The following is a 72,089-nucleotide window of genomic DNA, read 5'->3' as shown; positions in this document are numbered from 1 at the left end:
TCTGAAACAAATGTATCAGACTTCTTTATCACGACCGAAGAGAATACGACCTTCCCGAGCTAAACACGTCAACCCTGTGACTAAGCCTACTGTACCACCCTTAGTGATTTCAACCCAATCATCAGAAGTAGGCCTTGGCCGTGGCAAAGGCATAAGGCAGTTAAAGTTGATTGGTTAAACTCACTCCTACACCATAAAGAAAAAGGCCCTTTTCAGGGCCACCCACATTTCTCGAAAAGAAATACAATTTCAATTTGCCAATAACTCAAAAATAAACCCCACCCATTTTACCCTTATAGTACGTGTCTGTGTATGAGTGCGTGAGTGTAGCTTCTTATTTTAAAATCACAACTCAAAGACACTTACCTTTTATCATTCATTTATTCTTTTCTCCATTTTTTTACAATCCAATTCACAACTCAACACTTTAATAAAAAGTTCATTGGCTTCTTCTTTCTCCTTGTTTACTCTCTCTGTTTTTTAAATGTCTTCACCGTCTTTTCCTCATTTTCTTCCCTTCTTCTTTTCTTCTTCTCCTGTTTCTTTGCCTCTTGTAAATAGAATTGTCTTTTTTCTTCCTCTTCTTCCTCAGAAGAATCCCTCTCTTCCTCTGAAGAATCCCTCTCTTCTTCTGAAGAATTCCTCTTTTCTTCTGACTCCTCTTGTTTCTTTTTTGGGCAATCTGGAGACCAATGTCCTTTTTCTTTACAATAATAACAGGTATCTTGACTTTTGTCTTTTTTAGTCCCTGTTTTTGTTCTTTTTTGACGGTCTGGACACTCTGAAGACCAATGTCCTTTCTTCTGACAGATATAGCAAGTATCTTGACTTTTATCTCTAAAGGAAGGAGAGTAGTCCGTAGGCTGGTCTGAAGAGAATTTTCTAATGACCCCTCGCAAAGCTCTGACGAAACGTTCCATCTGGTTAGTCTCTTCCATCGTTGTGCTCGGCTGGAGAGTGAAATGAATAGTGAAAGGACAAGACACACACCCTTTTATATACGCTGGTCTGCTATGACTATAAAGTAGTTTATGGTGTTTGAACTTGAGTCATTTGACTTTTTGCTTTCAAGATGAAACGATCCCATTCATTCGAGAAGAAAGAAGAAGAAAGTAAGAGGCAGAAACGTGATCTATCGCCTCGTACCAGGGCTGAAATCTTGGCACAAATTCATGCCAGTGATTTTGAAGAGGACATGAGTGAACCAGAATCCGAACCCTCTAAACCAAGTCCACCACCCTTTGTCAACCCTGAAAAGTACTATTCCATTCGAGAGACGGAAAAGCGCTCCTCTAGAAAATTTAGAACCACGGCTTACAAATACACGGAGAAAGCAGAAGTGTTCATCACCGAGGTGTGGGATTCTTTGCTCACTGCACTCAAGCGACAATGTCAACCCAAAGAAGACGATCGCTTGAGACTTTCCATACAACACGACGGTTTGAAATCCCCTGTTTGGATCGAGTTTAGCACCCCTGCAGAATTGACCGCTTTCAAAGTCATGGACAAGATTCAACACGTGCAACAATCTAATGATCAGTTTGACATCACCGATGGTAAAGCCACACTGGACATGACCCACGTCTCTCCTCCTCAAGGGACAGGACGCAAAAAGATGTTATTGGTGGACGACCTTCGCAACACCAAAAAGAGTCTCGTCCGAATTAACAACCCTCATGACCAGATGTGTTTAGCCCGTGCCATCGTGGTGGGACGAACCTATGCCAACAAGAACGACACGGTAGAATGGAAAAGAACCTGGGACACTATTCAACGTTCCGACCGAGCCAAACAACGAAACGAAGCAGAACTCCTGTTGCAACAAGCCGGACTGCCCAAAGACACACCCTGCGGCATTCCTGAGATGCAAAAATTGCAAGATGTCCTAGCTCCACGATACACCTTGAAAGTGCACCCTCAAGAAATGCGCGGGCCTCTATTATTTCGAGGCCAAGATTTTAAGGACGGAAAATACATTCATGTTTATCATCACGATGACCATTTCGATACCATTACCAGTATCACCGGATTCCTAGTATACGGTTATTACTGTGAGAAATGTGACCATGGTTATAACAATCGAGAGCAACACAAGCATTGTGGATCGAAATGCACAGGATGTTTGGCCTCTTCACCCTGTCTGAGCGAAGAACCAGTGCCTTGTTCCACTTGTCTGCGCACGTTTGTCAGCCCTACCTGTTACCAACAACATTTGAAGACGCAAGGTTCACAGAAGAAATGCGCTTGTCAACTGCTGAGATTGTGCCCCGCGTGTGGACAAGGCATACGTACCAATAGTGTCAAGGCACACGTATGTTCAGGAAAGAAAAAATGTCACATTTGTCACCACATCGTGGACTTGGAACACGAATGTTACGTGCAAAAATACCAACCCCCACCAGAGAAAGAGGACGGTCACAAGAAGAAAGGCAATTTCATCTTTTTCGATTTCGAATGCATGCAAGAAACCGGCATTCACATTCCTAATTTCTGCGTGGCTCATCGAGCGTGCGAAAAGTGCATTCAAGAACCTATCTTCAGTCATTGCCCTCGCTGCAGCAAGATTCCCGGAGGGCGTGAAAAAATCTTTCGGGGACCAAACACGTTAGCCGATTTTGCCCAATGGGTCTTAGACCCCGTCGACAAGACGTGGAGCCAAGAGGACATCGAACGTTACGGAGATTGTCATCGTCATGCCACGGTGATGGCTCACAATTTCTCCGGATACGATGGACAGTTTCTTCTCAGATACTATACGGAACAAGGCACCGAGCGTCCTAAAGTGACTTTGAACGGAGCCAAAATCATTTTCGTGCAAGTGGGACAAGTACAGTTTAAAGATTCGATGAGCTATTTGGCCATGCCTTTGAGTCGAATGCCTAAAACGTTTGGAATGACAGAAATGGCTAAAGGGTACTTTCCACACTTTTTCAATACGGAAGCCAATCAACACGCCGTTCTACCCCATTTACCAGAGGCTCACTATTACGACCCCGACAACATGCGTACCGAACAACGAGAAGCTTTCTACGCTTGGTACCAGATTCACGCCTCGGACCCTTTCGACTTTCAGGAAGAAATGCTAAAGTATTGTCGTTCCGACGTGGACATTTTACGGCGTTGCTGTGGAAAATTTCGAGAACTGTTCATGGAACACGGAGGGGTCGATCCTTTGAAAGAAGCTTGCACCATTGCCAAAGCGTGTTCCTTAGTGTATCGACAACGATTCATGCCTGAAAACACCGTGGCTGTCATCAGTCCTCAAACGACCCACTTTGTCAAACGTCAATACTCGGTCAAAGCCCTACGTTGGTTACATTACTTGTGCGACAAGGAAGACAAGTGGATTCAGCATGCCCGCAACGGAGGGGGTGAAAAGACCATCGGAACGTATTCGGTCGATGGCTGGGACTTAGAAAACCCCAAGATCGTGTACGAGTTTAACGGTTGCTTATTTCACGGATGTCCTGTTTGTTACCCTGACCGTGGCACTAAAAATCAGTTTTTGCAACGAACCATGGAAGACTTGTACCAGGACACTTGTCAGCGACGCCTAAAGTTAGAACAGCAAGGATACCAAGTGGTGGAAATGTGGGAACACGAGTACGATCACCGTATGAAAACCGATCCCGAGTTTAAACGTGCCGTGGAAAGTTACCAGTTCATGGACCCGCTGAACCCGAGGGATAGTTTGTACGGAGGAAGGACCAATGCCACCTGTTTGCTGTACCAAGCCGACGAAGAGAAAGGAGAAGAAATCAAATACTTGGACGTGTGTTCGCTGTATCCCTACGTGTGCAAATATTGTCGCTTTCCTGTAGGGCACCCGCAATTGTTAACGGAACACATCGACCTGAAAAACATTCGACAATACGAAGGCTTGATCAAGTGCAAAATTTTGCCTCCCACGAACCTATACCATCCTGTCTTACCTCACCATTGTCAAGGCAAACTGATGTTTCCCTTGTGCCGTACTTGTGCCGAAACGTGCAACCAAGACCAACCTTGTCAGCACAGCCAGGAAGAACGGGCCTTGACGGGAACCTGGGTCAGCGTAGAATTGTTCAAAGCTCTGGACATGGGATACCAACTGTTAGAAGTGTACGAAATTTGCCACTTTCCCAAGACACAACAGTACCGCAAGGGTGATCCCAGTCAGAAAGGCATTTTCGCAGACTACGTGGATGCCTTTTTGAAACTGAAGCAAGAAGCCAGCGGCTATCCTTCCTGGTGTCACACTCCCGAAGACCAAATACAATTCAAAGAGAAATATTACGAACAAGAAGGCATCACTTTAGACCACATCGAGAAAAACGAAGGCAGGAGATCGTTTGCCAAAGTGATGTTAAATTGCTTGTGGGGTAAAATGGCACAACGACCGTGTTTACCCAAGACGGAATATTTGACAGAACCTTCCCGCTACTTCCAGATGATTCACGACAAAACCAAATACATGAAACACGTGGACGTCGTTCGAGAGAATTTGATCTTGGTCAATTACGAAGAAGATCTGGACTTTGTACAAGACGACCCTTTTGGAAATGTCATCAATTGCGGCTTACATGACAGCCCATGCTCGCTTAAAATTGTACGAAGCTTTAGAACTGTTAGAAGAACGCGTCCTGTACTTTGACACGGACAGTTGCATTTACATCCATCACCCGATTCAACATCACCCTAACATCGAAGGAGACCGTTTAGGAGCCTGGACAGACGAGCATCCCGACGACAAGATTCTAAGTTTCGTCAGTGGCGGTCCCAAAAATTACGGCTACGAATACCGTGACAAACAAGGAGAAGTGCACACGACGTGCAAAGTGAAAGGACTGACTCTGAATTATCGTACCAGTCGTGTGGTCAACTTTGGGGTATTGAAAGAAGCCTTGCAATCGGGAGAGGATGGAAACTTTAAAGTGACCACTTACCAACCGAACAAGATTGTACGTTTACCCACTCACCACATCGTCAGTCGACCTTTGGAAAAAGTTTATCAAATCGTGTACCAGAAGCGAGTGAGACTTCCCAATCATTTCACCTTACCGTATGGACACGTTGGTATAAAACATTGGTTGTAAGAGGATAGCCACCCACCAGAAAGATGACTTCGCCACAGCAAGAATCGAGTGAGAAACCCGATGAGAACTCCAAGTTCAAACCCTACCATTTTCCAGTCTTCTTACCTGACTATTGTGATTGTGCCCGTCGATTGGACACGTTTCAGAAATGGCCTACGGATAGGGAAGGATTACCTTCTTCGCATGTTTTAGCTAGAACAGGATTTGTCTACTTGGGACCTGAGTCAGGATTGGGATACGAGGTACAGTGTTTCGCTTGCGGACTGAAGTTACGAATGGATCTATGTATCTATAAAGATTCAGCTATTCTGGAACATACTCGATGGTCTCCGCACTGCCCTTACCTTTCTATGGCCTTTCCACCCATTACACTACGGTACAATGTTGACGGTACCTTAGAGACGGTACCTTCCGAAACAAGACATAAAAAACGTAAAAAAGGAAAGATGTACAAGCTGGAGACTGCATTGCGACTAGTATAAAAAGGGGGCTATGGTCAAGATCGATAGTTCATTGTGACTACCAAGACCGAGCGAACAAGATGAATACTTTGAAAAAGACATCGTTTCAGTTTGGGGATTGTAAAAAAGTTGTATCTTCCTCTAGTGTGACTAATATTGGATGGATAAGACCCAGGCATTGCGACGGAAAATGTCCGGAAGGAAACTGCGATTGTCCATGTGGTTACCATTGTAATTGCGTAACGGAGTTTGCAGACGAGTGCGATTGTGAGCCTTGCGATGGGACCGATGCTGTACGTTGTGACCTGAGCGATACCGTAAAGCATCATGGGAACTTTGTTCTCACTGCCCCTCTCATGGAAAGTGATGCTGTACGTGTCAAACCTGAGGGATGCGAAAGCGATGCCGCTCGTCCTCTTAGACATTTTACCGGGTTTAAAGGGGAATGTCGACCTTCACGTTTACCTCCCTACGGATGTCATCCAGCCCTGAGCAAACTCCTGTTCCTGTCACCCAACCCTCATCGAAACGAACCTGTGAAAGATGAATATTCGTTCCCTGTGCGTTTGTCGGAATACTGCGACTTTGAAAATCGTCTTCAATCGTTCAAAGGAAAATGGCCAAAGTATCTGGGAGGACCGACCCCCGAAGAATTAGCCAGAGCCGGATTTTTCTACTTGGGCGAAGGAGATAAAGTCAAGTGCTTCAGTTGCGGTGTGTCACTTCACCACTGGGAACCGCAAGATTCGGCCTACGTTGAACATGCTCGATGGTCACCGAATTGTCATTACTTACCTTTAGTGGGACCGAGACATTGAAGTAACTTTTTACCATAATAATCTGTTCATGGATACTTTGCAAGAGAACATTCGTGCTTTGCCTGTGGAGTTGAGAGAACGCATTTACCGAGAGCTGGTCAAAATACAAGTGAAACGTAAAGAACAATTGCATCCGATACGTCACCGGTGTTTGAACCACTGGTACCTTCAGGCTATACAAGGACTGATTGAGTTGAAAGTGTTCCATTGGACAGACATTGATCAACGACCTCCTGGTTATAAAAAGGAATGGTTTGGTATTGACGATTCTATCTACTACATTGTAAACGTACTGCATCGAATTCCAGAGGAAGAGTTAACGAATTACCAACATCTTTCACGCAATGTCAACTTGGTGAAAGAGGAAACTTCTGAACGAATTGTAATGTGTAGATTAGTGGTGAAACGATTTAGATTCGACAATGAATTAAAACCATGTTTGTGCAAACAGTACATTTCTTGTGTCAGACCAAAGAGGATTTAGTATGACCTATTCATGGATACTTTACAAGAGAACATTCGTGCTTTGCCTGTGGAGTTGAGAGAACGCATTTACCGAGAGCTGGTCAAAATACAAGTGAAACGTAAAGAACAATTGCATCCGATACGTCACCAGATCTTTAACCACTGGTACCTGAATGGTATAAGAGAACTGATTCGTCAGAAATTCTTTCAATGGTCAGACATTGTTCAAAACTTTGAGGTCGCTAATGATCGACATGTTCATGATTATGGTTACTTCGAGATTCACCTACAGCAATACATTGAGGAAGACAAGTTAAAGGATTACCAACATATTTTACGTGGAATCTACTTAGCGGAAGACGAAACTTCTAAACGAACTCTGACGTTTCGGTTACAGTATGCAAGTTTTAGATTCCCTACTGGAGAACGAAGATCTCTGGCTAGAAAGTACGTGTATTGCATCCAAAAAAAAGAGAATATAAAAACAGGTTGCCATGCCACGGTTTATGTCACATGTCATCCAACAGATTCCGTGGAAGGAACTCAATGACCATATTCAAACCGTGGATCATTACCATCGATTATTACAAGAACTGTATCCATTCAATTTGGGACGACAAGTGGTGTGTGTCTTAGTGACTTGTTTTCTGGGATTTCGTTTACCAGCCGATTCTTTGTGGACTCTTTACGATCAGTACTTACCCCCTCCATGGCCTTAAATGGTCACGAAAAACTCCTTTTGCTCAAAGCCTTGCGATTTCATCTGGATACTTCTCGACCTCAACAGGAAAAAAAGATTCGTCAACTTTTAGCTACCCAAGACGTGTATGACGATGTGTGTGTAGCTTGTGACTTACATCCCCATTGGACAGATGTCCGTGCCTGGAAAGAATGGGGTTTTGAGGCTTGGACCCAAGAAGTGGCCCAGTATGCACGAGAGTTGTTCAAGGAAAAAAGTTACTTTTCATCCCGTGTTAGTGACGGTGCCAGAAGAACCCGTCACCCAGGACAGGACTGTCGTGGACAGGCCTGAAAGACCCTTTCGGGAGGACACTTGTGTGACCTTACCCCCTGTTGAACTGGTTAGAACATTACCCAAAACATGTGATTGTTGTACAGACACTTGTTTTTATTCCACGTTCATCGTTATCATGTGCCTTTTATCCTTGTACTTAAGCCTTTGGCTTTTATGTATTTTTGTCTTTCGTATTCATGTTTGATAAAAAAAACATTCAATAAACGTGTTCTGAAAAAGTATATAAACTCTTGTCTTGTTTGTTTTTCGTGTCACAAGTGACATTTCTCACACCATGGCTACCTCTGCTGTCTCTGCTCCCTCTTCCTCTACTGTCAAAGTCATCGACGAACACTTAGATCGTGCCAGTTGGGAGGCTTTGTATCTTCGCCATCCCTTTAACATGCTCATTGCTGGACCTAGCGGTTCTGGCAAAACCGAATTCGTCAAACGTTTGATCGAACATAAACATCATTTGATCGATCGGCCCCCTCAACGGATCGTGTGGTGTTACAAAGAGTGGCAATCGGCGTACAGCCTCTTGCGAGAAAGTCAAGGCCATTCCATCGTGTTTGTGGAAGGCATTCCTAAAGAAGACGATGGCATCGTCTCTGACTCCCGTCTAACCCATTTGGTCATTTTCGACGACATGTTAGGAGAAGACGAAGAAGAAATTAAATTGTGGTTCACGCGCAAAGGGCATCACCGTAATGCCAGTGTCGTTTACATCACCCAAAATTTGTTTCAACAAAGTAAAGCCCATCGCACCATCAGTCTCAATGCGCATTACGTGGTCTTGTTTAAAAGCCCTCGAGATAAATCGCAAGTGCAAGTCTTAGCCAAACAGTTAGGAACGCCTTGGCTGACTCAGGCGTACGACGATGAAACTCAAACTCCACACGCCTATTTACTCGTCGATTTGAAACCTACGACTCCCGAGGATTTGCGATTTCGTACCCACTTGTTTCACCACTGGTGCCAAGACGGAGGGCCTGTCCTGTACACGTCTCCGTCCTCGACTTCATTTCACTCCCCATCAAAAAAATCTATAAAAACCTCAGACCCTTTTTCGTCTGTCTCACACAGTGTGAACATGACGTCCCTTCAGTCGCATCTTCCCGTCAAATTGATTCGTGCCTTGTATGGCATCAGTCGAGAAAAAGATCCACAAACACGAGCCCGTGTCTTAGAAGCTAGTCTCAAAGAAGTCTTACGATGGTTCACGGTGACGGCACGTCAATTACTCCAAGGAATCATTCAGATTCCTCATCAAACCCAACGCTTTATCGATCGAAACAAAGTCGCTTTGGTCCAACTGGCCGATCCGCGCATCGACACTCAAACCAAAAAACAAATCATTTTGAAACCTGGAGGGAGCGGTACTCTAGGAGGGGTCATCATTCGCTCACTCTTAAGATGGGATTCTAATGCCCCCAAAGTTATCCCCAAGACAAAAGTTCAACAAAGCCCCAAGAAGAAAAAGAAAAAGACCAAGTCCCCAAGAAGAATAACTTCTCCAGTGGCAGGACCCTCCTCTTACCAGACACCACCCCGGAAAAAGAAAAGAAGTCCCCAGAAAAAGAAACAGAGAAAAAGTCCCCAGAAAAAGAAAAGTCCACAGAAGAAGAAAACTAGTCGCAAGAGAGGCACTTCGGCCAGGACGCAACCTTACACTCGCAAACCACGACCTGCCACAGCGTCTCCGGCAGCCTCACGTTTGTCCACTTCTCCGTTGATGTCACCAGGAACTGAAGAGTACTTGGAGACGTTGATTACACCAAGAACTTCTCCGTTGATGACCCCCAAAAGAACTTTCCCAGTGGCAGGACCTTCCCATTTAGCGGCAGTGGCTGCTGCTCACAAAGTACCTTCTCCCAAAATCAAAGTCCATGAAAGATCGGGCATGTTACAAAGTTTACTGGATTTGTCCAAGCAAGAACTGGCTCGATTTAGTCCGTTGCGTACCCCTGCACGACGTGTCATGCCTGTCCTCAAACTGATACGCCGTAAAGACAATCAGTGGCGACGCGTTCCAGTATAAAAAAGGCCTGTGACCGAGTAGGGTATCAGTGTTTTTAGGTGCTCCTAAAGACTCAAAGATGTCACCCTCCAGAAAACCCCAAGGAAAGAAAAGGAAAGGACTGCCACCACGTTTAGCCAAACATGGGGACCTGTTATCTGTCCTGTCCAAAGCTTCTCCACCCCTACGAAAAAAACTCATTCAAACGGCCTCCAAAGAGGTCATCGATACCGTGTGCGAATGTTGTTTGAACGTCTTGAAAGGCACGATCCCTTTGTCCAAACACCAGAAACAATGCTTAGGCAAACATCGTCACGTTCTTCGGAAAATGGTTCAAAAGAAAATTCCCATTCGTCAAAAAAAGAAGATGTTGGTCCAACGTGGAGGCATTTTACCTCTCTTGTTAGGCCCCATACTGAAAGGAGTCTTGGGAACCATGTTGGGAGGACTGATGGGAGCAAGATAAAAAGGCCCTCGGAAGTCCCAAGATCTCAGAATTGACCCCTGACAACCCCATGGAAGGACGAAAACTAGCTTTAGTGCCTTACAAACGATGGATGGAATACCATCGGTGGCAAGAACAACGCACCCCGCATTTACCTCCCAATCCCCATTTGAGCGAGATGTCCCAGTTACAACACGAATTGCAATCCTTGATGGATCGCCAAGATTTGTCCGAAACAGAAAAATCGCAAAAGTACGGTCAACTCTTGCAACGACTACAACTCTTTCACCAGAAAGCTTTAGACGAAACAGCTCTACCCACTCTGAAAGATTTTAAGACCTTGATGAAAAGTCCAGCACCATCATCATCATTACCACCACCACCACTACTGTCATCCCCAACCGTCACCAGAGATGCTACCCCACAAAGACCTGAGGAAGAAGAGACGCGCGAAGTGTTTCAAACACCGTCAGCAGCTCCCATTTCGAGTAAGATTGCAGCATCCTTATTGACCCCGTCCCCCACACCCCAACGAGAAGAAATGAAAGCTTGGGTTAAAAAGATGATGGCCACGCCTCCTTCGACAGAAGTGAAAAAGAAAGAAGGGAAACCAGAAGCGAAAAAAGAAAAGAAAACCAAAGCCATTCCATTGCCACCTCCACCACCACCACTACCTTCGACTTCTACTCCCGTAGCCCATCGGACACGTAAATCCGTTTCCAAACCACCCTTTCGACCCACCCAAAGTAGCATCACCGAAGAGTGGGTGACTTATTAACACACCAACACAAAATAAAAAATGGAAAAAGTCTTAGCCAGCATTTACTACGATCCCTCGCATCCTGCAGGTTACGCAGGAGTTCAAAAATTGTATCGTGCTGCCAAAACGCGACTGAAAAGTCTCCGTTTACCTCAAGTGCAACGATGGTTACAAGAACAAGCTACCTACACTTTGCACAAACCCATTCGAAGCAAGTTTGCCAGAAGTCGCACCCGAGTGGAAGGCATCGATCATCAATGGCAAGCCGATTTAGCCGATGTCTCTCATTTGGCCAGCTACAATCGTGGCTACAAATATTTGTTTTGTGTCATCGACGTCTTTTCCAAATTTGCCTGGGTCGTACCCTTGACTTCCAAATCGAGCAGCGAGTTAGTGCGAGCCCTGCAACGGGTGTTGAAACAAAGCGGTCGTCACCCTCTTCGATGGCAAACGGACAAAGGCACCGAATTTCTGAACCAAGCTTTCCAAAAAGAATTAAAGAAACGTGACATTCATTTTTTTACCACCGAGAATCCCGAAACCAAAGCCAGCATCGTGGAACGTTTTCAACGCACTTTGAAAGAACGCATGTGGAAATATTTTACGCATCACCACACTCTGAAGTACATCGACATCTTACCGCACCTGGTGCAAACGTACAACCAATCTTACCATCGAAGCATCGGACGTGCCCCGCAAGACGTGACTCCCGACAACGAAGTGCTGGTCTTCGAGCGCCTGTTTGGTACGTCCCCGACGAGGGCTGTCCCCAAGAAAAGTGGAGAGTTGGCCGTAGGAGATTGGGTGCGCATTGGCAAAACCAAACGCACTTTCGACAAAGGTTACTTACCTAACTGGACGACCGAATTGTTTCGCGTCACTGGACGAGTGCATGGCCGTCATCCTGCCGTCTATAAATTGGAAGACATGAACGGAGAAGTACTCAAAGGAACGTTTTATTTGCCCGAGTTACAACGTGTCACCAAAAAAGAAGACGACGTGTACGACATCGAAAGCATTCTCGAACGCAGAACCCGTAAAGTGGGCAAACGACGTGTCAAAGAAGTCAAAGTACGTTGGAAAGGATATCCACCCAGTTTCGATTCTTGGATCGACGCTTCGCAAGTCATCGACTATAAAAAGAAGAAGTGACCATCATGCCCTTTCACACATCAGACGCAGCTACGTCGACCACTCCTTCTTCACCTAGTTCTTCTGTGCAAGATTTACAAAAACAACCCTTGTGGGTGTGGTGTGGAGAACGTGTGCCTAAAACGCAAATCGTCTTTTTCTGCCAAATCTTCGTGGTGTATTGTGTCATCGGGGCAGCCATTGCCAATTTGAGTTTGCAACAAGGAGACAAACAACTGTGGACCATTTTATTGAGCAGTTGCATCGGTTACCTGCTTCCCAATCCCTCCCTGAAATTCTCCTCGAACGGGAACGTTGTGTCCAGTGCCAGTGCCAGTCACCACTCCAACAACAACAACCACAACCAGAACCCCATTTTGGGCGGAGACACGCCTCTGACATCCACTAACCCCTCGGACAGCCACAGAACTCTGGAATTATGAGTCACCAAAACCAATTTTACTTAACCTTACCCAGTGACAGTTCCATGGAGGTGTTTCCCAACAACACGTTGTGCTGTTACACGGCCAAATTCCCTCAAGCCATCCCCTTAGATCACGAAGCCCATTGGGAAGTGGCTTTAGTAGAAATGATTCACCCGACCCAAGTCCTCAATGTCGTTGCCAATCAAAATAAATTTGATGTGGAAGTTTATGACGAACAAATACAACAGTGAATGGATACCCATAGCAAATATGAAAAGAAAACCCCTGCCACAAAAAATCTAAAGCACACCACCTATCACTTGTTCATTCCCCCAGGTTATTATTTTAGTGGTCAACATTTGGTCAACACCATAGTCACCAAGTTTAATGGCGTGTTTGGGGAAGCTTTTAAGAATGTCAAGAACAAAACTGTCACCCTGGAATACCACAAAACAGCTCGTCGCTTCCTGATGAAATTTCCTGAGGATAAAATCATGGGTTTCTATTTCTGTGATGAATTGTTTGACATATTGGGCGGTAACATGGAGATGAGGAAGAAAGTAGAACAACAAAAAAAAAACCCGAATTATCAGTCATTTACGACAACGCGACTTTTGGCCAGTATTTTAATACCCCGGTAGAACTGAACCAAGGACTGAATTTGATGTTTGTGTACTCCGATGTGGTGGAATACAACGTGGTGGGACACACCTCCGTACCGTTACTGCGTGTCATTCCTTTCAAAGTGGATTCTGCCACAAACGCTGACGAGGAAGGTGGAAACACTTACCACGTCCACCGCGAATTTGTCCATCCTCACTATTTGCCGGTCAGCAAGTCGTATTTGGACACGGTCAACATTACTATAAAAGGAGATTTGGGACAAAATATTCCATTCACCAAAGGAAAAGTCACGGTGAAACTCCATTTTCGAAAACGGTTCTCTCACGACTCATAAGCAAGTCATGTATCCAGTGTACCGAGGGGTGGCTCGACAGCGAGGACACGGTTTAGGAGATATGTTAAAATCGGCCTTTCGTTCGGTGGCCCCGGTGTTGAAACCGATGGTGACACGCGGATTGCACGCCTTGAAAGATGCGGCACTGACACAAGGCAAAGAATTTCTCCAAAATGTCATCATCGACAAACAAAACCCTAAAGAAGCCTTCATGAGGGCTGGTAAAAATGTCTTGCTGCAAACGGGAAAAGACATTTTAGGCCGACGAGACACACCTATAAATGCCCTGCACGCTACCGAGTCAGGCATTCAGCAAGGACAAGGCAGAAAGAGACGACGCAGAAAACACCCTTTCACCAGACTTCAAGCTAGAAAGGCCAAGAAAAGAAGAACCGTTCGAGACTTAGACGTTTTCGATTATTGAGGAAGAACAAAAAATGATGCACCGAGAGTCTTGTGCTTGTTCCAAGACAGAACTGGATATGTTTGCCATGCCCCCCACCATGATGACGATGCAAGAATCCCACTGGGTGGAATTTCACCCCGTCTCCTCTTTGACGGAATCAGCTCCCATCGAGTTTGAAATCAAAGGACAACCCGAAGATTACATCGATCTAAATAGCAGTTACCTGTATTTGAAAGTCAAAGTGATCAAAACGGACAACAGCAATCCTGGAGCCAATGATAGGGTAGCGCCCGTCAACAATTTCATGCATTCCTTGTTCAGCGAAGTGGACTTGTACTTGAATAACAAACTGGTCAGCAGCAGCATGGATACTTACCCGTATCGCGTCTACCTGGAAAATCTCTTGACGTACGGAAAAGAAGCCAAGAACACTCATCTGGATGCTTGCGTGGTATGGAAACCTGACACGGCCGGTGCAAACACGTTTATCGACACAGCCCTGACAGAAGATGGCAATCTTCACAATGTGGGGTTTAACACACGTAGAACTAAAATTAAGGAAGGGCGAAGTTTAGAACTGATGGATCGTTTGCATTTGGACATGTGGTTACAAGAAAAGTATTTGCTGAACGGAGTGGATATCCGTCTGAGACTGAATCGTAGCAGTGCCGCTTTCCATTTGATGGCCCATGCCAACGAATACAAAACTGTTATCCAAGAAGCCAAGCTCTACGTGCGTCGCGTAGAAGTGTTACCTAAAGTGGGAAACGATATCAGTCAGACGTTAAGCAGAACGACCGCCAAGTATCCCATACGACGCGTAGAAGTGAAAACCTTCACCATTCCTGCTGGACAGCGATCCATGATCCAAGATCATCTGTTCCAAGGACAGTTACCCAAGCGTTTGATTGTTGGTATCGTCAAGAATTCAGCCTTCAACGGAGCCCACAACGAAAATCCTTTTGAGTTTAAGCATTACAATGTGTCCAAGATCGAAGTCAGTCGCGATGGCAAGACCTTGTGTACCCGACCTTTCGAGCCTAACTTTGCCCAGAAGAATTACTTGAGATCGTACTTGTCCCTGTACGAAGCCACCGGCCAGTTAGGAACCAACACCAGTCACGGCATTGAGTACGACGATTATGACGGAGGCTATGCTTTGTGGGCTTTCGATTTCACTCCAGACCAAGGCAGCGACGAGGGACATTTCCACCCTATAAAATCTGGCCAGATTCGTGTGGAACTTCAGTTTGCGAGTCCACTGGAAGCAGGGAACACAGTGAACGTCATCCTGTATGCCGAATTTGATAATGCGATAGAAATCAACAGTTTAAGAGAAGTCATCCTAGACTATTAGAAGCCATGGAAGACTGTTATCCCTCTTTACCTAGTGGAGAAACTTTGGAGATGGAATGTAAGGAGACCGTGGAAAAAGAAGAAGAAGTGATCATGATGAAATCGAGATGGCCAGAACAAGAAGCCCATTTAGTCTCCTGTTTTGCCAAACACTTGGTCGACAAAATAACGGAATTGATCAAGAAAAATTGTTATGGATGTCAAAACGATCATCCCAGTCAAATTCAACACGATAAATGCCTGATGTTAAGTCAAGAAGAAAAATTGGACGAGTATCTGGACGAAGCTTGGAGTCTCATCTCGAACAAAGACGTGTTGCACCAGTGGTATAAAGACTTGCGTGAACATTCTTGTCCACCATTAACCGCTCAAGAGATCCATCGTATCGAAGCTCTCCTGAATCAGAGTGAGGAAACAGAACGAATAACCGTTTATTCGTCAGACATTTTCAAGCAAAAAGTCAGGATCGAATTGACGACTTATTATTACCTGTGAAGAAGAAGAAAACAAAACAATGGATACCTGGGAACTTTATTACCTTTTGAACCACAGTTCGTATACGGCTTCTTGGAATCCTGTCGTCTGTGCAAAAGATGAACTCCCTCATCGCAAACCTAAAGACCATCAAGCTTACGTGATCAACACGGACGACAGTCATCTCCCAGGAACCCACTGGGTAGCCGTCTACTTTCCTCAAGAAGGATGTGTGGAATATTTCGATTCGTACGGATTGCCCCCTTTGGAAGACGATATCATCGACTTTATGAGAAGAAATGCTCAAACCACCCATTCAATAACGTGAAATTACAAGGCACAGATTCCTTGGTGTGTGGACAATACTGTGTGTATTTTCTGTATCATCGCAGCCTGGGCTATTCCTTAGAACATTTAGTGACTCATTTTGATCCTCGTTCTTCTGCTAGAAACGATGTGAAAGTAGATCGATGGTTTTGTGACCATTATGCTTATCTTTTGTCTCAAGCTAGGAAACGTAGTGTCCATCAATGGCCTAATGATTTCCAACAGTGGAAATCACAATTTCATTCACAACGTTGTCAGCCCTGTTCAAAGTAGATTGAGAAAAAAATGTTTGTGATTTGAAAAAAAATTGTTTGATGTTATAGTGTTGATTATTGTTAAAAAATGTTAGAGTTGTTGTTGTTTAGTGTTAAGTGATTTTTGAATAAAAAATGTTGTGTTTTGAAAAAAAATGCTTTTGTCTTTTGTTTAGCTATAACAATGTTGGAATGATGCTCTTTCATTTCTTACTATCCCTCTCATGACACTCACTAAACGTTGCGACTCGAAAACCGTGTGGGGATGTTTTCCTTCACGTCCGCGCTTTGACTTTAAGAACCGGGGGTTGTTTCCAGTCTAACCATCCATTGTCGACTCATCCTCCTACGAAGATGTGCTCCAAACTAGCTAAACTCAACGAAGCCTACGTGAATTTGCATAGGGTCAGACACAGTCTGATACCGAAGCCAGAAGAAATAGAGAATGTGAGAATGTTAAAAATCACTGAAGACCTGATAGAAGAGCTCTTCAGAGAAGAAATGAACAGGGAAAAAGAAGAATGGACAGAGAAGTACAGACTTCAGAGACAGCAGCAACAGCAGCAACAGCAGCAACAACAGCAGCAACAACCTGAAGCTGACAGAGGCTTTGTCGATTGCCGTATCGACACCAAAGAGTTCTTCTTCTCTTTCCGAAGAAGCAGACCTATCGCCAGAAAGTCTATCCTCAGAGGACATCGCATTCTTAGAAACTAAAAAAGAATGCCATAGCAAAACAAAAAAAACAGCCCTTTTCAGGGCTACCCAATACTCTAGAAAAGAAATAACCATCAATTTGCCAATGTGTGTAGACAGAGTAGTGTGAAAATAAACACTAACTCTTTATGAATAGTGGAAGTGTATGTGTTTGTGTGTTAGTGTTAGTAAGTGGTTAAGTAAGTTGGTATGGATAGTAGATTAAAATGATGTTTGTTTTTTTGGCTGTTAGAGGTGTATATTTTGGGTTAGATTGGATTGCTTTGCGTATGTGGATAGTCTATTGAAGTGATTTATAAAAAATTTTACAATAGTGATGGGTAGCATAAAAAAGTGAGTGAGTGTTTCTTTTAGGTCCGCGCGTTGTTGTTTTATTTTTTTTGTTGATGATCTAGGTAAGATCAATTTTATGTTATTAGGGGGATGTTTTCCATCACGTCCGCGCTTTCACTATAAATTGAAACTCGCTGGGCAGTCCAGCTACCCTTGTTGATTGATCAACACAAGAATGACTAGCAGAATAGTGAAACTGTTAGAACTCCAGATGCACCTGGAATATGCCAGGCACATAGTAAACGAACTATCAGCGGAGGCTATAGTAGAAGAAGCAAGAGTAAAGAAGGAAGAGGAGGAGAGAAGAGAGAGGGAAGAAGAGGAAAAGAAAAGAGAAGAGAGGATGTCGTTCAATATTCCCGAGACAGAGGATTGGGGTGTTGAAGCGAATCATCCTCCCTCTGCGCTCCCTAGAAGAAAGGTGAAAGAAGACTGGGGAAGAAGATGCGTGTGTGGCGCCAGGCCAGGAAGGTGCAACCATTAGATAGGTGCATCAGGAGTTCAAAAAAAACCAGCCCTTTTCAGGGCTACCCAATACTCTAGAAAAGAAATAACTATTAATTTGCCAATGTGTGTAGGTAGAGTAGTGTGAATATAAACACTAACTCTTTTTTTTAAAAATGTGAGGGTATGTGTTTGTGTGATTGTGTGTTTGTGTTTGTAAGAGCTCAGGTATGTTTGTGTGAATAGTAGATTATGGGTTTCTTAGCGTATGTGAAGAGTATAGTTGGGGTTATATTATATGAAATGAAAAAGTAGGGGGATGTTTTCCTTCACGTCCGCGCGTTGTTAGGTCATGATCTAGGTAAGATCAATTTTATGTTTTTAGGGGATGTTTTCCATCACGTACGCGCTTTCAGTATAAAACTAACAGTGTTGGCCATTGGAACCCATTCTACGGAATAAGCAAACAAGAAGATGCCAGCAGCTTCAGCTTTATACAACGATCTTATGGGAAGTTGGTATTGGATGGTGGATGGATTGAGTGTAGTAGAAAGGGTTGAACAGGAATGGAGGTATGCAGTGACAAAAGACTTCGTCTCAAGACAAGTAACCAGCCTCCACTTATCCGTAAATATTGTAAAAGAAATGATAGAGGATGAGGAGAAGAGAATCAGAGGTTTAATTAACCCACCGTATGTCAAAGTGGGTAAGTTAAAAGAAGCGATAGATCATGTGACGAGTGCAAGGTGCTTTCTAGAAGACATTGTAGAATGGACAGATTGGTGTTTCGCGAAGTGGGGGTTAGAAAAACTTAAGAAAGCTGAAGAACTAATGAGGAATGTGCTGACCAAAGAGGTCAAGAAGATCAAAGAAAAGTGGTCCAATGAAAGAAAAGAAGAAGAAAATAGAAAAAAAAGGATGAATTCGAAAAACTGAACACAAACTGGATGAAAATCCAAGAGAAGTTCCGGGCCATGGGCCACCCGGACTGGTTGCCGGAAACAGAAAAGAAAAAGAAGAAAGGAATGATGGACAAAATAAGAGGATGGTGGAAGAAGTTAAGAAGTTAAAAGAAGAAGACAAACCCAAAGGCCCTTTTCAGGGCCCCCATATTTCTCGAAAAGAGATAGCCTTTCCATTGCCTACCCCTTTTTTTAAAAAAATTTAAAAAAAAAAAATCCCATGTTAAATTCCCCTTGTCGGTAGATTGTCCCACGATTTATTCCCATGTTAAATTCCCCTTGTCCGTAGAGTGTCCCACGATTTATTCCCATGTTAATTCCCCTTGTCCGTAAAGTGTCCCACGCTTTTTCGCCATGTTAAATTTCCATTGTCCGTAAAGTGTCCCAGGGGTGTTTTTAATGCTAACTCCCATTGTCCGTAAAGTATCCCCATTCACTACTCACAGTGTCTTTTTTGATAACTGAAATGTATGACTTCATACATTCAGTGTAAGAACAGAAACACTCTTGCAGATGTCAACACGCTGCTCCGTCGCCGCTGAAATCCAGTGTACTTCATGCAGAATTTGTAGATAAATCCAGTCCATAATCACGAAATTTCGTAGAAACGACAAAAATATCAAAATCTATTCATTCCAGATCAAATGGAAAAGTTATTGCAAAGCACATTCATTCACAATATGACTCAAAATTTCAATTTTAAGTAGACCCAAAACGCCATTTTCTTTAGAAAGGTATGTCTAGCGCGCGACTAAGTTCAAATTTATCTGGCGGAATTAAGTGCGCATTAATAATGTTGTTGTATTTGATGTATATGATGAATCTGCGCTTGTGTATTTAGTTTGGAATACGGCATACATACATAGTGTTACTTTGTTTCGTGCAGTGTATTTTTGTTTACATAATTAAGCCTTAGGTAGAATAAGAAAATGAGCATATAATAAAAAGGTTACTGATATGAACTCGTTTTGTCTAATGGATATACCGCACTCCCAAGGTCGTGCAGTATTTCCATCCGAAAAACTCTTTCATAATTTCCCATACTAATGCAGTAACCTATAAATACTGCAAAGATCGACATTATTCCGATTGTGAATTCGCCGTCTTATGGTTCCACGTGAACAAAAGTAGTTCAGTGTGTAAGAAACCTATTTTATGCACGAAATAGGTAATGCTGCTTACACCTACTAGATATAAAACATTCATAAAAAGATATAATAAAGCAAAACATAAAGAACTGAGAAGTCAAGGAATTTCATAGAATAAAAAGTTTATGCACCCAATCCCCAAAATGTGTCCCTGTATTTTCTTTTCCGAAGGCCATGTTTGAGAGCACATAAAGCTGACAGTTCAAACATGTGTCTTTTCCCTGGGTGATAAATTTGAAAAACATCGTGTATTTAATAACTTGATGCAGTTCAAATTAGTTGTCCTCCATGCAATTTTTGAGATAGTTTACTTGCCTTGAACCCACGTGTCTAATACTTTAGGTGGCTAATTCTGCTTTCTAGCCAAGTATTGGTATTACAGCGTTTATATACTGTGCAGTGACCATTTGAGGTGCATATGCCTAAAATCATTTTCAAGCATAAGACAAGCATGAAACCTTTAAATTATAAATATATCTAGATCTTTAATTATTAAACAATAATAGCTCAAAAAGTCACATCGTAGACTTAAGAAATTTCACGGATACGAAACTGTCTCCTGCATCCTCAGAATATAGTTCTCAATTGGAAACAGATCACAATTAACAGCTCCGGTCAGTACCCTTTCTCCTTTTGGTGGTGATACAATAGTTAGATTTAGGCATTCTTGGCATGGATTTAAAGGAAATTGTTTATTGTTTAGAATACAAGTGTATGGTGTGGCTGTCTGCGTGTGTTTCGGCGATAGTGTACAGTGGGTAATAAAGGCTTGATGATGATCCGGAAGTGAACTCTGTTTTCCATTGCACGCTGGTTTGTTTACAGTTTAGACTTTCCAAAAAAAAGCCGGTGAACGTAAGATAAGAACTTCACCGTGAAGTCATCTTTCAAGGTATTTTCGATTAGCATATATTTGTATTGATTGTCAATAGTGGAATGTTCAGTACTAAGAAACAAATGTAGCGAATATATAGCAAAACTGTGTTCTGAGTCAAATTACGACAAATTACATCCGAGGTTTACTTTTTGACGGAAAACGCCAAGGAAATTCCGACTATCATTCATTACACTATCGGATAGCCTCTGTTTTTACCGCCTTGTTAAAGCATGGCTTCAGCGTTGAGCGGTAGTTCAATCACTAGTGGTAGGAAAATAGACTGCAAAGATTTGCATAGTTATCTCAGGACATTGAGTACTTCAGTTTTAGACAAACTCTATAATCATCCTGCTACTTGTCTCGCTGTTTTCAGGTAATCATGCAACATTAAACTTTTCCCCTTAAGTCGAATTGATGGCTCTAGTCGCAGTCTCTTTACTGAGAATGAGATTAGCCGACTTATCTGCTTTCGATCCTGATTGCATAGGCCGAAAAAACAAAAATAAGCCGGTAGCTTTGACTAGAGGGTACAGTGGTTGCTACGGTGTCCCAGGAGAGTTATTTGTTTTGAGGCACAAGTCATACGATACAAGCCTCTAACTGTACTCATTATGTGTATTGCTCACTCCGCTCCTGACATTAATTTTTGAACTGAACTTGGAAACGTGTTGGTTTTCTTTTTTACATGGACTAAACGGGTACCCTATAGCTAATTTTATTACTCTGGTAATTTTGAACGGGAGGTTACCCGGGCACCTGTTGACTTCTTTAGTCGTATTTCAGAATTTGATTAAAGAAGCGGCCGCACGATTCACCCAAAACCTGCCCAAATCCACTACAGACATGATGTAAATTAAATTATTGTGTTCTTTTCTGTCTATCAGCTTCTTTCATACTTAGGGACCAAATTTTTGCTTATGGAGACATTATATCTGGTAGCTATGTGGCGACCCAAACAATAAATCTACAATGAATGCTGTGTTAGAAATATATTGCTGTCAAACTTTTAACCATTTATGACTGTTAACTAAGTTTGTCATTTACTCACCTTCTCAAGATGTTGCAGTGCACTGACGAAGTCAAACCTTGATTCATTCAAAGAATGACAGGAGAAACACACATAATCCAGATCCAGTTTTCCCCATTGTCTTAAAATAATCTTACCATACTCATTAATATTGGAACATCCCACCTTTTATTTACTCACTTCTTTGATTTTTACTGCCTTCTGTAACATCCAAGGACTGCTGCTTTGTCAAATCATGTACTAGAATAATAGTTTACTGTGTATGCATTGTTTGCCATAAATTATATATATATATATATATATATATATATATATATATATATATATATATATATATATATTTTTTTTTTTTCTGATTCATTTTAGAACACCCTACCTTTTATCTACTCACTTCTTTGATTTGTACCTCCATCTGTAACTTCTGTGGACTGCCGCTTTGTCACAACATGTACTCAAATACTAGTTTGGTTCATAGTAAAAAAATTGTGTTTTGGAGACAATTTTTCGCCTTACATGTTTGTATTTATAGATCTTCCCATCTGCCTCACACAAATGAATCCCATGCACAGTAGACTGCTTTATCATTATCCTTAAATTTCAAGCAATGACAGTAGTATTCTTAAATGCAGTGACATGAAGTATAAACAAAATAATGGTTCAGCAGTTATTTTCACTTCAGTTTAAAAATAAAGAATCAGTACCTTTACATGATTTCTAATTTTTATATACATATAAAACATCAAGAAGAAATATGATATATTGCTGTAGCCCATAGCAATAACAAATTGTTAATAAAGACAATAACACATACATGTAAAAATGTTTATAAATTTGTGCATATTTTGTTGTCATCCTTGTTGATATGTATGGCACGCTGATGGTCAATATTTACTTCACAATGAGGCCGTTTATACTTGGAACGTATTGACTTTTACTTGATAACTGGCATTCAGGATGAATTCAGTAACATGTCTCCCTTTGTCATTTCCCTCCAGTGTAAATGATAAATGCGGCATAATTTGTTGTCTGTTTCAACAAGATAGTAATCTTTCCAATTTTTTCTTGTGGTTTTGGGTATGTTTCATTTGATTTACATCATGTTTGTGGTGGATTTGGGCAATTTTCGGTGGTTTGGGGTGAATCATGCAGCCCTTTTTAAGTGGCAATAATTCCCATTATTTGGATCATTGTACGTTCATATTCCCATGAAGTTGTTAGGTCATTAATTACATGCCCCAAGGAATACATAAGGCAAGGGGGAAAAAAATGTTAAATTTTGCCCTACAGCATAAGACCTGATGATGTACTTATGTTTGGGTGCTACAGGCGATGCGCCTCACATCTTCTGCCTATGTTAGTGTGGAGTTTTTTATACTTTTTCAGCCTAATGAAGTTATACCTTGCTATGATGTCACAATGAAAGTATCAAGTGTAAAAAATAGTTGTGCTACCTGTTGTTAGTAATGACAGCCAATGCCCTCTTGTCTCCGTTTTAGTACCTGGTCTCCATCATTAAAATTTTCCTCTTGAAGTTTGTTAATGGCATTTAAAGTGCAGAGCATTCAACAGTCACTTTGCTTAAGCTATTAAATATTAAGCTTCATTAGTATTAAATATTAAAGCAATAATTAATATTTAATTTAATTTGAGTCAGTGCATTTACATGACCATGTTGACATACACTTTATTGACATTCCTTTTTTTATTGTTTATACCTGGATTATTTCTCTTGAATATACAAGATCAAAATACACTGGAGTTTCTTCTATTAGACATGATTTTTCTCCATTTTAAAGTGGAATTCGCTTTCTCCTGAAGTGAACCAGATTTTTCTTGACATTATCCGTTTTTTATATCATCTCCGATCTGGTTTTTAAAAAACAGTCTGTCCAGTCCGATTCTGCAACGACCCTTGTAAATTATTCATTCCATATATTAGTTAGCTCACAACTCTTGTAAAGAGTATTCTGATTGGTCAAAGGTTTTAAATCATCCAATGAATCTTTGTGTAATGGAAACTGATGGCAATGGAAAAAAGAAGCATGCATGCATAATATGATAAATGTTTAAAAAATGTGTGGGAATGGCAGGAACGAAAAGTTGGTGGAAATTTAGTTGGTCAGTTTATAAGAAAACTGAACGCTAGAGGAATGTCCTCTGCATTATATATCTGAATTACGGTAATCACAATTGGAAGAGTTTAAAACAGCACCTGCAAAAGAAGCTGCATATGAAAAAAATTGAAGATCAGAAGGCATCTGGAAAAAGTTCAATTAATTACTGTTAAAAAAAGATTTCTTGCATGAGAGAACAGATGTAGCCCTCTGTCAGAATATGTGCACTGCATTTTGCCAAGCACCAGCTTGAAAGGAAAAATGTTCTCATTAAGGAGGAAAAGAAATGACTGCACATTGAGCCCAAAAAGTCAGTGGTGACAAAAAGGAAGGCTAATCTTTGCCAAAGCTGCAAAACGAGCTTCGCTGGCATGTCAACATGTTGTGTCCATTGGAGAAAAAGACAAGTGAAAGTATGGGATTATTTGTAAATAGCTGATGTACTAGCATGTTTATTTTACAGATTTGTTTTGAAAAGAGAGAAGTATAATATAATTGCTGCAAAAATTAACAAATTATTGTGACCTAATTATGATGTGAACACTGACATGCACATGAAATAACTTCAGCATCAATAGTATTGGAGAACAAATTCATGTGACTATAAATTTTGTGAAATTATTGAACGCAAGTTAAACATTTTTAATAAGTTTATTAGTTTTTCAAATGAGCATTTTGGTTTATTTTATGACCATAAGTTGCACCAGGAGCAGTTTTTTATGAGTGTAAAATGCATCTTGGGCCGGGGGCATACAAATGGGTACTGATGTTTCTGGGGTAAATAGTATAACAGGAATAATTTGCTTTAATAATACTTTTTTTAACCCATTTTAGTGAAAAGATTGTCATTTGCACTCACAGTGAATGTATTTTCATATAATGATTTTTATTTGTGTTATAGTGTCATATAGTTAACCCTGGTCTGTTCAGAGCGAGGGGTGGGGTTGGGGGCATAAAAACAGTGGGCACCACAATATTCTGGTGCGTGATATAATATTGTTAACTGTGATATATATTTTCTCAGATTATTAATGTTTTAGTTCAGTTGAATCAGTTCCTTCATGGATTGAAGATACTGCAATGCCACAAGAACAGCTATGAAGATCAATAAATACCTCAAGTCCGCCATTCATATTGTACTTGTCAGTATTACCAGTATTGTTATTTCTGTTTCAGGGAGCTCCCAGAACTAGCCAAACATTATGTGCTGAGGTTACTGTTCATTGAACAACCCATATCTCAGAGTGTTGTCAGTCTATGGGTGGACAACAAGTGTAACAGGTGTGATTTTATAAAACTGATTCGGATTAAAAGGGGTGATATGGGGTGGGGGGGCAACAGATGAGATAGGTGTAATGTTCTGTGATTGATTATGGTCAAAAGTGAAAAATATTAATATATGGAAATGAACTAAAAAATAGAACTGAAACACTAATTTCACTCTGTAAAACTAATTTATTTGGTATTTATTTATTAATGTGCTTCCTCTTGTTTGCATTAGTGACATTTTTGTTGATTGAAATCTTTCGTATTAAAAGTTGAGAATTTTGTAATGTTTGATTCAGATTTCCAGGTCCAATCTACTGTTCTGACAATAAAACGAGTGATACATCAGGATTTCATCTACCAATTTTGATCACAATTTTCGTCAATTTCTACAAATAGGGTTCACTTGTTTTGTATTTGCTAGTTTTATCAAATGGGATCCATGTCTTACCTAAAGTTATAAGCCGGTATATGAGTTATCAGGGTCAAGGTAGTGGTGTATCAGGGTACTAACCATTAACATTATGCAATGATGCATAAATATGGACTTTGTTTATGGGAACTGAACTGTTCACGGTAGTTTGCTTGCTCACTGGATGATGTTTTGATGCAAAGTTGAATAGATAAAGTCATATGATTAAAGAGATTATTTTTTTCAAAATGAATTTTGTCTTTGTAGTTAGTGTCTGGGTATTTTAAATGATAAGGTTGACAATTTCTACTTGTTCAACAATTAACCTGGGATTGCAATGCATTCAGTCTGAGTCTATCAAAAAGATTTTTCACAAATAGTTTTTGACAGGTTTTGATGGTTGTCAATTGATAATTTACCATCATTCATATAGTGTATTACTCCAAATTAAAGCTTAAAATCAAAATAGAAAATCTCTGCTGCCATTTTAACAATGCTACTTCATTGTTAAAAGGATAAATCAAAGAGTATACAAAATACTTGCGACTGGTTAATGTATTCTTTTAAAATGTATAGCTAATGATCCAATAAACAAACAGATCAAGTTCTTCAGTAAATTAAATCATATTTCATCTGAAGGAATTTGAAGAGCACATGAATAAAAATCCAAATGAAGAAGTCTTGTATAGAAAAATTTAATTTGTTGTATGCCACTTTTAGTCACTGTAACAAAATAATATACAAGATTATTTAGGGGGTTGGAATACTCGTGAAACACGGATTTTTAAACCTTTGCAACTGCTTTAATTTCCTGATTTAACAGTACTACTACCTTTGCTACTGCTAGCACTGCTACTAATAACAGTAAGAATGATGCTGTAAAACCTAGCTTGAAAAACCAGTTATGTGAGACCACCTGTTTTGAGAGACCTTATTTTCAGTGCACAGATTTATTGATTATATAGTGTTATGAGATAATTTTTTTGGTCTTTCAAAACAGGTTCTACTGTAATAACAACAGCAGCAACAAAATTCATGAAAAAATATGGCATCCTTTTCCTCATGAGACACATTTTGGAGCTTAAAGTGGACCTCTTTGGAAGAAAATTGCCATGTCTTTATTACATCCCATGGGAAATTTGAATAAAAGATGATAAAAGGATGAATATAGTATACATCAGGTGCCACAGGTACAGTGTTATATAAATGAAATTATAAGAGGGCGATCTAATTAACAATAAGTGTCACTGGTGTAGTGTCATATAAATAAGATTAAAAAGGGGAGATCTAATGAACAACAGGTGTCATGTTTTATAATGGAGATTAAAAACGGGAGATCTAATGAACACGTGTCACAAGTGCAGTGTTATATAAATGAGTCAGATTTAAAGGAGAGATATAGTGAACAAGTGCCACAGGTGTAGTGTTATAAAATTAAATCAGATTTAAGGGGGAGATACAAGAGGTCTTTGAATATTTTGTTAAAACATTTTTTTGTTAACCTGTCAATAAACTAAATGCTGATCAATAGAAAAATATTTTATCAAATGATCTGAGCTGCAAATGATGTATGCTATGCACTTGAAGATACAATAAAACTTCTCATGAAAGAATACTGTTATGCAAGGCCACCATTCTTGAGAGATCTCACTGCACCGATTTATTAATTATATAGTATTATGAGAGACCACCTGCCCTAAGAGACCATCATTTTTTGACAGAAGGGGTGGTCTTTCAGAACAAGTTCTACTGCACATGTAACTGCTCTGGTGGCCTAGATGTTAGAGCATCTGCCTCGTATGCAAGAGGTCGCAGGTTCGAAGCCTGGCCAAGTCATACCAAAGACTTACAAAAATGATATTAACAACTGCCTCGCTTGGCGCTCTGTAATGTAGTTAGTAAAAGGACTGGTTGGCCTGGTATCAGGATAATGTGCCTGGGTGGGACATCATGCTACATATCTGCGGCATGATGCCCCAGTGCTAGACACTACTATTAACTGTAACACTCCAATATGTTTTTTTAAAACCTACATTAAAAATCTAAATCACTCACTCACTACTGTACTTGCACGCAACATACCATATGTATTTAAAAAAACAGTGGCATTAAAATGTCATCAGAGAACATTTCTGCTAAAGAGCAAAGATCCTACTGTTAAATCCAGGTATTCTTAGTGTACAGTAGACCTGTACTGAATGACCACCCCTTCTGCCCAAAAATTATGGTCTCTCAACAGAGGTGGTCTCTCATAACAATGATTTTTCAAGACTGGTTTTACTGTATTCTCTTACTGATATAAAAGTAAATGTTACTGATGTAATTCTTTCATATAATCTTAAGGTGGTTTCATCACTTTAAAGATGGTTATGAAATCAGTGAGTGGGAGGTGGTTGCCATTAAGGGGGTAATTGAAGAAGGTACTTATTACACAGTTGTAGATATTTCTCTTACCAAGGGCATTAATTCATCAGTTTTTAACGTATCTAAGAATCATCTGAAGCTAAAGGTTTTGTTAAGGTAATTTCTGCATTTATTGATGGTTGACCAAAAAAACCACTGATTGAAATGGCCAAATAGTTTGTCATCAGACATGAAAATAGTGGCCAGAGGTGTTTGAATGTTATTGTCACAGTTGATAAAATATCACTTTTCTCTTTCTTGGCGGACCCCAGTCAACAGATACAAATAAAGTTTGGAAGGGAGGGAGGGAGAAAATGAGAAGAAATTCAAATCTCTTCACGTAGTCAGACTGTCAGTTTTTACACGTTATTTTCCGATCCAAAGAGTCAGGTAATCCAGATATCTCTGCCTTATTCTGCTTGTATAGCTGGCTATTTGAATGTTGCTTAAGGGATGCCTAAAGTTGTGGAACACTAGTGAACCATCACACCGGTACCCAACTGCTCCAGCTTATTTTCTGTGAGTGTTCTGCTAGATCTGTTCAGTTCCAAATACTAAATTTCTTGCTTATACACTCAAATTGACATATGAAACACTATATTTCCAAATCATTCATATACCCTGGCCATGTGTAGAAGGGCCTGATTTCTGACAAATAATATATAAGACATTGGGAGTTTCTAAGAAGAAATTTGTTTTGAGGCTTGAAAACATTGCTTTGACTGAAAGGCATTGACCTCTTGAGTACTGAGATGAGAATTCAACAGGTGTGTTTAGCTATCTTAAACCAGTCTGAGAGTAAACTATTTGATTTTTTGGGTAAATACAGGGTCAGTGTTTCCCTTTACCCTCATTTGCGCTTCAGAGACCCCCAAATTTTTAATTTGACCCCCAGCTTTGATACCAAAGTTTGTTTTTCACTCAGTCTGGCCCCCAGTTTTGACACCATGGAGATTTTTGACTCTCAGTCTTGCACCCCTTGGGGATACACTGCAGGGTTTTATAAAAACATTTGATGACTTTACTGATAATAATAGAAAATTCCTCCACCTGTGTTATTTAATGTTTGGTTCTGTTCCAGCCAGTGTTAGCAGTGCAGTGAAAAGTGCCTGTATATTTAATTTGACTAGAAGATAGGATTAAAATCTATATTGAGCAAACTGTGTGCAGGATTGGTTGAAGACAAACACAAAGAAGGTTAAATGACATTATGGTTGACATTCCAATAATAATTTGAGGGTCATCAGCTTTTTCAAACATCAAAAGACTGTTCACACATCACCACATTACAGGCCTTTGGCACATTTGTACATTCAAGACTACAGACATGTCATGACATTACAGGCCTTTGGCACATTTGTACAATTAAGACTACAGACACATTATAGGCTTTTGGCACATTTGTACATTCAAGGCTACATATAGATCACCACATTAAAATAGAAGAAACAAACTATGATGCTTTTTCCATTAAGTTGTCAAAGTGCTAATTCTTGGCTGACCATTGTTTCTTTTTAATTAAAAGAATGTTCTGTTGAGAATATTGCCAGCATTGTTCATTGAAATTCATTGGAATTCCATACTTCAACTTTAATTGTGTTTCCCATTTGTTTTAATTAAGGTCATACAAGTGCTTTGCTTTCTCTTCACTTCTTCTAAACACTTTACCAGAGGGAGAACAGCCTGGTCTTAGTTTGTATATGCTTACAGCTGGTGCTAAATGGATCATTGAATAAGTTCATTAAAATGGACCTTTGCATGATCAAATTTATTTAGTTAGTATTTGTATTTTTCTGTTTGTATAGTTCTGTAACGGTTGAGCATAAGTTTATTGTGGGCAATTAAATATTGGTATATTTACCAGAGTGTGCAAATAGATTTTTTTATAGATTTTCTAACCCCTGAGTGAATTGAATAAAAATTTGTGTAGAATGATAGCTTATACCATTTGATCTGGAAGTTTAGTATCATAATTTTCAATTAAACATTTTTCTAATGGGAGGTTTTAAATATAGGCAGAGCAGATGAAGGCATTGCTGAATAGCCCTACTACTTGTGAAATTAATGTGTATATGTATAGATCACTTAGGCGTATGCAAGTCTCAGTCAACACCTCTCCAGTTAACTTTTACGTTACAAAACATTTTTTTAACAAAGCCTGAAAATTATTTCATTTTACTCACTGGTCCAGGACCTGTAGGACCCTACATTGCCCAGGTACACATATGCCAAGTACTGGTCCAGCACATAAGTCTGCAATGCAAAATTATGTGAACCCATATGTAATAGTTTGTAATTTCACAGTATTTGAATCAAACATTGAAACAAAATGTATCTAATGTATATTCTAAATTCCATAAATGTGAATGATTTGGTAATATTATATGGCATGGATTTCGAACAAGACAATAAGAAGCAATCAGCTTGATAAGGTTATGATATTCCAAACCAAAATATAGTTATTACCCTGTTCAAGCAATGTACCTAATAATTTTTAATTAAGGTATTTTGTTCAGGGATACCAGAAATACCACAGGCATTACCACTGTACTTTGTCCCAAAGCCTAGCAAATTTAATGAATCTTAAATATTCAGCTTTATAGTAATTAAACATTTTAGTGTCTAAGTCATATTCCTTTGAGACCTATACGTAAAACAAATTAGTAAGAATATACATAAAACAAATTAGTGAGTATATACATAAAACTTTTCAACCATTTTTAAAACAAAAGGTCAAAGTAAATTGTTTAGTTATTACAGCATATATTATCTGTTTATTTGTATTTAACAGTGAGCATCAAGAGATTGTCCATGTGCTAACAGACATCCGAGTGTGGCAAGAGCAGCCACTTCCAGGAGGTATGCAAGGATGGATCCTGAGTCCAACATTCCGGCAAAACTTGAAAATTGCTCTGCTTGGAGGGTAAGCTGTAATTTAGGCCCGAATACGTGTGAGCATGAGTTAGAGTTTGTGATCTTCACACAATTCCAAATGATCTGATCACAACTTTCAGCGACAACACAGTCCTTTTTTGTTAGAATATGATGAGCAAAAGTTTTAAGCTTGGGATTTTTTTCTACCACTTCTGTGGCCTAAGTGGTTAGAGCGGCCGCCTTGGATGCAGAAGGTCGTGGGTTTGAAGCCGATCCGAGTCATACTTGTGACTTATAAACAAATGGTACTATCAGCTGCCTTGCTTGGCGCTCAGCATTAAGAGGTTAGTGTTATAACTAGTCAGCCTTGTGTCAGGATAATGTGACTGGGTGGGACATTATGCTACATGTCTATGGCATGATGACCTGGTGCTAGACATCACTATAAACTGCCACACTACAGACATCGTAGTGATATGACTGAAAAATTGTTAAAGCTACTTTAAAAATCCTAATTACACACACGCACACAATGAGATTTTGCTTTAAGCAATCAAAAATATGTTATTTTGATTGCTGATTTATGAAAACTTGGTCTCATACTCAGTGTTAGAGTTTACCTCTTTGTACTTATTTGGTCATGTCAAACATTGGAGGTTTATTCTGGTGTTTTGGTTTCCTCAACCTCATGTACCACCATTTACCAACAACTAAGCCATTTCTATCTTAAAATGCGAATCTCAGCAAGCTAAAGATTGTTATTGTTTTATAAATTTCACCATGGTAAGATTCTGTCTCTATGCATTATTGATCACCTCCATATGTGTGACATCTGTCCCAGTTACACCCCCATATTGTACACTTGTCTCAATAGACACTTCCATATATAGGAAACTTGACTTGGTGGACACCTCATCAATAAACACATTTTAATGGATACCAGCATATTTGTACAACCTGTCCTAGTTGACACCTCCAAATGTATGGCAGCTACCCTAGTAGATGCCTCCATTTATATGTATACCTGCCTTAGGTGGCTCCTACATATAAGACACCTGCCCATGAAGGACAAAGTTGTATAAACAGCTAGGTTTTGGTAAATGTTTTATTTATGTGTGGTTTGGATGTCATTTCTTTATATGATTAAGTTCTCATGGTACAGTGATTGATCTTTATAGTCTGGTTCCACTTTATTTAATTGTCTTAACTGCATTAGAAGGTAACCAAACATGCATTCAGTTACCACTTCTCAAGCATCAATATAAATGGCTGAATTTTCATGATGGGCAGTTTTAAGATTGTGCACAAATAATTTGTGCCTAAGTTTTGAAAAATCATGGTATTCAGCATAAGGTCGTTTGTAGGGCAAACAGTTTTAAGTCTTTTCAGTTTATCTACCAGACTAGTATTTCTGTAAATGATTCCCTCTTTCTCTTAATAATTTATATTTCAGACTAGTTTTTGTTTGATTAAGCATGAAATCATGTGTAATCTTACATGTTTTCTTCCTTTAAAAATTTAGTCCTTGTTAGCAAAACTTCAGTCTTGAATTTACATGACAAATATTAGCCTGCAGTGACTACAACAATTTAATTTGTTGGATTAATTAGAGAGAATTGTCACTTGAAATATTGACTAGCCTATGATGATTCTGACAACTGCTAATTCTAGCATTTTAGTACTTCAAGTTGCATCTGCACAGCACCACATTATGCTTAACTACATTCTGCAACTCTCTACACCTGAACATATTTAATATAGTCGTTACACCCCAGATACAGTCCATTGACTGCACTGTGCTGTGTTTTGCAGGGGACAGCCCTGGACTGGAAGGGGTCAGCTGCCACCTGATAAATATGCCAAGGATGTAGCATTCCTAGACAAATATGCCATGGAAAGGTGGGAGGTAAAGGAACAGATTTAATAGTTTGCGATTTTGTCATTATACACGGGTCCCTCACTATAATTCACCTCAGCATAGTGTACTTCCTCACATGACAAGTATGTACCCCTCTAATGGACACCCTCTAGGCGGTGCAGTTTCTAAAGTTGGGGGGTGGGCTTGAATACCGTACATTACTTTTTGACTGAAAATGTTCATAAATTAAGTTTTTTTATATTTTTCTAAGAGTCATTGGATTACTCATATACTGTTTTAATTTTTTGGACATGCCAAAATGAATATATACAGATCTATAGGGATCAATATAGTAGGAATTTCTTTTTTTGTGGAAAAAGAATGGGGCTTCTATTAGAATAAATACTGTAGCACTCAGTATGTCATAAGAGGCAACTAATGAAGGTAAGAGCTGTGGATCATTGGTGAGTATGTGGGACTCATAACTGAAATTGTGCAAATTCTGACATTATATTATTCCAGGCCAACCACCTTTGCTAGGTACTTTACTCCATTTGCTGCAATAAAGGTAACCTATTTGTGTTGCTGTGCTGTAAAACACCATACCATTACAGGTGCGCGGTCATGGATACCATTTTTAGCTCATCAAGTGGGCTTATGGTATGGCCCTAAATTTGTCATGTCATGAATCATCCAGGTCATGTATGTCATGCATCCATTCATCATGTATCATGAATCATGTGTGTCATCCATCCATCATGTGTCATGTATCCATCCATCATGTGTCATGAATCATGTATGCCATGCATCCATCCATCATGTGTCATCTATTCAACATATGAATCATGCATGTCATGTTTCCATCCATCATGTGTCATGAATCATGTGTGTCATCCATTCACCATATGTCATGAATCATGCATATCATGTATCCGTCCATCATGTGTCATGAATCATGTGTCATCCATGAATCATGTATGTCATGCATCCATCATGTGTCATGAATTGTGTATGTCATGTATCCATCCATCATGTGTCATGAATTGTGTGTCATCCATGAATCATGTATGTCATGCATCCATCCATCATGTGCCATGCATCATGTATGTCATGCATCCATCCGTCTTGTCATGAATCGTATATGTCATATATCCATTCCATCATGTGTCATGAATTGTGTACATCATGCCTATATATGTCAACAAGTGCTTATTTTCATTCTGAAGATAATATTTCTGATCCGATTTCAAAACATTGTGGAATATGGGTTTATACCATCAGATTCTCAGATCTGATTAGTAATGAGTGAGATCCATGCATATTAATGAGGTAATCTTGCATCAGATAGGTTACATGATTTTACCACTCAAGAATCCACAGTTCAAATATGATTTTGATTAAATGTAATGTTTGCTTATCTCATAAATATATGATTTTGATCAAACAGTATGTATGCTTATATCACATGATTTTGTTCGAACAGAATATATGCTTATCTCATAACAAAATGATTTTGATCAAACAAAATGAGTGAGATTCATTCAAGGAGGTCTCAGCCCTGTAAATAATGAGTGAGATTCATTCAAGCGGGTCTAAGCCTTGTAAATAATGAGTGAGATTCATTCAAGCTGATCACAGCCCTGTAAATAATGAGTGAGATTCATTCAAGCAGATCTCAGCTCTAAATAATGAGTGAGATTCATTCAAGCAGATCTCAGCTCTATAAATAATGAGTGAGATTCATTCAAGAAGATCTCAGCCCTGTTAATAATGAGTGAGATTCATTCAGGCAGTTTAGGGGATCTTGCATCAGTTTGGCTGAGTATGTTACTTGTTGGCAGTCACATTTCTGATCCAGTTTGGATTAATTTTTAAATATGGGCTTGTATTATAAAGGTCTTAGATGGGTTTACAAATGAGTGTGATAATGCATCTTAATGGCTGAGCTTGCGACTAAATGAGGTATAAAAATTTTGATCAAACTTGGAATATAAGCTTTTGTTATGGAGAGCTTGGATACTCAGTAATCAGCAAGATTTTGCATATTAATGTGGTGATGTTGCCTCCAATTATTGAATGTATTGCCATTCTAGAAGTCATAAATCTGTCCCAAATTTCATTAAAATTTGAGTAAGTAATTTTATCATTACAATTTTGGACAAAAGTGAAGAGGATTCATGCATTTAAGTGAATGATCTTGCATCTGATTGGATGTTATTGCCACTATAGAAACCATTTCTTTGTGTATCTGATTTTAATTAAATATCTGATTGGCTGAACTTGCTGCTTGTCTAGAACTTGAGACTTTATTTCTCATCCAGTTTCTAAAGAACTTGGTAAATGGTATTTATATCAAGCTTGTAGATGACTCTGATTATGTGAAAGAGACTATGCATATTAAATGAGCCATTTCCTTTACAACAAACTATTATCTGAAAAGAGTAAAGTAAGTAAAATCAGTACAAGATAATGTTTGGGAGATAGTTTCAAAGGGTTGTGCTCTTACAATACTACAGAAGCCTGCTTACTTAACTGATTGGCTGTTAAGTTATGTGAGCCAGATGAGCAGTAGTAGGTACACTTGAGCTTCTTGTTGGGATGAATGTTTGTTTTGATATTAAACCTGCCTCACTGTAACGCAATCTTGATTATCACATGGTGCAGTATTTGGTTTCCCATAATGGTATTGTGAAAAACCAGCGAAGATCCGAATATCTGCTGACTTTTCATAAGACTTTTTATATAAGAATTTTTTTTCAAGAGATGAACCACTCTTAACACAATACAACCTCCATACACATAAGAATCCTCCTTCAGACAATATAGTTCTGCACACATAACCATTCTTCACACACTACAGCTGCCATACACATATGAACCCTTCTTCACAATATAGCCTCCATACACGTAAGAACCTTCTTCACACAAAATAGCCTCCACACACATAAGAACCACTCTTCACACACAGCCTCCATACACATCTGAACCCTTCACACAGGTAAGCCTCTATACACATAATAACTCTTTGTCACACACTACAGCCTTCATACACATCATAAGAACCCTACTTAATACATTACAGCCCCCCATTCACATAACAACCCTTCACACAATATAGCTTCCATACACATATGAACCACTTCTCAATACACTACAGCCTCCATGCACAACAACCCCTCCTTCATACAATACAGCCTCTATACACAAGACCCTTTTTCATAAAATACATCCCCATATACATAAGAACCATTCTTCACACTGAGAATCCTTTTTCACACAATACAGCCTCCATACACATAGGAACCCAAAATAAAGGTACATTAGAGGCAGTTATATAATTCTGCTTACTCTTAACATCAGATTTGTTTAAGTTATTGAATGTCCATATTTTTCACTTTCTTTTTATGAATGATAATTGTGTGAACATAATTGGAGGTGGGAGCAAAATTATTCAAATGTACTTTGATGTACAGTGATCTTTGGAAGTTGAAAAACAAATATAACTTGTTTTCTTAATTTCAGTGCATACTCCACTTTATGGTTGGATCCACAGAGGGTACAGCTGGAGTAAGCAGGGATATTATTGAAGTATTACTCAATGCCGGACTAATGAAAGAGTAAGTAGATTCCACTGAAGTTGCTAAATGTTTAATTTTCAAAATTATTATTCTTTCATAATTTGGATTAGTTAACATTTCAGTCTGATGCAGTTCAGATCTGAAGATGGTAACACTTAATGGATACCAGGAAACTTCCCTATGCTGGCCTTTCAGTAACCTCCTTGGCTCCTTCTGCAGACTCTCCAGATATTTTGGTCCGCTAAAACACAGTGTCATTGCTAATAAAACCTCATTATACAGGCCACTTATACAAAGTGGCCCAAGTATTTATATTTACAGTGTCAAGTTTAGGGTAGCTTTATTACATCAGATTTTTGTAGAATTACAAAACTACTTTTGTTTATAAATAATATAAAAATAAAATATCTGGACTCCCATTTAAACAGATGTATCTCTTCTTTATTACAAATTTATAGAGGTTATTATTTTTACAAAAACCTTTGAGTACAACTATTTCTTGTCTCAATGAATCTCAGTAATTTTTATGGTCTTATAAATTCTTCAACTTCATTTTATTTCATAGAAGATGAACCAGAATAATTTCATTTGCATCATTTCAGGAGCAGCACGTGTTCTATTCCCTCCATCATTCTGACTGGTTTTCAATTTATTTGTACCATTTCAGCAGCAGATCAGATTCTCTTCCAGCCTTCAGTTTTCAGTGTATTTTTGTATCATTTCAGCATCAGAACAGATTCTCTTCCCTCCATCAGGTTTTCAGTTTATCTTTGTATATTTCAGCATCAGAACATATTATCTTCCCTCCATCAGATTTTCAGTTTATCTTTGTATCATTTCAGGAGTAGCTCGGATCCTCTTCCCACAATCAGCCCAACTGGTTTTCAGTTTCTTTTGATGGATACAGCATTACAGGTGTGGTTCTTCATGCTGCAGTACCTGGAAATGGCAGAGGTAAAACGAAGGCTGTATGAACCTTGAATTCTGTAATCAGGTATAGAGTTTGTACAAGTTACTATAGGATATACTGAAATAGTTGCTCCACATTTTTGCAAGTTTTTCACCTGCAGATAATGGTTAGTTGTATACATTTTTTACTGCATTCTTTATGTTGATATGTACTTTGTGTAGTGTTACAACTTTTCAACTTGTGACCAGAATAATGTGCTTTATTTAAACTTTAATATGTAGTTTTTGCTTTATATGTAATACTCATATTCATGGGGTTCATATTCACAAAAGTTCCAAGTAAAACATAACATGAAATTATTTTGGAATGAAAAGTGTATGTTTAGACTTACTGAACTTGATTAACATAACATGAAATTATTTTGGAATGAAAAGTGTATGTTTAGACTTACGGAACTTAATTTTCACTTGAGTCTATGAGATCCTTGCCATGCGAGAGACAGGTAAAATTAGTCACTGATCACTGTTAGTCATAGAAGGTATGTTGATCAAACTTTGTAAAAGCAAGACTACAGAGACATTTCTCGCTATCACAAAATTTATCTAGACATTCTTTTTGCAATCATTGAAACTTGTAATCTGTTGTAAGTTTCAGAGAATATAATTAAACATAACTTGGTAAACAAATACCAATGGTGAGACATCTAAAATATGATGTCATCTCATCATTAAATTAATGTATTACATCACTTCCTCTTGTCATCCAATGAAATACATTTTCAGATTTCAGGACAGCCTTATTCTGGCATTATAGGAAAAACTTTTTTTTTCCAAGACCCTCATTGGGAAGAGGTCTCATTGTCTCATTGCAAGCTGTTGAATGAGACAAACATTATTTTTACTTATTGTGCAACTTAGTTATATGATCCAATAAATGGCATTAAATATTTTTCTGATGTTGTGATAATTGCCTGTGCCTTTCAGTCCAAGGGCTTGAACCTGGTGGATTGCCTATCCTTTCTCTTCCAACTGAGCTTTTCAACACTGGGAAAGGTAATACTTCCAAAGTCTCTTTCTCTCTCTCTCTCTCTCTCTCTCTCTCTCTCTCTCTCTCTCTCTTTCTCTTTCTCACCTAAGAGTTTCAGAAATACTAACAGTAGAGGACATAATTTGTACCCTGCATTTACATGTGGTTGCCCAGCAGTAGACACTTTTTCCATGTGTGCATTCATTAACACATCTTGTTGCTGGGAGACAAGGTTGCCCAGTTGGTTATGCATTGGATTCACTGTGTCAGTTTGTGGATAATACATTTTTCAGTGGACCAGTAGACATCTGTATGGTTATGATCAAGAAATTTTATCCGCCATTTTATATCTCTTGATCTTGTAAGCATGGTTACCTATGATGCAGGAGTAGCAGGTTCAGTTCCACAATGTGCTTTTGTTTCTCTTGCTTATGTGAATTTTGTAGATTGATTTAGGAAAACGAATAAGTTACTACTGATTTTCCCCATGTGATAATACACAAAACACAGCTGAACATGGTAAAAAGTCACATTATCATGCAGAATACAGCAGAACATACATGGTAAACAATGACATTATCATGCTGGAGACAGCAGAACTTAACATTGTAAACAGTGACATATCATGCTGGATACAGCTGAACATACATGGTAAACAGTGACATATCATGCTGGATACAGCAGAACATACATTGTAAACAGTGACATTATCATGCTGGATATAGCAGAACATACATTGTAAACAGTGACATTATCATGCTGGATAAAGCCGAACATACATGGTAAACAGTGACATATCATGCAGGATACGGCAGAACATACATTGTAAACAGTGACATATCATGCAGGATACAGCAGAACATACATTGTAAACAGTGACATATCATGCTGGATACAGCTGAACATACATTGTAAACAGTTACATATGCTGGATACAGCAGAACATACATTGTAAACAGTAACATTATCATGCTGGATACAGCAGAACATACATTGTAAACAGTGACATAGCATGCTGGATATAGCAGAACATACATTGTAAACAGTGACATATGCTGAATACAGCTGAACATACATTGTAAACAGTGACATATGCTGGATATAGCAGAACATTGTAAACAGTGACATATGCTGGATACAGCTGAACATACATTGTAAACAGTTACATATGCTGGATACAGCAGAACATACCTTGTAAACAGTGACATTATCATGCTGGATACAGCAGAACATACATTGTAAACAGTGACATATCATGCTGGATACAGCTGAACATACATTGTAAACAGTTACATATGCTGGATACAGCAGAACATACATTGTAAACAGTGACATTATCATGCTGGATACAGAAGAACATGCATTGTAAACAGTGACATATCATGCTGGATATAGCAGAATATACATTGTAAACAGTGACATATCATGCTGGATACAGCTGAACATACATTGTAAACAGTTACATATGCTGGATACAGCAGAACATACATTGTAAACAGTAACATTATCATGCTGGATACAGCAGAACATACATTGTAAACAGTGACATATCATGCTGAATAAAGCAGAACATACATTGTAAACAGTGACATATCATGCAGGATACAGCAGAACATACATTGTAAACAGTGACATTATCATGCTGGATATAGCAGAACATGCATTTTAAATGGTGACATATGCAGGATACAGCAGAACATACATTTTAAACAGTGACATTATCATGCTGGATATAGCAGAACATGCATTTTAAACAGTGGCATATCATGCAGGATATAGCAGAACATACATTTTAAACAGTGACATCTGATGCTGGATACAGCTGAACATACATTGTAAACAGTGACATATCGTGCAGGATATAGCAGAACATACATTTTAAACAGTGACATCTGATGCTGGATAAAGCAGAACACATTGTAAAGAGTGACATCATGCTGGATACAGCAGAACATAGATTGTAAACAGTGACATATCATGCTGGATACAGCAGAACATACATTGTAAACAGTGACATCATGCTGGATACAGCAGAACATGCGTTGTAAACAGTGACATCTGATGCTGGATACAGCTGAACATACATTTTAAACAGTGACATTATCATGCTGGATACAGCAAAACATACATTGTAAACAGTGACATATCATGCTGGATACAGCAGAACATACATTGTAAACAGTTACATAACATGCTGGATACAGCAGAACATACATTGTAAACAGTGACATTATCATGCTGGGTAAAGCAAAAAATCTGCTACTTAAATCTTTTATATCTATTACATCCTAGTACATTTGGTGAGCATAAAACAAAAAGAAACGTTGCTTGTTCTGAGTGAACAATGGATATATTTCACCCACTCAGTGCAACATATTCATTATTCACTCAGAACAAGCAAATATTGTTTATATCAGTGGTGCATGTTTTCAATGTTTAAATGCTCCAGAAATGATACTGATGAGAATTCAGGAACCACACTACTGGAGTTTGTGTCTATAATAAAAGCATAAATACACATGCATAGAGTACGGACACAGGCTGCATACCATAAGACTAATGTGTCAGCACGCAATATTTGGCCCAGTGGCAGTATGCCCTGTACCCCAGCTTTATATGCTTACTGTGAAGCTTTATCATCAGCATTTGGCAGGCTAGTAATGAAAGTTCTATAATAATTTTGTTTATAGACTAAGCTTGAGTTTCTCTTTCAAAAAGTTTGGAAAATACAGGGCTGGAAATCATACAGCTCTTGAGCTAGAGATTTTTTTTGTCCAATCACAAACAAGATTAAAGGTTGTTCCTGATTGGTTAATTGCAAAAACGCAATCTCAGATTCAAGCTCCGAATTTTATGATTTCAAGGCCAGAATGTTTGACTTTAATCTGATTTTGAACATATCTTTCTACTTTATAGTGTGGATTGATATAGTTTTTAGGGTATCAAATTTTCAGGCAGGTAAAGTTATGAAAAAATTGTGCAGCTACCAAAGGTAACAGCTTTGCTGGTCAAATCTGCCTACCACTTGCATTTTTTTTAATTAGAAAGTCACAATATTGTTTAATATTTTTCACACCTTGTGATATTTTGGTAAAAGTTTTTTCTTTTAAATTTAAATGTTTTCAAGAAATGGTGTTTCTATAATTTATTAAAAATGGATTGTATTTGCTGAGTCTTAAAATGCATGGTATGTAGCAACCATGATATTAATAATAGTTAGTACTCAGTCATCTATTACGAAATCACATTAATACTGTATATACTCTCAAAGTACAGGCAATGAAACAGCTTAACTCTTTTAAATCAGACTAAACCCATAACAAGGCACATGTAAGCTCCATTCAACATTGAGTTGATGAAGCACATCACATAAAAAGCACATCTAGGTGTACGAGACAATGCACACACCAGATTTCATCTGATTATGCTGAATCATGCCAAAGGTTTCTGAATTCATGGCTCCATATTAGTGAAGATCTGAAACTGATGGAAAATTGGCATTTAAGACTACAAGAAAAGTTAGACCTGAGTGGAATAAGTCTTTAAATTGTACCTCTGTAAGTAAAAGGCATGTCAAGTACTAAATGATATCCAAGGCTGGAAGAGCTATGATGGTTACAAGACATTTTCATGTTGGTTTTAATGGAACTCTCAAAACAATATTGGTTGTATCATACAGAGGAAATGGAAGCTAAGTGCCTTAACTCCAATTACCTTGCCACATTATAACTTTTGATCTGTTATGTGCTGTTAAGCAGCCAGAGAACCAGTCTAAAAGTGTTATTTCTCCTGTCAACACCCAACCAAACCAATCCAGAAGAGTTATTTCCCCTGCCGCCAAACCGGTCCTGAATAGTTATTTTCCCATTCAGCAAAGTAGTAGTGATGATGGCATCTGTTTAATATTTGATTGCTTTTTGCACATGACAGGATTATTCTGCAGATGGTATGAATGAAACACAGCTGAAGTTCCTACAGCATCTTAGGGAGTTTGGCCTTGTATACCAAAGAAAGGTAAGAATGCAAGTCAAAAAATAATGTTATCAGCCTAGATACTAGCCAGTGATAGAAAAACATTTACTGTCAAAATTTAGCGTCTAGAGAAATTCTGTGGGATCGTATGTTATTTTGGGAGATTGCATAGTCAGCATTAATGTTGTGAAAGAAGACCACAGCCAGTGAATTTCATGAATTTTTGTTTTATATGGATTACCAAAAAGTCCTAGAGAAACAGTATCAAGTAGGCTAGTTGAATTGATTCATCATGGTCATGTATGTTACATATACTGTAGTATAACAGTACTGTGTCATGTTAAACATGCAACATGATACTGAGATTGCATGCTGTAGACACAGAGTGAGAAGCAGCGCTGTTCATTATGTTACATTGTAGTATAACATCACTGTTATCATGTTAAACATATGACATGATATTGAGATCTCATGCTGTACAAAAAGTATAGAGTATGTGACAGCATTTTTTAGGTTGTTACGTACATCGTAGTATAACAATTTTGTCTAGACATTGTTTCTTACATTTATAAGTGCTGGGGCACCAAAAATGCTTGAATTTTTAAATGCACATTAATCTTAGAACATGAAGAAGAAAGAAAGAAAACAAATTGTGTCACAAAGACTTAGTCATTATGGTACCACTGACTTTGTAGCATCATTTTTTGTGGTGTGTGGGGTTGGTGCATGCAGGCAAGGCAATGGATGCCATATCCCACTGACCCAGGTTGGAATTTCTGTATGTATGTGTGTGTATATATATATATGGAGAAGACAAGATGGCCACTATCACTTAACTGGCTTGAAGCAGCTGTTCTGTTTTTTAGTGCCGTTTTCATGATATTTGTGCTTGTTGCCTGTTTTCATCTTCGTTATTGTGTTCATTATGTATTGGCTGTTGAATTCGTATGTGCTTCTTCATCTCCTTGTTTTTGGAAACAAGAACAATTAGACTTTTTCTCAGATGTCTTGCTCCACTGTTTTTGAAGAAACCGCCATCACGTGATACTCGCCAGTCTACCCGTTTATGCTACGATGGACCCTCATTAATTGCTTTAAATGATCACTCCTTGGCTCTCCACGCTACATTGTGCTCTAGACTAAACGAACTGGGACTACATTCATCATTACCTAAATGTAAACAGAAGCGAAAAAAGAAACATTGTTTCAAAGCTGGCCAGAGTAGAACAGGAAGAAGAATCCCAGTTACCTCCCTTATTTCGGCTCGACAATTTAAAAAAATTTTGACCGTTAATTTAGCTAACCTAATTCAAATCCCAATTAATTCGTCAACCTTTGTGTCAACTATCCAAGAAATACCTCTATGCATTGCATTATTCAATGCCCAGTCAGTAGGACCACCGGAAAAGTGCACAGAAATAGTTAATTTTATCAACGACCAAAATGTTGACATATTTTTCCTGACAGAAACATGGCTAAAAACATCAGGCAATGAACCCAAGTGTGCGGATCTAACACCCACTGGTTACTCCATCAAGTCATTCCCCCATAACTTTCACGGAGGTGGAATTGCTGTCGTCACAAAGAACTCCATGATAAAACATCTTAACTACACCTCAACATTCAATTTCGACCACACATAGTTTGAACTAGCCCAAACCACACTCACACTGGAGCAAAGGTCAGTCCATTTTTTCTGCCTATACCGCCCTGCTCCTAGTAGAAAAAACAAGCTGGCTGACTCTCTCTTTTTGGAGCAGTTTCCGAATCTCCTGGACTATGGAAATTCGATAGGCGGCAACCTGATTATTCTTGGAGATTTCAACTTTCACTTTGACTGTCCCAGAAACTCAAATACACCAAAACTCATAGATTGCATTAATGTTTTCAACATCAAACAGTCAGTTAACCAACCCACCCATAAACATGGTCACATTTTAGACTGGATTCTTCATAGACCTGATGATAACATTCTACGGTCTTCACTGGTATCCCATGACCTTGCATCAGATCACCTCTGCATTATATGCCATCTTGACGTATCAGTCCCTAACCCTCTACCTTTATCTGCTACTAAGAGAAACCTCCATATGATAAATAGAACCAAACTAATGCACGACATCCAAGCTAACCTAACAACTTGCTTATCTCTTACCGCAGAACAACTCGATAACTGTCTGCGTTCATTGCTTGACAAACATTCCCCAGCTACAAAGTGCAGAGTATCAATTCAGAAGTGTTCTCCATGGTATAGCAGTGTTAGGGACCAGTTTTGCACTGCTAAAAGAGACCGCCATAAAGCTGAGAGGCACTGGCTTTCCACCAGACTCACTATTCATAAGCAGATCTATGAAGTCGCTAAAAAGAATGTCACAAATATAATCCATGCAGTGAAATCAGCCCACTACACTACTAAGATCATGGAAAGTTCCAGCTGCAAAGAGCTCTTTGAGATTACTAACAAGCTAATGTCAAGGAACAAATCAACACCACTTCCAACTACTTTCTTTCCAGTCGACCTTCCGGACATGCTTGCAAATTTCTTCCATGACAAAGTACAAACCATTAGAGATAAGCGTGACACTACAATTTCAGTTGACTCGTCGTCACCATACAGTTGGGATACAGAATTTGAGTGGCAACCATTGGCAGCATTTGAACTTGTTTCTATGGATTTCGTACGTACAATCGTGATGAAGAGTGTACCAAAGTCATGTGAACTTGATCCAGTTCCAACATTACTGCTGCTTGAGTGCTTAGATCCAGTATTGCCTTCACTAACTGATGTTATTAATACCTCTCTCTCATCCGGGGAATTCCCATCATTTTTCAAAACTGCCATTGTAAAGCCTCTGCTGAAGAAACCAACACTTGACCATAACGATTTAAAGAACTACCACCCAGTTTCTAATCTCCCATTCATATAAATAATCTTAGAAACGGTTGTTCTATCCCAGCTTGTATCTCATCTAAATTCAAACAGTCTTTTTAGCAATGTACAATCTGCATATCGCCCTTACCACAGTACTGAAACTACTCTTCTAAAAGTAGTTAATGACATTCTGTCTGCGTTGGATAGTGGAAAGATTACAGTCCTCACCCTCCTTGATTTGCCTGCAGCATTTGACACAATAGACCATGATATATTACTTCACCGTCTCCAGAATGTATTTGGCATTCATGATACAGCCTTACTGTGGTTCAAGTCCTACTTGGTCAACAGGACGTTCTTGGACCTGTTCTCTTCATTCTGTACACTCAGCCACTTTCAAGTGTCATAGATCATCATCCAGTGTCTCACCAATTGTACACTGATGACACCCAAATTTACAAATCTAGCCACCCAACTGAAGTTGATGCTACCATCCAAGGTGTAGAGAAGTGCATTTCTGATGTGAAATCATGGATGACATGTAACAAGCTGCAGATGAATGATGATAAAACTGAGGCCATTCTGATCACAACACAAAGACTTTCTCATTCACATACTTTACCTCAAACAATAAATATCAGCAATGCCAACATTAAATTCACACAATCAGTACGAAACCTAGGTGTTACTCTGGACAGTACTCTCACATTGCACCAACATGTCATGAACATATGCAAGGCTGCATATCTTGAGCTGAGATGCATCAGCTCAACTTGCAAATATCTTTCAGTTGATGCCACTAAAACACTTGTGTTCATTAGTACTTTCAAGACTGGACTTTTGTAACTCAATTCTGTCTGGTTCATCTCAGTATCTACTCCAGAAACTTCAAAAAGTTCAAAACACAGCTGCTCGGATCATACTTAGAGTACCACAAAAAGAGCACACGTCCCCACTGCTCTGTGCTACTTTTCACTGTCAGATTCTAGTCCAACATACCTATCCAATCTCACCCATATGTACACACCAGCAAGATACTTTCGCTCCTCCTCTGACAATCGTATACTCATTATTACCACTATGAAAACAAAGTCTTATGGACAGTGTTCTTTTGCATACCAAGGCCCAGCAACCTGGAATGAATTGCCCACTGAACTTAGACACAAAGGCACAGTGATCACATTCAAGAGGGCTCTCAAAACTCACTTATTTCGACTGCAAGAACAAACTTAAAAATCTGATAATGTTTCCTACCTGAAATATTCTCAGCATGTTTTTTATTTTTTAATGTTTTTCTAATTTCATGGTGTTTGTTTTTGCAATAATATTATTATATTATTATATGTTTTTTATCTTATAGGTGTTGTCTAATGTTGTAAAGCGCTTAGAGCTTCTAAAGATTAGGCACTATACAAAGACCTCATTATTATATATATATATATATATATATATATATAAGATAAGATAAGATGCTGCTGTCTCGTGGTGTGCCAAATGATGATCCTGATCCACTGTTTCCTTTAGGCTTCCTGAAAATGCTGAAGGAGCCCTTAAGAACCTCTCTACCTGGCAGAACCCTTAACCGCTTGCACTTAGTTAAGCGGTGTTGCCCTATGAACCAATGTCACCACCGAGTCCAGTAATTCAACTACTCCCTTTACAGCTAAAAAAAATACCATGTCTAAAATGTCTAACCTGAAACAAACTACATTCTGTCTGATAGCATGGAGTTATGTGATATCGGTCTGACTTTCTATAAATTTTTTTACTCAATCCTGTAACGTTACATATATATATATGGCCGAGTGGTCTAAAGCGCTCTTCGTTACGGATCACTGCCATCTCACCTCTGTCTGCAGCGGTTCGAGTCTAAGATTCAGCCAATGTGGGCATGTGAGAAAGCCTGCCAGTAGCTTCTCGTGGGTCGGTGGTTCTTTCCGGGGTTTTCCGGGTTCTTCCTCCACCATTAATACTGGCCGCCATGTATAGCCTATCGTGCTGAAAAATGGCGTTAAACCCCACAACAACAACAACATATATATCAACAATTTCGTCACATGGATTATATAGCACAGAAGATCAAAATTTGTATTTTTACATTTCTGTATACCAGAAGAGTGATTCTGTAATGTGGCAAGTTCCTGACATGGCTTATCGGCATTGTCACCATATGGAGAAAAAGTGTCACTATAAGAACTATGGACACAGGCAAATCTATTGCCAGAGAACTTGGTGTAAATGCCCCCACTTCAATGATAGAACAGAAAGCAGTAATGTGAAATAAAGCTTCAGTGAAATAAGTCGTTAGAACATTCTTGGAAGCAGGAGGTCATATGTTCAAACCAGAGACATACAAAAATGGTACTAGCAGCTGCCATGCTTGGCACTCAGCATTAAGAGGTTATTGTAAGGACTGGTCAGCTTGTTTTCAGGATAATGTTACTGGGTTTTACATAATGCCACAGTGCTAGACATAATTGTAACTGCCATGCTGCATACATCATACAGACATGATTTTTCTCCGTTTTAAAGCAGAATTTCGCTTTTTTCATGCCTTTAATCCGATTTTTCTTGATATAGTCCATTTTTTGTTTATCATCTCCGATCCTGTTTTTTAAAAACGGTCTGTTTGGTCCCATTCCGCAACGACCCTTATAACGTATTTGTTCCATATATTAGTTAGCCCACGACTCTCGTAAAGAGTATTTTGATTCGTCACAAGTTTAAATTCATCTACTGAATCTTCATGTAATAGAAGCTGATGGCAATGGAAAGATGAAACATGATGGCAAAGTATGGCATGCCGAGTTATTGAGAGAGACCATGACATGAAAAGTTTAGATAAAGGTTTAAAATAACGTATGGAAATGAGAATGGCAGGAGCAAAAGGTTGGTGGAAATTTAGTTGGTCAATTTATAAGAAAACTGAACACTAGAGGACTGGCATTTTGTGACCTCTGCTCTACGTCAGTCACGGTTGGAAGATTTTGGAATGGCACCTACAAAAAAAGTTGCATACAGAAAAATTGAAGCTCAGAAGGCATCTGGAAAAAGTGCAGTTAATTACTATAAGAAGAAAGATTTCTTGCATGAGAGAACAGATGTAGCTCTCTGTCAGAATATGTACACTGCATGTCGCCAATACAAGCTTGAAGGGAAAAAAGGCTCTCATTGAGAAGGAAAAGAAACGATTACACAAAAAGTCAATCAAAAAGGAAAGCTAAACAAATCTTTGCCAAACTGCAAAAAGAGCTCGACTGGAATATCAACAGGTTGTGTCCATTGGAGAAAAAGACAAGTGAATGTATGGGATTATTTGTATATAGTTGATGTACTTGGGTGTTTATTTTACAGATTTGTTATGAAAACAGAGAAGAAGAATATATTTGCTGCAACCATTGAGAAATTATTTTGACTTAATTACTATGTGAACACTGACATGCACATGAAATAACTTAAGCACCAATAGTATTGGAGAACAAATTCATGTGATAATAAATATTGTGAAATTATTCAAGTCAATTTGACATTTTTTGGTAATTTTGTTAGTTTTTCAAATGATTATTTTGTTATATATTATGATCATACATTGGACCAGTAGCAGTTTTTTATGAATGTAAAATACATTTTTGGCTGGAGGCCTTCAGCCCCCTGTACCCCCAGATAAGAGACCCCATTGGGGGAAGACTCACAAACCCCCCTTTCAGATTTTCAGCTTTTTGGGGGGAATACCAGAATCATGTCTGTTCATAGTGACATCACTAAAAAATTTAAAGCTGCATTTAAAATCCCCAAAACACACAAACACACACTGGTCCTGAAAATTAGGGTGGTCCAAGGTCCAGGACATGTTTTTAGCCATGGACCAATCATCTGTAAGCAGCACTAGCCTGCTGAACTACTAATATTTCTTCTTATTTGTTTCTGTAAATTGTAGAAAATGTTCTTTTTAATTCTTAAAACATCTGAAACAAATCATAAAAGTGCACTGATGCAAGTGGAATTGATCAGTAGTGGGAGACTGTGTGTAAAATTTTACAGGAAATCTGCAAATTTACCATGTAGAACGCTGATCACCAGTTTGGACTTGATCTTCATCATTAAAATGTTTGTTCTGAATCATTACTAAAGCAAAGCATCAATAGTATCAGATTACCGTATATTCTAGATCGGAGGAGTCAAATGCATTTGCTATGTGGACCAGATTTGATATCAAAGTACTGCACTCAGGCCATACATATTTTGATAAGCATACAAATATGACACTAAGAAGAGACTTGATCTGTGGGAGGGACTAATAAGTCTGGCATGCCGTATGTTTTACACCCATGTTCTAGATGCAGTGATTTCAAACTATGATGGAAGGCAAGAATCAACCATAAGGAATTCATCTGCTACAAGATTTGTTACACAGCAGGACTTCAAATGTCCCAGGTCCAAAAAGGACTGAAATTACGATAAAATAAATGTATTTGGACTTTAAAGGGTCACTGGAACAATCATTCAAGTGCCATTTTCAGGGGCATGTCCAATTTTACAACTGATACATTGATAGCACAAATACTATATTACTTGCACCAGACAGGTTATTGACAGTAGATAAACATAAATCTCTCAATTATCAATTCCTTGATTCTCTTTACAAAGCTGAGTGCACACTGAGTCATTCACCGTGCCAGAGGAACCAGAACTATTTGTTTTCTGTCCTGATCAGACCATTGTTTACTACTTTTTTCTGAAAAAGCATTTGACATGTACACTGAGGGTCCAGGCAAAGTTCATCGGAGTTTAAGTAATCTATCAAATAATCTGAGTTTTCTCTGTCCTTTCACACCCATTTAGATATTTTGACTACAAAAATGTAAATATATCTGAAATGTGGAGAGACAGGTCAGAGGAAACATGGACTCTGCCAAATGAATAATTACTTTTGGTTCTGTGGTCTAAAGCGCTGTCCTTTATGGATCACTGCCATCTCACCTCTGTCTGTGTGGGTTTGAGTCTAGGATTCGGCTAATGTGGGTATGTGAGAAAGCTTGCCAACTTTTGGTTCTACTGACTGCATATAGATTGAATTTTTCAAGTGTTTTCACATCTGTTTCACTGAACCACCTTTGACTGGCAGTGTTTGATTTTTTTTTTAAGAACATTTATACTTTAAGTTTAGTTAACTACAGCACTGAGATTCAAAGAGGATCCACTAGTAGAAGGAATAATCCTGTTATTTTAAAATGTTATGGTTAGTAAATATTTCTATGATTTAATAAGCAATAAATTAGCTGGCTGAATTTTGAGCTTCCATTAATTTTATTACTTTTGCTGTCTTTTATTTATGCTATTGCACTGTTATAGAGAAAGGTGATGAGGTACTACCCCACCAGACTGGCAATAAATCTGGCTTCTGGAATATCATCTGTCAATTCAACTCCTCATGCTCATGGCTGCATTATTGTGGAAACCAACTACAGAGTCTATGCATACACAGGTAATAGCTTAGTGGTTATTGTGGAAACCAACTACAGAGTCTATGCATACACAGGTAATAGCTTAGTGGTTATTGTGGAAACCAACTACAGAGTCTATGCATACACAGGTAATAGCTTAGTGGTTATTGTGGAAACCAACTACAGAGTCTATGCATACACAGGTAATAGCTTAGTGGTTATTGTGGAAACCAACTACAGAGTCTATGAATACAGAGGTAATAGCTTAGTGGTTATTGTGGAAACCAACTACAGAGTCTATGCATACACAGGTAATAGCTTAGTGGTTATTGTGGAAACCAACTACAGAGTCTATGCATACACAGGTAATAGCTTAGTGGTTATTGTGGAAACCAACTACAGAGTCTATGAATACAGAGGTAATAGCTTAATGGTTTTTGTGGAAACCAACTACAGAGTCTATGCATACACAGGTAATAGCTTAGTGGTTATTGTGGAAACCAACTACAGAGTCTGTGTATACACAGGTAATAGCTTAGTGGTATTTCTAAAACTTTATATATATTTTTTTAAATCTAATTTGAAAAATGTGCGAGGTTTAAGAACTTGTATGTAGCAGTGGTGATGGTGGCTTCATGAAAAATGTCTGTCTTGAGTTGATAAGAGAATTAAAGGAAGTAAACAACAGTTACTTATCATGCTGTCAGGTGTGGCAGTCATTAATCCCATTTAACTGAGTCACTACTTCAGGCAGGGAGCCAAGATGGCTAGTTGGTAGAGCATCATATTCATAATCCAAGGGTCTTGGGTTCAATACGCACCAAGGTCAGCTGGAGTCAGCCACCACTGTGTATCTGTCAATAGTGTTTCTGTTTCTTTGACATGATTAGAGTGCTGAAAATGCCATTTAAAACCAGCCAGCTTTTGAAGCCAGTAATAAAGCGTTTTTATTTTTATTTTCTCTGGATCCATTTTGATAGGCTGAGAAAGAATCTGGAACTCATGATTGGACTGTTCAGTTTTGTTTTCATTAAACAAAGACCCTAGTGTACAAAGGTAAAGACCTAAACACATTACACAGTGTGTTTGAATACTTAGTCATTTAATTACAAATAGTAATACCTCAGTCAATATGGGCATTCATGTTTTCTCCTCAACTCCGATTTGAAATAAATAGAAAAGCGTATTGCCTGTGCATGTTCTATCAATTACATAATTATTGACAGCCCTTTGGAAAAGTTTTCTTTATGCAGGTGTTGAAGTGACTTGTGAATATTGCATTATGTGCATATATAAAACATAGGCACAAGTCCTTTGAATATGGGACAAATTTATACTGCTAAGTGGGACTTAATATAAAATATATTGAATTTGTATCACTTTCTTGTATACTGTATATACTCGCTTATAAGTCAGGTCAAAGGACAAACTGCACAGACCCAGATCTGCCATCGTACAATGGGTCAGTGGGCTATTTAGTTTGTTAGAAGTAATCACTAGAACAAACAACATAGCCACTGATCTGCTGGCATATGATTTGATGGCATGGTCAATGTTGTTTGAGTTGAACTCAACTTTTGGGTATATAGGTATCCAACTTCAAAAGCCCAACAAATAGAACACTCTAAATTCAGGGGGGGGGGAGTGGTCTAAAAAGCTCACCTTTACCGATCACTGCCATCTCATCTGTCAGCAAGGGTTCAAGTCTAGGTCTCTACCAATATGGGTATGTGAGAAAGCTTACCAGCAGCTTCCAATGGGTCAATGGTTATTACCAGGATTTTCCATTTCTTGCTCCAACAGATATACTGGCCACCATGTATAGCCTATTTTGCACTGAGAAATGATGTTAAATCCCAAAACAACAACAACAGTCTAGTTCACAAGAATATGCGATGTGCAGTTTGTGTCATACCTGTTATTTTATTCACATGCATTTAATTCCAAGTATGAAATTGATACAAGACAGTGCTACTTTTATAACCCTAAACGAAGATTCTCTCGTTTCCAATTTTATTACATGTGGATGTTTTCATCAGCCTTCAAATTACATGAAAAGAATAACGGTTACCATACTTTTTGTCCTTTTTCTTCAGAGTCACCTCTCCTGATTGCACTGTTAGCCTTGTTTTGTGAAATGTTGTACAGGTAAGAACTAATAGTATTTAAATGTTTTTTTGATATATTATTATCAGAAGGTTTTACTATCATGCATCAAGAAATATTTTTTGTCCAACATTAGGCTCCTATTATAATTTCTTCTTTAAATACATTACCCAATCATAATACCTTAGGAAAACTGTTACTAGTAAGTCCAGCCCTCCCAGATAATATTTTTGCTAATGGTAGCTAAACATCGTCTGCCAACCTATGTGGCAGTCGGGCAGAGGGATCTCTTCTTAGATATAAGACTTGGCTGCAAAGTCTAAGAACCTATCAGTTACTAATTTCGCTCATGCCAAGAAGCGCACTGTCATCACAAGAGACCTCACAAAACCGGACTCTACGTGGAAGGTATTCCATTACATGTTGGAGGAGTTTTTCACTACTAGGGAAGTAAACTCTATCTATACTTTTTCTCTTCCTATCCCCAAAATGTTCTGCCTTTAAAATTTGATAAGACTTTGTTGTCATCACACATTGAGGTACATGCACAGGGAGCCGAAGCAACTTCACATTCAGTTCAGGTCATAATTATTTTTTACGTGCAAATTTCTGGTGCTTATAAAAACTCCTAATATATGTGTAATTCCATTATGAACAGGTATATGTCAGTGAGTTTCTATTCCAAGGCATTCATGTCATCTGGGCAACAGCTTCAGTGTTTTCTGCTTGTACAGGCAGTTTGTGGGGCTTTATCCCTATAGGTGATTACCCCATTCTGGATAATGTCGCACCTACTTTGTAGGTATCCATAAAGGTGTCTCAGTTCCCTTTTATGTGAAGGTTTTTGTGTGTTATATAGATACTTGTGTACATTTCTGTTGCTTCTGCTCTGGTCGGACAAGTACAGTTCTGTTTTCACATCTTGCTCATGCATGTTTCTATGGGTGACACTTGAGTCATGTTTATCTGCATAAGCATTCTATCATCTTTAAAGAGCACTTATTCACTTGTATAGGTAGCCTATTCAACTTCACAAAATAGGTTCAGTCTACAATATTTATATGTGTACATGTGCCTTTAAAAAACTCCTTATTTAATTTTAATTCTGTCATTTCTGGTACATATAGTTGAGTTTCCTTTACTATGGCATCCTTAGCCATGGAATGCCATGCTTCAGTGATTCTACCTGTACATGCTATCCTTGACCTTCCCTACTGGTAGCATTGTAATTGAGATTGTCTATCACTTTTTTCCAGGTAACCATCATTTGGTATAACTCTGTGCCCACACTGTATTCAAACATCTCATGTGCAGGCCCACTGGTTTATACTTCTCCTTACAGGTGGTATTGGCATTATATGAATGCTTCATTGCTTATCAATTTCTGGTTCAGCGTTTTAAGATTTAGCTCAGCAGGGACATTGCATTCTAAAAGACTGGTACAGGGCTACATTAATTATATGTTTTATTCTTTTTGTCTTACAGATTAGAACTATGGGTAAAGTGCAAAACACACACCTCATGATGAAGACATTATCTGTCTGCTAGCTGACCTTTCCTCAATTTGAGAATTTTTTGTGGACAAGGGAGATAAATCAACTCACCCTTCAGCCACAATGTGCTGGAAATTGACAAGCTCTGAAACAGCTCTGGCATCCAAGTCACCACCACAGGACTCCACATTTTTGGCCACTATTTCTCCCTCACTTCCTCAGGGTTCAACTCAATTCCTATTGAGAGACAGCTAGCAAATAGCAAAGTTCCTTCTCACTCAGCAGACAAACGGACATGTTTCATGGATTAAACATCTCATAACCTATCCCAAATTGATGATTTAATGATATCCTCACAGATGACTTATTTCTGTTGCAACCAGCCTACTGCATATTCTAGGAACTACAAAGGGACGAAAGATCAATATTAAGGGCTTAATCACTAACAGCCCGGCTTCCAGTATGCCTAACTCAACTTTTGCAGACACATGAAGGAACCAGTCTAGCCCTCATACCACCTTGAGACACTCAGGCAGCATGATGCCATGAATAGTTCCAGACATTTCAACAGATACCATGAGAAGAGACTATTTACTCATTGACTGTCTCAAAAGTTACAATTTCTAATTCAGGGCGTTCTACAAATTTAATGAGTGCCATACCTCATCACTCCTTGCTAGCTAAATCTCATTCATTACAGGGGACTTTGGCCTCGTCTCATGCAACCAAGATGATGTTGGTTGTTCTTCAGTGTGGTCATCTATTCTACAATGTCCAAAGGCATGGAAGATTCAGCCTTTCGAGTTTCCATTTAGGATGCTTTTCACCTTTGACCTCCTCCCACTCCATCAACAACCTGGATGAGAGCTCCAGCATATGTTGATCTTACGACAGAATGGAGGAGTCCAACTTCAATTACTTCTGCAGTCAGGGAGACTTACAGACATTCTGAACCACTTTATCGTCATTTTGTCATTGGTTCTACCTTTGCCACACACCAGTCTCTCATTTGGAAAACCCCGGCAGTTGACAGTGGTATCGCTGCTTTGGGGATGACAAAGCCACACTCATAGATATTATGAACTGGATATCATTTGATGACACTCAGCAGTTAGTGCACACTATCCATGATCACTGACACCCTTAGTCATCATGGAAGTAGGACAAAACAAGGACTTATGTGACCTACTCATCAACACGACCAAAAGCATTAACCCTACATGCCCAACTGGAATATATCTTGGGTACTAACCTGGATGAGCAAGACACCTTTTGAACCAATTTCAGGGGCATCTCTGGTGCACCATTCCTACAAGACCTGCTTCCTTATGGTGTTAGCGACTATAGACAGAGAAATACGTGCCATATCAGCAGACCTGGATTGCATGCAGTTCTGACAAGATAGGTTAGTCTTACTTATGATGGCATCCTATTTCATCACAAAGAACTGCCTTCCTTCCTTCCTTCCATGGGTGACCAGACTTTCCTCTTGAAACCTCTGTCTCGTCTGGGCACAATCAGCTGAAGGCCAACTACAAGACCCAGTTCAGGCTTTGAAGTGGTACCGTAATAGAACAGAGCCATTGCTTTGAGAGAAATAATGCCTCTTTTTACTGCACAGGACAGGACAGGAGAATATATCATTGCTGACTATTTTGTCCTATATTAAGTGAGTTTTTTGCTCAGCATATAGGGAAATAATCACAGCTTAAATGAACTTATTATGCATTTCAGGTCATGAGATTAGAGCAGTTGCCAGCAGCCTAGCATTTGACCAGAACTGTTTGCTAACTGACATTATTCTGGCTGTGGGATGGAGATCGAGTCCACATTCTGTAGCTTTTATCTGCAGGATCTGTCATCCCAGATGGTCCAATTTGATCTGGTAGACCAATATCTGCAGCTCAACTGGTCACCTTTCCAGATCAATAAACAGCTTCTTAAGACGTGACTTCATGCCTTCCACTGGATTTGTGGGGAAATTTTTTTCCCTATTTGAGGCTGCGCTCTGACAGATGGAGTCCCTTCCAATCGGGTTACCTGGAAACTGTAGAAGATGTACCTCCCTCAACCTCTTATCTATTCTTCTAATGTATTATGATTGAATAATGTATTAAACCAGAAACCACTTTTTAGACTTTGCTGCCAAGTCTTGTACCTAAAGTGAGATCACTCTTCTGTACACCATATCGGATGGCAGACAACTTTTAGCATAGTAGTAGTTCTCCTGAGGTATTATGATTGGGTAAATTTTCTCAAAAGAAACATATTTTACTTGGAAAAATTGGTTACTCCTTGCTGTCTCAAGGCTTCTATTTTAATTACTTTCCACTAGATCAAGTAAGTGGAATAGACCCAATGTGCCAGTTTGTGTGTGGTAAAAAGCAAGTAATATAAAACCATAGAGGCCTTTTGATTAGCATACCAGATTCATAACTGAGAGTGTGCTGGTTCCAATCCTTCCAGTTGGATCACCCCAAGTCTGTTTCTCTGGTGTGTCCTTGGACAAGGTACTTAGTTCCAGTTGGCTTGACAAAAATCCTACTTGCATTGTTGTTTCATAAACACAAAACCAAACTAATCCTGTTGCATTTAAAACTTCAGTTCCTTTGTCATTCAAAATCATTTTACCATTGTTAAGAATCTGTCAGAATGAAGGATTTGAAATATAAATTTTATCTTCCATTACTATACCTTTGCTTCAGCGACCAGAATTGAGATATGATACCCTCTGTCTCCATTCGTCTTTGTCCCCTTTACCACTCCAGCTAAACCATGGGGTGGAAATTCCTTCAACATGTTTAGTCTTCTTATTCAAAGGCAGTCTTTGCACGATAGTTATTTTTGTTGGTTTTCTTTCATAGGGTAAAAGGGAGTAGCATCCATAATCACTTATAAGTCAAGTCCAACTTCAACAAAATAGACCCTGATCTTCAATTACATAATGTGTTGACAGATCAGAATCTGTTTTGTTTGTTCTGCTGATTACTACCCTAAAACTAAGATGTGCCAGTTAGATTGGACTTACTAGCTAGTAAACATGGTAAGTCAAAACTTTCTGTTTGTTTGTCCAGGTTTTAAGTAGCAGGAAGACTAGTCTTGTAAAGAGCACAGTTATGTTCCCATGACACCAGGGTAACTTTTGGGGAGTGGGCAGTGAGTGTTGAAGGAATAGGGAATGGAGATTATATGTAATTGAAGCATGAGCAGTGGACGCTTAGTGTTCATGGAGTAGGGAATGGAGATTATATGTAATTGAAGCATGAGCAGTGGGCAGTGAGTGTTGATGGAGTAGGGAATGGAGATTAAATGTAATTGAAGCATGAGCAGTGGGCAGTGAGTGTTGATGGAGTAGGGAATGGAGATTATATGTAATTGAAGCATGAGCAGTGGGCAGTGAGTGTTGATGGAGTAGGGAATGTAGATTATATGTAATAAAAGCATGAGCATGAGCAGCAGTTTGATAATTGTTACAGCAGTTGTTTCCTCTCTTTAAGGTTCCCCAATATGGCAGTAGCAAACTTGAGTCGTGAGAGTGTTAGGGATGCACTGGCAAGGGGAATAACTGCAGAACAGGTGAACATCTTTTGTATCATTCATTATAAATATTTTTTTATTAAGAACATAGGCTCCAATTTTGCCTCATGAATCCAAAATGATAATGATGTTAAAAATTATAAGAAATCACTTTTTGATTTAAAAAGACAGACTGAGATTACAGTTAGAAAAAGATCATTCCACTGGTATTTTAGACCAAAAAACAAGAGGCCATGCTGAAAAGAAATTGTTATTATGCATAAATGTTTGCCCTCATCTTTTAATATTTCTGTTTTCACAAAAAATATTATTAATAGATATAAATCAGTGTCAGACACTTCCGTTTTACTGGGTGTCATGTTTAGCCTAACATGTGCTAAAAAAAATGTTGTTAACACAAAAATAAAAACAAATAGTGGTAAGAGTTAATTGCCCTTGGAAAATGAGAGTAATGTGTTGTATTAACTTGATTAAAGCAAATTTAAAACAAACTTCTGGTAGAAAGTTTGGATTTTCAGCAGTCAGACATTCTTTCATTAAGGAGAAAGATTATTTAGCCCAGGATCAGTACTACTAACCCAGCTGGTTGAATTATTGGAAAATTCACTCAACCAATGGAAACTTTTACACAACCGTTTGCAGTGGAGCAGTGATTTTGAACCCCTGTATTTATGGACAGGTTGTTTTGTCAACATAATTGTTAATGAGGATAATATAGCATTTTATGAACAATAAGTAATACATATGAAAAAGAAGTTGCAACCATACAGAGTTTTGCAAAATATATATATATATATATATATATATATATATATATATATATATATATATATATATATATATATATATATACAAACAAACATTCCCAGGAACAGATTCACTTTCCACAATTTCTTAATATTCTTCTATATATATTTCAGATTATCAACTTTTTACGAACTCATGCACATCCAGAGACTTTTAAAGTGGTAAGGATAATTTTATTGGTGAGCCATAAACATCTGCCCATAAACGTTTTACTTGAATGTGTCTATATTTTTCAAAGTAAGATGGTCAGTTCATTTGTAATGACACTTTGAGCACCTAAATTGGCAGTTTATATCATGCTGAAGGAAATATAAGCTTACGTCATTCCAAAGGACACACCAAAGCAGCCAACCTAGGATGACTAGGAGGGCTTCAAACTAGTGACACTTGGGTGGCAAGTTTGACATGTTATCATTTCTTCCATTTTAAAGCTTTGGGGATTTTGGCCATTTGTCTGCCAGTAACTAAATCACCTTCCAAACTTCAGAGTGTAAATTGACCTAAGATGGTTAGTCATCAGCTAGAAGTTGCTATATGTAGTCACTTATAAGTCAGCTCCAACTGAAGACTGTATAGACTGATATGTGTCTTTCCATAATTTGCCAGTAGATCTGGATCTTTGCAGTTTATTAGGAGTAATCAGTAAAAGAAATAGTGCACACCCTGATCTGCCAACACATGCAATGGCAGATCAGGATCTTTGTTGTTTATAGTTGGACTCAACTTACAAGTATGTATATACAGTATGATTCCCTAAAAATGATCATATGAGGTATGTGCATCTTCCTTCAAACCACAAGCCAACCGCTCTGGTGGTCTAGTGGTTAGAGTGTCCGACCCCAATGTGGGAGGTCATGGGTTCGAAAGCCCGGTTGAGTCATACCAAAAACTTTAAAAAATGGTTCTAACAGCCATCTCACTAGGCACTCAGCATTAAGAGGTTAGTTTTACAACTGATCAGCCTAGTGTCAGGATAATGTGACTGGTTGGAACATGATGTTACATGTCTGTGGCATTTTGCCCCAGTGCTAGACATCACTTTTAAACTGCCAACTGCAGACGTCATAGCGATATGACTAAAAAATTTTTAAAGCTACATTAAAAAATCTAAATCACACAAACACACACTCAGAGCACAAACCAGATATGCCATTTTTAAAGTTGCACACCATAGTTAAATAAGTAGATAAAGTCGCTGCACATGCCTGATCTGTATCAACTAAAGTTTGAATTATGGTGACATTAATTATGAATAAGGTTTATTTAATACAGAAGTGTTTGGATTTTTTTTTTGTCCCAACATTTGTCTTAGCAGCATATAGCCTTCTACCAAGTAATAAGTGATAAGTAATTTTTTTAAATTCTGTTAGGTTTGTTATCTCATTTTGCAGTATCCTTATAAAATTTTTAAATGTAGCTAAAAAAAATTGTGTTACATGGTATGTTTATTTGGAAGATGGACATAGTTCTGAAATACATAATTTGATAAAAACACTTGTACTAGTGTTTGATAAAAATGTAGACATGGATGTTCAAATAATTTTCAAACTCTGAGAATACTAAAGTCTCAGAATCCTGTAATTATAAATGTGTTTTTTTCACAGGGTTGTGTAATTCCCCCAACCATCATGGACCAGATCAGGTTGTGGGAGTTGGAACGTGACAGGTTTAAGTTTACAGAGGGAGTCCTATATAGCCAGTTTCTATCACAGTCAGATTTTGAGTTACTCAGGGATTATGCACAGGTAATGATCATTATCTTCTCAAGCCTTATAGTAGATATGATATTATTTAAAAAGGTTACTATGGATACTTTAGTCAATCCAAGGTTTTATTGAAATCAAGTAAATTTCTTACTGCATGAATATTTGTTATGGTTTGATATTTGCAGGTTTCCTAATTTGTGAATTGGGGAACATGTCCTGCTGTTTACAAACTGTTTATTCTGTAAGCATCAGACGTAATATCACAACATTTTAAAAGTTAACTATGGGTTCACATAATAACAGCCATTAGATATTGCTGTTAACTTCCTAAATGTGAACCCATAATACATTAATCTTCCACTGCTGTTCTTGGATTATCCTTGGTCAGCTGCCCATATCTGGCTTTTATTGCTCACAGATGGAACCCCAAACTTAGGTCAGAGAAAAAACAAGCAAAACAAAAAAACCTGGTGTCCCAAATTTTGTCCACTGTAACTGTTGATGATGGTAACTTAAAGGTACAATGCAAATCAAATTCAAACCTTGAAGGTAAAGACCTGAAAATCTTTTATCAAGCGCATATAACGTTTTAAGATGAGGTTTAGTTTTACTTAATAATCATAGCGTAAATTTTGTTATCATATGACACCATATATTTGATGAGTGTATCACCACCATCTTTAGGGATGAAATTAAAGTGTATCTATTTGCTCGCCACAGACTGCCAGTTGGGGTAGTTTGTACCCTTTTCTCCTCAAAAAATTGATGCCTGCACCTTTTTATGCAGGTAAAGATAGTTTTGGCAGGCTGCGACTACCTTGAGAATTGTCTTTGCAGGCAGTACACAGCATTCAAACTTGCTATGCTGATTAGCATTTATGAGTTATCTCTATTTACATGTATATTATAGATTATATTTATTGTTCTGTCCATTCTTCTCCAGGTAGTATCTACATTTACATGTATATTACAGATTATATTTATTGTTCTCTCCATTCTTCTCCAGGTAGTATCTCCATTTACATGTATATTACAGATTATATTTATTGTTCTGTCCATTCTTCTTCAGGTAGTATCTCCATTTACATGTATATTATAGATTATATTTATTGTTCTGTCCATTCTTCTCCAGGTAGTATCTCCATTTACATGTATATTATAGATTATATTTATTGTTCTCTCCATTCTTCTTCAGGTAGTATCTCCATTTACATGTATATTATAGATTATATTTATTGTTCTGTCCATTCTTCTCCAGGTAGTATCTACATTTACATGTATATTATAGATTATATTTATTGTTCTGTCCATTCTTCTTCAGGTAGTATCTCCATTTACATGTATATTACAGATTATATTTATTGTTCTGTCCATTCATCTGTCGCATTCTTCTCCAGGTAGTATCTCCTAAGCCTTTTAAGATACCTTCCTGAAATGGGGTTTGCATGTGTATCATGAGAAGACTTTATGTCCATGTAAGATTTGGCTTAATCAGATATTTATTTTCAGAGTTATCTGCCATATTTGAAAATTGTATTCACACTTCATATATACTTTTTTTCCACTCAGTCGTTCTGTAATTTGCACAGGGTTGACATTTTTTACATACAGAGTGGATCTCAGCATTAGGCCATTGTGATCATGTGTTATTTAAAATAGACTTCATAAACATGAGTGTGGTAGTTTGACAGAACAGGCACAGAACAAAAATATCAAATTTATGCTTATTTAATCATTTTTTTACTGGACAAGCTAAATTTAAACTTAGTGAAAAATTCTGATTTCAGTATGTGCTAAATCCATCATCAAGACAAATAGAGAATTCCAATTTGAATTGTAAATGGTGTGTTAAGTTAGAGTATTAGGCAATCGTCACCACAACAATTTAATCTAATGCAGACAACATAGCATTGACATACTTGCCAACCATTATGCTTTTGTCATAATCATTACGCTTTTTTGTGCTAAATTGCGCCTTATGCTAAATGTATTCAGATTACACGTTTTTGGTATATCTCCCTCCAAAAAATTCATAATTTGTTTTCTCATTTTTATTAAGATCCCATTAATCCCACAGATAGTATTCTAATATAAAAGACGGCTTCTGTGTAACTACGACATAAGAGTACGCTTTTCCGAAGACTTCCATGCACTTTCCTAACAGTATTGTGTTCTTTTTGTAGCAGTTGCCCTATTTCCAAGAAACATGCTGGTTTCTACTTTCAACTTTTGACCTCTGTTTCTATTTATAGCAGCTGTATGGCTTAGTTTGGAGAGAACAGATTGGGTTTCTATCTTTTACTCTTTGCACGCAGGTTCTTTGTTCTAATTCATAGCTAGTACAGAACCAATCTCTAAGTATTTGGCAATAAAAGTCAAGTCAGATTTATTCTAGTCAATGCGTATGTTAAAGCAAAAAATATTTTCAAACAATTTCACAGATGGATTAGGAAAAGACAAAAAACTGATTCAGAGATGAATACATGATTTACACAATACAGTGTTCCATTCTAGGGCAGCTTCACACCCTTTGCAGGCTGCATGGAAAGGATTTTTATATTGGTCATGGTGGTAAAACAAAGAAACCTTGAATTAGCTCATATTACTAACTCCAGTACTAAGGTAACTTCTTTTTTACAGCAGAACTAAATAGTGGACATGAATTTTGTAAATGCTGAGGCATTATCTACTGAGTTCTTAATAGAACATGGACTACCCCAAGCGGTAGAAGACTATGTTGGTGCTTTGTTCAAACAGGTGTTTCCTGCAGTAAATATGCATCTTCAAGAACAGTATCATCAAATATTAGCAGAAGATACTTTACTTAAAATCGCAGAAGCCATGAAAATTGGGCCGTTTAGTATTGCAACAGACAGGATTAGTGATTATGATGACAAAAAGTTGTACTCAGTCTGTGTAAGAGACTTTGACAATGAAAAGGGCAAAGTTAGAGTGCTCTTCTTTAATTACCAGAATTAACAATAGATTCCACTGGAGAAAACATTTTTCTTATTTGCTTGATAATGCTTTGATTAAACATAAGTTGGCAGAACTGTATGGGATTTTCAGCTGATACTGCATCAGTGATGACTGGAATTCATAAAGTAGTTGCATTGTATATTTTGAATCATTGTACATTTCAGTTAGTCTCTGTCATATAATGCACCATGCTGCAGGAAAGGCTGCTGATAAATTAGAACTCATGAAGTATTAAGTTGGCACTATACCTGCCAATGTACTTCATGTGGACAGAGTTGATTTTTTCATCTTATTTCCCAGCTAAAAGATCCAATAACTATAAGATAAAAATTCACTCTTCTTTGTCAGGTTATGAAAAGAAAATTAGTTCTTTACAATTCTAATGCTGACTGTGAGAGATTGTTCAGTATTGTTAACAAAAATAAAACTGAATTCAGATCCAGGCTTTGTAACCCAGTACTTAGTGCTCTATTGGTATGCAAAACATTCAGTCTCAGCTGGTACAAAGTGTTTTGAAATGCAGTATGAGAGCCTATTGCTTTGTAAAGCTCAAAGTGTTATATACAAAACTTGAAGCAATAATTGATGTTAAAAATCCAGAGGGATAAATACATTATTTTGTACATATGCTCATCCAATTTTTATTATGTTATATGTGGATCACTCTTTTTCTCCCCAGGTTACTCTTTTTGTCCACCCTGATTACTTTTTCCTCTCTGGTGGTTGTCATGTATGTATGTGGCTTAAATATTGCTTATCATTGTGGAAGTGAAATGTGTAAACTGTGGGGAATAACCTTAATCCTATGAAGTATCTCAGTAAGTGAATGAGTTCTGTGTGACCAGCATTTTAAAACTTGTATCCATTTTTTTTAAAACTGTGTCCCTCCATCACTCAAATTAAAACATTCATGAACTTTGCTGTGAATTTGTGTGACAACAAGAGTTTATGTTGGATATAAGAATGTGCATTATCGATTACTTTTAGAGCGGTGGATATTCTGTAAGCACTTGCTTCCCGACAGATTTGTTATACTCACTAAAAGAAAACAGACTAAAGGGCAGAAAGTAATGCTGTTTCAAAATTTCTTCCAGGATATGGGTGTGCTTGTTTGGGACAATCCTTCCAAGCGAGTTATGGTTGTGAGTAGAGCAGGGCATGATGATGTCAAAAAATTCTGGAAGCGACAAAAGGCTGGAAATACATAGCAGAGAGATGTTCTGTGATAAACTCAAAGAATTGAAAGGTCACAAGAAAGATGTGACAAACAACTTCATTAAGACTTGTGAAATCTTCTTGTCCCTTGATGCAGGGATCGAGTCAAGTTTTCCTGGAAAAGTTCTCGTCAGAATAGATTTTTGGAGACACTGGATGAAAGGCTTTGTCCTTCCCATTTGATTACATTAAGAGGACCATTATTACTACATGAAAGTTACTGGTTTACTTAAGGAAAATTGAACCTTGGGTACATTTGGCAGCATGTGCTTGCTGTAAGCTTTCTGTAGGTGAAGACAGGATGCAATAGAAAACTTTAATCACAGTGATACTCTCAGTATAATTAGTAGACCTCTCATTTTGTTATCAGTTATCTTTTACCTAATATAAGAAACTACCAGGATGATTCTCTTATTGTATTCTTCTTGGGAAAAATTTCTTCGTCAGTGATATCTGGCATGGGTACAAGAGCCAAGGACACTATATACCAATCCAGACTCAGTATTTGAGAACAGATCCGAAGGGTGAAGACGGTAATAGATTTAGTAAATCACTTGACAAATTTAGTTACGCGATTGTTCATTATGCTTTTTTGTTCTCCATTAAATTTTCCTGCTTTAATATTTCCAAACCATCGCATTGTTTACCAAATGACAATTTTAATTATGCAAAGGGCAGGACTCTGAACAGAGGTTCATGGCTATAGTGCTCATTGGAATGAATGTAATGATTGTTGCCAGGTTTGGTATCCCAGAGTAAATAGAAAGAATGTACTATTCTACTGTAAATCTCAGTTTTAGCTCACCAGTCTTTAAGGCCGAATCAGCTTATGTTATGGCCCGGAGTTCATCATTCATTGTCTGTCATCCTTCAGTCCATCTGTCAAAATTGCTTGTTACCACTCTGGAGTCTCTATTTCTGTTATGATTTTAATCATACTTGGAACATGAGCCTGTATCACAAAAATATTGGATGAGTTCAGTATTGACAAGTTACACATATTAACATGAAGTGGTCTTGCATCTGATTTGTTAACATTGTTACACTATGAAGGCCATGTTTCTAATCTGATTTTGATCAAACTTGAAATGTGATCTCACATTAGGTCTCAAAACAGAGTGAGATCCATGCATATTAATGATGTGATCTTGCATCTGATTGTCTGAGTTTGATACTATGCTCTGGAAGCTGCATTTCTGATTTGGAATGCAATTTGAATCAGACATGGAATGTATACTTGTATCATTAAGTACTTGGACAAGTTTCTGATTAAGTGAACTCAGTGTATACTAATTAAGTGATCATGCATCTGATTGGCCTGACCTGGCTACCACTATAGAGGATACATTAGCAATTTCTGTAATAAAGCAAAGAAAGTAAGTTATGATCAGGACTATTGAGAATTGCACGTTTTCAGTTGTGAAGAGAATTCTTTCCCTAGGAAAATGTTTTTAAACATTAGAAATTAGCATACAGAATTCATGAATTTAAAAGCGAAAGTTATAAATTAGCAAAACAATAAATTGAATAATCTTTAATATAAAGCTGAAGAATATATATCAAATTAATATATGTAATGTTGTGAATGTATTTGCTGTGTTGTGCTTGTAAACCATGCAGGCAATCATGCATTTCTGATGCACACCATTAATCTCATTGCCATCAAAGGTTACAAACCACTAAGCACATTTTAAATGTTATTTTTATATTACAACGCCCGAACATTTGTTGTTTTTATGTTGTGACACGTGCAGTATATGAAGGCATTTCAATATTAAATGCTATTAGTCAACATTGTTTTAGAATATTTGGTGTTTTTGGCCATTTATAAAAATAACTTCAATCTAATATGCATTTCTCCTGAACTATTTCCAAAACTAAATATCCCATTAACCCTAAATATATGGACCCACGGATTTTCTAAATTCCAACCCAAGACATTTTCAGATCATAAAAAACAATTGACAAAGCCGAGATTTTCTTAATGTTGTTGTCATATTAAAAATATGTTAAATAATACTGTTGTTGTTGTTATTGTAGGGTTTAATGCCTTTTTTTCAGCACAAGATAGGATATACATGGCGGCCAGTATAAATGGTGGAGGAAGAACCCAGGGAAAACCCCGTAAAAAACCACCGACCCACGAAAAACCACTGGCAAGCTTTCTCACATACCCACATTGGCCGAACACGAGACTCGAACCCACACAGACAGAGGTGAGAAGGCAATGATCCATAATGGTGAGCATTGTAGACCACTCGGCCACTCAGGGCCCCCAAGTAATACTGAAAAGGTCCTAATTTTGCAAAGGAATAAAACTAGCAACAGTCATTTTGGGTAAATAATAATACTGTATTAATAAATAGAGGATTTTGCAGGAGTGCTCATCTGAAATGAAATTTATGAAGCAAATATAAGAGTTTCTATCAAGTTTTACATTATGACACTTTTCATGAATTTTATTTAGAATGAGGACAGTTATAAGATTAAGTTTAATATGTGAGAGAACTGGTTCTATTTTTAAAAAAATCAGGATACCTTTGATATAACATCTTTTTACTTTTGATGGCACGATGGCATTTCTGATGTCACAGTGTTACACAGTGTGGGGTATTACCAAATATGATATCATGTGGAGAAAATACCAGTGCTCTCATTGTGCAAACATAAGAGAAAGTATTTCAGTAGCGCTAATACAAATGAGGTATTTTCTCTGCGTGATAACACTAACTGCATATCAACTGATGTGATTTATATGATAACCTGTAAAAAAAATGTAGTATGCAATATGTTGGACAAACACTTCAACAAGTTTCTAAGAGAATGAATAATCATCACTTTCATAATTTTTTTTATAGAGGTCCTCAGTTTTCCTCTAATATTTCAACACACTTTAACACCAATAATCACTCTCTACTCAATTTTTATTTCATGCCAATAGATACTGTGCATGGTGACATGAATAGACTCGTAAAAGAAACTTATTGGATTCATAAGTTAGATACTTTGTATCCTAAAGGCCATAATGCCAATGCGATATATAAAATTGTATAATTTATTTTTTAATTGATATATTGTATATCCTTTATAACAATATAATTATATGACTGCTTGTCTCTGTTTTATTCTATTATTTTACTATCCATCTCATAGACCAAGCTCGACAACAAACTTCCTTTTTATGTGTCTCCTGTCGTGGATCAGAAAGATGACTGCGATACATCTGAATGTTATATTCCATAATATCGTAAGCTGACCACCATAATTTAATTATCAGTTCAGTAGTACTTACAATACACATCAGTATTCAACCCTACATTATATATCAGTAGACAACTGTATTCAACCCTACAATATACATCAGTATTCAACCCTACAATAGACATCAGTATTCAACCTTACATTATATATCAGTAGACATCTGTATTCAACCCTACAATACACATCAGTATTCAACCTTACATTATTTATCAGTAGACAACTGTATTCAACCCTACAATATACATCAGTATTCAACCCTACAATAGACATCAGTATTCAACCTTACATTATATATCAGTAGACATCTGTATTCAACCCTACAATACACATCAGTATTCAACCTTACATTATTTATCAGTAGACAACTGTATTCAACCCTACAATATACATCAGTATTCAACCCTACAATAGACATCAGTATTCAACCTTACATTATATATCAGTAGACATCTGTATTCAACCCTACAATACACATCAGTATTCAACCTTACATTATTTATCAGTAGACATCTGTATTCAACCCTACAATATACATCAGTATTCAACCCTACAATAGACATCAGTATTTTCAGCCCCACAATACACATCAGTATTTTCAGCCCCACAATACACATCAGTATTTTCAGCCCTACAATACACATCAGTATTCAACCCTACAGTATACATCAGTATTCACACCTATAATGCACATCAGTATTCAAACCTACAACAGATATTAGAATTCAGCACTACACTACACATCAATTGTTCAACACTAGCATACACATCAGTATTCAACCCTACAATACACATCAGCATTCGACCCTAGAAAAGACATCAGTATTCAGCCCTTCAAAACACATCAGTATTCAACCTTGCAAAAGACATCTGTATTTAACACTATAGTAGATATCAGTATTCAACACTACAACACACATCAGTATTCAACCCTACAATACACATCAGTATTCAACCCTACATTACACATCAGTATTCAACCCTACAATAGACATCAGTATTCAGTCTAATAATAGACATTATTCAGCCATAATGCATCTAACTTCAAGTAAAAGATTATTTCTTCTTAGTAATTAGAGGAATTTACTAATTCAATATTGAATTTTTTAATTTCACTGTGTCCGTTTCACTGTAAGCCTAGTACAATGCTGAACTGATTTTGCATGTTTATGCCATTATTCTGTTCTCTTTAATTTCATGTGACAGGGGTCAGTATTAGATGTCTAGTACATTGCTGTTTTAGGTTTAACAACATTTTTCAGCACATGATACATGGCAGCCAGTTTAAATGGTAAAGGAAAAACCTGGTAAAACCCCTGTAAGAGGCACTGATCCATGGGACTCTACTGGCATGCATTATCACATACCCAGCTTGGCCAGGTCTGAGACTTGAACCCACATGAATAGAGGTGAGATGGCAGTGATCAGTAAAATTTAGTGCTATAGACAATGATTGTAAAACCTGCAATCATTGAATGGATTATAGATGAGTGACAGTTTTAATCAAACAGTAGTTATCATGCACTACTTCGGAAGGCTACATCAAAATCCCAGTATCAACAGGCATTTCTTCTCACAATGATGAATTTAACCTTCTACAAGCTCATATGCCAGTTTTCCAAGGAGATAATAAAGATTTGGGACGGTCGAAGCTGCCTTCAGCACGTGGGATGAGAGCCTTTACAGAGATGTAAGTAATACTGATGTTGGTTCCATGCTTGATCTAATCACCATAGATATCTTTGAGCAAGCTGGACATTGCTTAGATACCATCCATGATAGCTTCACTGACAGGAATGCCAGAGAAAACTGACATATGCATGGCTGATGTTCTGAACAGGACAGCTGAACACATGCTATCCACTTCTGTAGTTGTCAGAGCCAGATTAGGGTGGGCTCGTTTCCAGGGTTTCGAGACCTCCAGGCTAAAAAGAAACAAAAACAGATTTACACACACATGTACAGTCACTTGTAACTTGAAATATGACCATGGTTTTATTCTTGAGCACGTTTATTGGGTATTATGCACACCTTGAGTAAATAAACACTTAAAGTTTTGCTTTGGTACTCTTTTGATGAAAGTCTAGGTCCTTTTAAAATTTTGGAAACCTCCGCCCACAACACTTGACTTGATCTGACCCCGGTTTTGTGCTTAACCTCCATATTGCAGTGAGAGATGCCTCTTTTTTCGTGACCAACAGTGCTCATAGATCTCCACAAGATGGCCATTGTTCTTTTCCATTACCACAAAGAGTATAACGGGAAACAGGGCGGCAACGAGGAAAGTCATGCACAGGTCCAAAATCCCAGAGAACCGCCATCACTTCTGACAATGGACAAGACTAAATGAAAGGACCCCATTATGGCTAACCGTATTCTTCTGTATGGGTCCATTTTTTCCAAAGCAAGATATAACAGAATAAGAGAAGGACCAATTTCAGCTCAATTTCTCTCCCTGCTGATCTTTCTGCAGAAAACGATACAGTACTCAAGGCTGTCTTTTTCAACATCCATCAGGAAGAAGGACGTCAGTTTCTCACCATTGACTATCTCCTCCAGAAAAGTGCAGTAGGAATCGTTTGCAGCACAAATGCACAGGGATTCTACTCAATACCCATATGAACACCCAAGCACAACGTAGAGATAACACCATATGAAATAGCCACATTGCGGTCGGCTTAGACCTCAAACATGCGTACCTTCATATTTCCACTCATATGTCTTTCACAATATTCTGGAGGCTCGCTATCAGAGAATCCGTCTCTCAATGTATCAGTCTCCCTTCTGGTCTGTAATTCAGTCCCAGGATGTTTCCCCATGTTATGAACCAAGTCGTGTCACACTGCAGGACCAATCGCATATCATGACATCAAGCTATATGCACAAAGTGAGCAACATTTGTAAAAAGACACGAGATTTCCTCTTTTAATTTTGTTTCACCTCTGATCTCTTTTCAACATGCAATTACACGAATTTTCATAATCTTAGTTTCCTCCTTGGGGATCATGCCTTGACGATCGTCCCAGTTTTGTCCTCTGTGTTCATGGAAAGTAGAATATCAGCCACAGATCTTCGCGCCTTCTGTTTTCTCAACACAACCACTGTCCTTCTTTCCTTGGAATGCCTGCATGAAAGACCACTTTTGACTAAAACATTGTCATCTTGGCCAAAGGATCAAAGTTACGGCAGGTGGGATGACCTCGTATAGCTGACGACAGGTACTCCACCTCAGCATAGGGCACCAGCCATAACGAGTCGCACGGACGTCAGTACGACTGACTGGTATGCTCAACTCCTGCCAACCTTCCACATCAACGGGATTTGGTCCATGGAGGAGCAGTTCACACACATTAATATCCTAGAGATGCAAACCATAGCGAATGTCCTTCGATCGTGGCTTAATGTCCTACCGGACTCGCTCTCAAGACAGAATCAAGTGATCTGCACAGAATGGTCATTTCACCTTGCGGTATTAATTACAGTCAGCGACGTTTGAGATTGGCTCCTTTCTGACAAGGTGGAACGCCAAACTACCAACTTTGGTCTCCCTCCTCTCTGGTCCAAATGCCTGGTCATTTGACTCCATTTCGCCGATCTAGAACAGTTATTTTAGCATTTTGCCTTTCCCCAAAGCTCTCATATTTACAAGATCAGTCGAACAGTGCGGGAATCTAAATGGAGAAATATCTCGATTGCTTCCCACAAGAATGACCAATCATGAATAAACAATGTGAACCAAACCGAGGTCTTTTCACATGGAAATCCTGCCATCTCCACACCCTCAGAAATAACCAAGAAATGATGAACCTGTATGACTGGCGCATATCAAAAATTCTCCCAGAAAGAAATATTTATACGAAGAGATGGTTCATATATTTATTCGGGCAAAAAGACCCACTACTTTGAAGGGAAATTATATTTCCAGTGGTGTAAGCAGAGAAAGATCAATCCCTTAAATCATAAATACCACAAATAGACAAGTGCAGATGCGATCTGAACAGAAAGAATTTCCTTATTATTATCAATAAAAGAAAGCAATAATGATGTTATTTGCATTTAGGCTCTTTATTTATGGATTCATTGGGTAATGCAATCAAGCTACAACGAAGATCATATGAATTTATGACGCGTATCGATCCATGAGGTTAGGACAGACACTACCAGCATAGCATTCGAGCTAAACTATTATCTGATTGACATTATTCAAATGGTTTGATAAGACATTCTCCAACTTATGAGAGAACTTAGTAGTAATAGGGGGCACTTTAGCATCAGTGGAACTTTAACATTAAAATATGGGGTTTGCACGTTGGCGTCAATGGGAATTTAGCATGGGATTGTCACCTGAAGGTCAATGGAAA

General features: G+C 38.2%; 1 protein-coding gene across 1 annotated transcript; it reads left to right on the top strand.

The window, feature by feature from the left end:
* Positions 1-21,101: 21,101 nt before the first annotated feature.
* On the top strand, positions 21,102-67,583 carry LOC149779075 (general transcription factor IIH subunit 4-like). Its single transcript, XM_089939628.1, has 14 exons — positions 21,102-21,244; positions 25,189-25,293; positions 30,885-31,016; positions 32,780-32,873; positions 36,348-36,442; positions 37,246-37,357; positions 38,297-38,365; positions 42,270-42,353; positions 50,536-50,668; positions 52,724-52,775; positions 57,724-57,802; positions 58,684-58,731; positions 60,175-60,315; positions 64,350-67,583. Exons 1-14 carry the CDS (start codon positions 21,102-21,104, stop codon positions 64,461-64,463), a joined length of 1,401 nt encoding a protein of 466 aa, XP_089795754.1. The 3' UTR covers positions 64,464-67,583.
* The last annotated feature ends 4,506 nt before the right edge of the window (positions 67,584-72,089 follow it).

Source organism: Sinohyriopsis cumingii, chromosome 17 (assembly GCF_028554795.1).
Source record: "Sinohyriopsis cumingii isolate HCF-2022 chromosome 17, ASM2855479v2, whole genome shotgun sequence".
Lineage (NCBI taxonomy): Eukaryota > Metazoa > Mollusca > Bivalvia > Unionida > Unionidae > Sinohyriopsis > Sinohyriopsis cumingii.
The sequence above is the reverse complement of the archived record's forward strand: the minus strand, read 5'-3'. Positions and strand labels throughout refer to the sequence as shown.

Bases quoted from the DNA above. Each gene is read 5' to 3' on its own strand.
- LOC149779075 (XM_089939628.1), top strand. From the start codon at position 21,102: ATGGCTTCAGCGTTGAGCGGTAGTTCAATCACTAGTGGTAGGAAAATA. The intron at 31,017-32,779 runs GTAAGCTGTAAT...TGTGTTTTGCAG, and splicing joins AAAATTGCTCTGCTTGGAGG to GGGACAGCCCTGGACTGGAA. The intron at 37,358-38,296 runs GTAAAACGAAGG...TGTGCCTTTCAG, and splicing joins AGTACCTGGAAATGGCAGAG to TCCAAGGGCTTGAACCTGGT.